The following is a 64,666-nucleotide window of genomic DNA, read 5'->3' as shown; positions in this document are numbered from 1 at the left end:
TGGTGAACTTGGAAACATACAAGTCGAACTGGAACAGACAGACAGAAAACACAGGGATAAATACCCAGGGGATAATGGGGGAAGATGGGCGACACCTGGGGGGGGTGGAGACAAGCACAAGGACAGGTGAAACAGATCAAGGTGTGACAATCCAGCCAACTTGACATAACTGTGGGAAGCTCCTTGTAGAGTCCATGACCCAACAAATCGAGGCTGTTCTGGGGGCAAAATGGCTGCAATTCAATATTCGGAAGGTGTCCTTAACGTTTTGTACACTCAGTGTACACGGTCTTGAAATGTACTCAAACTATTGGTATTCTGTTGTATTGCATTTCACAGGGCTAGAATGAATGGATGTTTCTGAATGTTTTGACCGGGGGTGTACAGTAGGTTGGTTTTTATTGAACCTTTATTTAAACTAGGCAAGTCAGTTAAGAACAAACTCTTATTTACAATGACGGCCTATCCCGGCCAAACAACCCTAACCCGGACGACGCTGGGCCAATGGTGCACCTCCCCAGGCGTTGAAGTGTTGATGGACAGTAGTCCTTTGGGAAAAAAATAGGTATTTTTTGAAGACAATTGGACAAGAAAAAGGTAAAATAAAGATGAAATATAACATCAGTATGAAAAGACAATATAAATCTATAGTTTTATGATAATGGTTTGAGCTAATTGGGATACACAGAATTATTAACATTCTCTTATCCAGATGTCCCCCCTGCAGTCAAATCTCACTGTTTATATTCCAGCCACGTACCGATAAGGACAAGTGAAGATGGATTAATTAGGTAGCTGATTGCAATTGTGATCGGTTTAGCTGTTGAATGCATAGCAAAGTACTGCAGCACAACCGTAGTTGATGAAGTGGTGACTAACGAAACCATATATTAAGCATAAAAGGCCCGGGTTTATTAGCTAAAAGCTGTTAAGTTGTAGCCATGATGCCTTCGTTGGTATAAATAAAGACTTTCTGCTCTATACAGTTTCCTGTGTTGAGCCACGTGACTAGACACGCAGTATGTACACTTGATACAGACACACACATATATGATTACACACCAACATTGTTTTGATACTTCAAATAGGCCAGGAGTTTGTTCCTGCCCAGGGAAACTCTGGGCCCTAATTACATGATGGGCTATAACACAGGCCAGATCGTTTTTCCTAGTTACATGATGGGCTATAACACAGGCCCAGAGTTTTTCCTAGTTACATGATAGGCTATAACATGGGCCCAGAGATTTCCCCGCTTAAATGATAGGTAGGTTATAACACAGGTCCAGAGATTTTCCTAGATAAACGATAGGCTATAAAACGGGCCCAGAGTTTTCCCTAGTCGGGTCTGTTCAGGACAAACACCTGATGCAAACCTTATGAACCCATGTCTTGGTGATGAACTTTGTGATTGATGAACACATTTTTAAAATGGCTTTTATTTTTATTGCTTGTTTGTGTAAGACATTAAGGCATTAGGAGTCAATGAATTATACTGAGGCTTTAGGACCTCCACAAATTATTACTGAGACTTTAGGACTCAACTCAACTAGTTTGGCTAGATTTGTTGTAGGTGACACAGATGTTAATTTGTCTCAGTCAGGGTCCTATATTATATATTATATATTATATTATACAGATCCTATATTCAGAGCAGTCAGTCAGACACACTGTGATATTAAGTTGAAGATAAGAGAAACGGAATTATATTCCACTTCACGTTCTCCCTCTGAAGTAGTGTACACAGACTAGATGAAAGCTAGGAAATAAACTCAAGGACGTCGTTTGTCTGTCTGTCTACCTTCACGTTCCATCACCATCCCATTGATTTGTCGTATTTGGCAATGAACTTGCTTCCTTCAAAAAAAATCTAAATATTAGCACATTTTTCTTTCGCTGCGTCATAAAATTGTTCTGGAGGGCGAATCAAAACAGGCGTGCCTGTTTACGTTCCCCATTAGCCTTTGTTTGACTTTGTTTTCAATGAGTGTCCATTTGTACTGGGGAAACTCAGGGGGGGTGAGAGGGAGGGTGGGCCGAAGGCAGGAAAACGGGATGGGGGGGGGCTGGAGATAAAGCTGAGGGGATGGAGACAGGGGATGGAGGGTAGTGATGGGGGTTACACAGGCTTTTCACCCCCCCCCCCAGTTATCTGATTGTAGGTTCAAGGTTAGATCTTACTGTCACTGCAGCGGCTGGAAGATATGACTCGTGTGTGACTCGTGTGATTGAATTTAGAAAATGGAAATTCAGAAAAGGTTCTTCCTCGCCTGAGCTCAGGAGATGGATGAATTAGATCCAGAAATAGAAGTAGGCCCTAGCCGATCCTTTTAGAAGAGCATCCTTGTAGTCCTTAAGGAATAACTAAAAAAATATGTTTTGACTCGCCTAAATTAAGGAGATGTTGCTGTGCACGGCAAGTTGGCAACAGCTAGGAAATATGAAAGAACGACACAATTTTGATGATTACCTGGGATTTGACAGGAATATTCAATAAACTGGGCCATGTTCACGTAGGAATCTTTGGCTCCTTGGAAGTTTACATTTTATCAACCTTCTTTTGACCCTTCAACCCTTCAAGAATTCACACCACGGTCTGTGAAACAATGCTGTCAAATAACAATGCTGTCAAAAATAGAAAGAATTTGAACTCCTACTGCACCCACGTCCCTTTTGTGAGTGTCGGTACTCCAGATACCTTTGTTTGTGGTTAGAGAGCCATCTTTCACCCCTGCCTCGGCCGGCATAGCTTCCTGTTGATCTAGTTACCTCATCTGTCTCCTCCCTCAGTCTGTATTCAGGTCGCTATGACACCTCGGTGCCAGGACGATTGTTGTGTTGTGTGTCCCTGCCCAGAGTTAATTGTGTCTGGGGTTTTTTTCAATTTATTCAGTTATTTATTTATTCACGCTCTTCTCTGTGGGTGGCCTTCCTGCTTTCCCGAGGGGCAAAGTTTCAAACGTTTATCCGGTCACACACAACAACTGACCTTGTGCGTCAAATGCACACATGATATCAAAATTATTATTTTTTATTGTAGGAAGCTATTTGAAATATCTAGCTACCTTTGACCAAGAAATAGCTGAAATAGTTTCTAAACTGCAATCTATTTTGTAAAGACAGTATCTCAGACTTGGACGAATCCAGATCACTTTCCCAAAGCTAGGGCCTTTATAGCTGCGTTCACACAAGCAGCCTGATTCTTATAATGTTGGTCATAAAGTAATTCTCGTCTAAAACTGAGCTTGAAACCTCAGTGCGGCACAATGACTAAATGACGGTTGGATTTTGGATTACAAATATGTCAACAAATCATTCCCCCCTTTTTCCTTTTTCCAAGCTCCATGTACAAAACGCCCCGCTGCCCCACTGCCCAGTGTGCGATGCCTGTGTCACTTTTTCAGATGAATGTGATCAATGACATCTGAAGCTTTGTTTTGTCAAACAACCATCTGATTGATTGGGTAGAAGATAAAAAAGGCTACTCTGTGCACATGCTACAGCGTGTGGGACGTCATCTATATTAAGTTGGCTGCTCTAAACTCTTTTGACCAGCAGGTGCCACTAGTGTACATTGCATTAAATCAAAGCCTCGAGTAAATGAACTTATTTTCGACACAATTTGAACAAACGCTGAAGATAACCCACTTCATTACTTTGATACATTTGAGATTCCAATTGTGAAACATAGTTTATGTAAACTGATATTATTTGTCAAATGTTTGTACTTCTTAGATGCAAATACAGTATAATGTCCGGGGCGTAACCTAGCCTGGTGGAACCAGGCCGATCACTGTGTTCACAACCACCATTGATAATGTAATCTCTATGTGTGCATGTCAATTAATAGGGCTCTGTAAAGACCTCACTCTCCAGCCTCACCCTCCAGCCTCAGCCTCCAGCCTCACCCTCCAGCCTCACCCCCCAGCCTCACCCCCCAGCCTCACCCTCCAGCCTCACCCTCCAGCCTCACCTCCAGCCTCACCCTCCAGCCTCAGCCTCCAGACTCACCCTCCAGCCTCAGCCTCCAGCCTCAGCCTCCAGCCTCACCTCTTGCCTGCTCACCAACGGTCGTCAATAGGGAGAACAGAATTAAGTTGGTTTAACCTGACCTGTTCAAACTTCAACGTAGAACCTGTTTTTTTGTGTGTCAGATATCACCTATCCTAACTGCCGTTGGCGATACAACAGTGACTATGTGTATATGTGTTGACAGAAACATTTACTGGACAGAAATACTGACTCGATAGTGACATCTCTGAACGGAGAAAGACCTGGTACTTGGCATTAAGATTTTACTAGAGACATCTTTGATTTGTATTGTCTTTAAAAATATATATTGACTGTAATGGTATCAGTCCCAGGATCAGGTATCAGTCAATATGTAGAGGGAGAAACCCTGTTTATTCTGCCCCAGGATCAGGTATCAGTCAATATGTAGAGGGAGAAACCCTGTTTATTCTGCCCCAGGATCAGGTATCAGTCAATATGTAGAGGGAGAAACCCTGTGTGTTCTGCCCCAGGATCAGGTATCAGTCAATATGTAGAGGGAGAAACCCTGTTTATTCTGCCCCAGGATCAGGTATCAGTCAATATGTAGAGGGAGAAACCCTGTTTATTCCGCCCCAGGATCAGGTATCAGTCAATATGTAGAGGGAGAAACCCTGTGTGTTCTGCCCCAGGATCAGGTATCAGTCAATATGTAGAGGGAGAAACCCTGTTTATTCTGCCCCAGGATCAGGTATCAGTCAATATGTAGAGGGAGAAACCCTGTTTATTCTGCCCCAGGATCAGGTATCAGTCAATATGTAGAGGGAGAAACCCTGTGTGTTCTGCCCCAGGATCAGGTATCAGTCAATATGTAGAGGGAGAAACCCTGTTTATTCTGCCCCAGGATCAGGTATCATTCAATATGAAACCCTGTGTATTCTGCCCCAGGATCAGGTATCAGTCAATATGTAGAGGGAGAAACCCTGTTTGTTCTGCCCCAGGATCAGGTATCAGTCAATGTGTAGAGGGAGAAACCCTGTTTATTCTGCCCCAGGATCAGGTATCAGTCAATATGTAGAGGGAGAAACCCTGTGTGTTCTGCCCCAGGATCAGGTATCAGTCAATATGTAGAGGGAGAAACCCTGTTTATTCTGCCCCAGGATTAGGTATCAGTCAATATGTAGAGGGAGAAACCCTGTGTGTTCTGCCCCAGGATCAGGTATCAGTCAATATGTAGAGGGAGAAACCCTGTTTATTCTGCCCCAGGATCAGGTATCAGTCAATATGTAGAGGGAGAAACCCTGTTTATTCTGCCCCAGGATTAGGTATCAGTCAATATGTAGAGGGAGAAACCCTGTGTGTTCTGCACCAGGATCAGGGAACTCCTGTTGTATACAGGACACCACCCAGGAAGGTATGACCACTCTGATATGTTACTAAGGTAACACCATTACCACCACACAGGAAGGTATGAACACGGACATGTTACCATGGTAACCCCATTACCACCACACAGGAAGGTATGAACACTGACATGTTACCATGGTAACCCCATTACCACCACACAGGAAGGTGTGAACACTGACATGTTACCATGGTAACCCCATTACCACCACACAGGACGATATGAACACTGACATGTTACCAAGGTAACCCCATTACCACCACACAGGAAGGTATGAACACTGACATGTTACCATGGTAACCCCATTACCACCACACAGGAAGGTATGACCACTGATATGTTACCATGGTAACCCCATTACCACCACACAGGAAGATATGAACACTGACATGTTACCATGGTCACCTAATATTTCACATCCCGTCAGAGAGAGGGAATCCAAAATGAGTCCATTCCCTACAAGAGAATCCCTACAAATATGTTGTTGAAAACTATTTCTGCAGTGTGTTAAGGCCTGGGCCCTTGTCTCTGAGAGTTTCAGTGTAGTATTTTGTAAGGCAAGAATAGCCAATAGCACCAAGGTGCTGTGATGAACAGCCTCGGTCTCCAATAGGGGCCTCTATTACAGGTCCCATGTGTTTTAAAGGGGTGTACTCACCCCTCTGTGTGTGCCAGCAGGTCTCTGATCTGCTTAAATCTCCCCTGACTTTCATGAGGGGGGGTGTCAACCTTTGGCCCTTTTTCGATTGCTTCCTTTAGATCCCTATCTGCATAAACACAAGGCTGTTGTATTGTAACGACTTCAACAGTACTGTAGCTGCTAACAAAAGGGTTATGTTCCTCTGCTGTCAACATCACACCGACTGCCTTACTGGGCAGACAGATATCAACATCACACCGACTGCCTTACTGGGCAGACAGATATCAACATCACACCGACTGCCTTACTGGGCAGACAGATATCAACATCACACCGACTGCCTTACTGGGCAGACAGATATCAACATCACACCGACTGCCTTACTGGGCAGACAGATATCAACATCACATCGACTGCTTTACTCGGCAGACAGATATCAACATCACATCGACTGCTTTACTGGGCAGACAGATATCAACATCACATCGACTGCCTTACTCGGCAGACAGATATCAACATCACATCGACTGCTTTACTCGGCAGACAGATATCAACATCACACCGACTGCTTTACTCGGCAGACAGATAGCAACATCACATCGACTGCTTTACTCGGCAGACAGATATCAACATCACATCGACTGCCTTACTCGGCAGACAGATATCAACATCACACCGACTGCCTTACTGGGCAGACAGATAGTAACATCACACCGACTGCCTTACTCGGCAGACAGATATCAACATCACACCGACTGCCTTACTGGGCAGACAGATAGTAACATCACACCGACTGCCTTACTGGGCAGACAGATATCAACATCACATCGACTGCTTTACTCGGCAGACAGATATCAACATCACACCGACTGCTTTACTCGGCAGACAGATAGCAACATCACATCGACTGCTTTACTCGGCAGACAGATATCAACATCACATCGACTGCCTTACTCGGCAGACAGATATCAACATCACACCGACTGCCTTACTGGGCAGACAGATAGTAACATCACACCGACTGCCTTACTCGGCAGACAGATATCAACATCACACCGACTGCCTTACTGGGCAGACAGATAGTAACATCACACCGACTGCCTTACTGGGCAGACAGATATCAACATCACACCGACTGCCTTACTGGGCAGACAGATATCAACATCACACCGACTGCCTTACTGGGCAGACAGATAGTAACATCACACCGACTGCCTTACTGGGCAGACAGATATCAACATCACACCGACGGCCTTACTGGCAGACAGATATCAACATCACACCGACGGCCTTACTGGCAGACAGATATCAACATCACACCGACGGCCTTACTGGCAGACAGATATCAACATCACACCGACGGCCTTACTGGCAGACAGATATCAACATCACACCGACGGCCTTACTGGCAGACAGATATCAACATCACACCGACGGCCTTACTGGCAGACAGATATCAACATCACACCGACGGCCTTACTGGCAGACAGATATCAACATCACACCGACGGCCTTACTGGCAGACAGATATCAACATCAAACCGACGGCCTTACTGGCAGACAGATATCAACATCACACCGACGGCCTTACTGGCAGACAGATATCAACATCACACCGACGGCCTTACTGGGCAGACAGATATCAACATCACACCGACGGCCTTACTGGCAGACAGATATCAACATCACACCGACGGCCTTACTGGCAGACAGATATCAACATCACACCGACGGCCTTACTGGCAGACAGATATCAACATCACACCGACGGCCTTACTGGCAGACAGATATCAACATCACACCGACGGCCTTACTGGCAGACAGATATCAACATCACACCGACGGCCTTACTGGCAGACAGATATCAACATCACACCGACGGCCTTACTGGCAGACAGATATCAACATCACACCGACGGCCTTACTGGCAGACAGATATCAACATCACACCGACGGCCTTACTGGCAGACAGATATCAACATCACACCGACGGCCTTACTGGCAGACAGATATCAACATCACACCGACGGCCTTACTGGTAGACAGATATCAACATCACACCGACGGCCTTACTGGCAGACAGATATCAACATCACACCGACGGCCTTACTGGCAGACAGATATCAACATCACACCGACGGCCTTACTGGCAGACAGATATCAACATCACACCGACGGCCTTACTGGCAGACAGATATCAACATCACACCGACGGCCTTACTGGCAGACAGATATCAACATCACACCGACGGCCTTACTGGCAGACAGATATCAACATCACACCGACGGCCTTACTGGCAGACAGATATCAACATCACACCGACTGCCTTACTGGGCAGACAGATAGTAACATCACACCGACTGCCTTACTGGGCAGACAGATATCAACATCACACCGACGGCCTTACTGGCAGACAGATATCAACATCACACCGACGGCCTTACTGGCAGACAGATATCAACATCACACCGACGGCCTTACTGGCAGACAGATATCAACATCACACCGACGGCCTTACTGGCAGACAGATATCAACATCACACCGACGGCCTTACTGGCAGACAGATATCAACATCACACCGACGGCCTTACTGGCAGACAGATATCAACATCACACCGACGGCCTTACTGGCAGACAGATATCAACATCACACCGACGGCCTTACTGGCAGACAGATATCAACATCACACCGACGGCCTTACTGGCAGACAGATAGTAACATCACACCGACTGCCTTACTGGGCAGACAGATAGTAACATCACACCGACGGCCTTACTGGCAGACAGATATCAACATCACACCGACGGCCTTACTGGCAGACAGATATCAACATCACACCGACGGCCTTACTGGCAGACAGATATCAACATCACACCGACGGCCTTACTGGCAGACAGATAGTAACATCGTCTCCAACACTATACGACCAACGGGGCCTCAGAAAGTATTTACACCGGTTTGACTCTTTCAACATTTTGTTGTGTTACAGCCTGAATTTAAAAGTTATTAAATTTAGATTTTGTTTTGTCACTGGCCTACACATCATGTCAATTATGTTTTTAGACATTTTTAACAAATTCATTAAAAATAGAAAATCTGACATGCCTTGAGTCAATAAGTATTCAACCCCTTTGTTATTGCCAAGTCTAAATCCATTCAGGAGTAAACAGGTGCTTAGCAAGTCACAAAGAGTTGCATTGTGTGCAATAATAGTGTTTTAATCCTTAAGAGTTATTGCTATTAGCCCGTAGAAACACAATGAAGTTTGATTAAAAGTCTGTCCTTTCACTGAGAGATATAAGAGAGATCAAAATGAGTTTTTTTAAACTCATATATAAACCCATAGTTTTTTACACTAAACAACTTCCATATATACACTTCCAGGCTACCGTCATACCAAGCTACCATCATACCAAGCTACCTTCATATCTTCATGTATGGCATTGAAGCTTGCCTGGAGGGTTGTTAACACAGTGTCCAAAGAAGGGCCAGAAGTGCACAGAATGGTGTCGTCTGCGTAGAGGTGGATCAGAGAATCACCAGCAGCAAGAGCAACATCATTGATGTATACAGAGAAGAGAGTCGACCCGAGAATTGAACCTTGTGGCACCCCCATATAGACTGCCAGAGGTCTGGACAACAGGCCCTCCGATTTGACACACTGAACTCTATCAGAGAAGTAGTTGGTGAACCAGGAGAGGCAGTCATTTGAGATGAGGTAAGATAAGGGAGATAAGGCAATAAATAGGCCATAGCGGCGAAATATTTACCATTTAGTCATTAAACACTGGAGTGACAGATGTGCAAGATGAATGTGCAAGTAGAGATACTGGTGAGCAAAGGAGAAAAGAAGAAAATAACAGTATGAGGATGAGGTAGTTTGATGGGCTATTTACAGATGGGCTGTGCACAGGTGCAGTGATCTGTGAGCTGCTCTGACAGCTGATGCTTAAAGTTAGTGAGGGAGATATGAGACTCCAGCTTCTGTGATTTTTGCAATTCGTTCCAGTCATTGGCAGCAGGAAAGGCGGCCAAAGTAGGAATTGGCTTTGGGGGTGACCAGTGAAATATACCTGCTGGAGCGCGTGCTACGGGTGGGTGCTACTATGGTGACCAGTGAGCTGAGATAAGGCTTTACCTAGCAAAGACTTATAGATGACCTGGAGCCAGTGGGTTTGGTGACGAATATGAAGCGAGGGCCAGCCAATGAGAGCATACAGGTTGCAGTGGTGGATAGTATATGGGGCTTTGGTGATAAAACGGACGGCACTGTGATAGACTGCATCCAATTTGCTGAGTAGAGTGTTGGAGGCTATTTTGTAAATGACATCGCCGAAGTCAAGGATCAGTACGATAGTCAGTTTTACGAGGGTGTGTTTGGCAGCATGAGTGAAGGATGCTTTTTGCAAAATAGGAAGTGGGTTATAGATTTAATTTTGGATTGGAGATGATTAATGTGAGTCTGGAAGGAGAGTTTACAGTCTAACCAGACACCTAGGTATTTGTGGTTGTCCACATATTCTAAGTCAGAACCGTCCAGAGTAGTGATGCTGGATGGGCGGGCAGGTACAGGCAGCGATCGCTTAAAGAGCATGCATTTAGTTTTACTTGCATTTAAGAGCTGTTGGAGGCCATGGAAGGAGTGTTGTATGGCATTGAAGCTTGTCTGGAGGTTAGATAACACAGTGTCCAAAGAATGGCCAGATGTATACAGAATGGTGTCGTCTGCGTAGAGGTGGATCAGAGAATCACCAGCAGCGAGAGCAACATCATTGATGTATACAGAGAAGAGAGTCGACCCGAGAATTGAACCCTGTGGCACCCCCATATAGCAACAAGCCCTCCGATTTGACACACTGAACTCTATCAGATAAGTAGTTGGTGAACCAGGCGAGGCAGTCATTTGAGAAACAAAGGTTGTTGAGTCTATCGATAAGAATGTGGTGATTGATAGAGTCGAAAGCCTTGGCCAGATCGATGAAGATGGCTGCACAGTAATGTTTCTTATCGATGGCGGTTATGATATCGTTTAGGACCTTGAGCGTGGCTGAGGTGCACCAATGACCAGCTTGGAAACCAGATTGCATAGCGGCGAAGGTAAGGTGGGATTTGAAATAGTCGGTGATCTGTTTGTAGGGTGCATTAGTGGTGGCTACATCATGTTGTAATCTTTAAGGATAAATGGAGCGAAACACAGGCAAAATCCTAGAGGAAATCCTGGTTCAATCCGCTTTCCACCAGACACTGGAAGATGAGTTCACCTTTCAGCAGGACAATAACCTAAAACACAAGGACAAATCCACACTGGAGTTGGTTACCAAGAAGACAGTGAATGTTCCTGAGTGGCCAAGTAACAGTTACTTAAATCTACTTGGAAATCTTTGGCAAATGGTTGTTCAGCAATGATCAACAACTATTTTACAGAGCATGAATAATTTTGACAAGAATGGGAAAATATTGTACAATCCAAGTGTGGACAAGCTCTTAGAGACTTACCCAGAAAGACTCACAGCTGTAATCGCTAGCAAAGTTGCTTCTACAAAGTATTGACTCAGGGGCAGTTAGCCTAGTGGTTAGAGCGTTAGACTAGTAACCGAAAGGTTTACAAGATAGATTCTCCGAGCTGACAAGGTAGAAATCTGTCGATCTGCCCCCTGAACAAGGCAGTTAACCCACTGTTCCTAGGCCGTCATTGGAAATAATATTTTTTTTCTTAACTGACCTGCCTAGTAAAATAAAAGAGACAAGGTAATGAGTTAAAGTTTTATTTTAATTGAAAATAAAAATTTGTTCTTAATAAATAAAAAGGTAAAATAAAAAATGAATACTTACTACTAAATTAGATATTTCTGTATATATTTTTTGTTTAAAACATGTTTTCAGCTTCATTATGAGGTGTTGTGTGTAGATGGTGAGATATTTTTATTTGATTTAATCCATTTTGAATTGAGGCTGTAACACAACAAACTGTGGAATAAGTCAAGGTGTACGAATACTTGCTGAAGACACTGTAAATCATTGGCCAAAACTACCAGATTACAAATTACAGCACATGTTGTATCAAGCGATTGTTTGCACATCTATTAAAATGACAGTTACTGTACATTACCACATTACGCATTCACAGCTTCTGCAGGCTGCTGTTGTGTTGATTAACTGACTGGACTTTTGGGTAGGCTACATACAAACAAAATAACTGCTCTCAGTGCCAGAGAATGGATAAAGGATAATACCAAAGTTACCAGTTATTCTCAATTGAGTCCAAACAAGATCTGTGTAAATGTGCATCAAGGAGTTCATTTTAAACACAGTTCTTTTGGTGACTGACAACCTTTACAGAGAGTTTTTTTCCCCTCAATTCCCATTGGGCACAACATGGCCAATCACACGCATTGAGATTGAGGATGCCTCTGGTTTCTCTCTGCCTTGGAAGAATGGAACTCTTTGTCCTCTGGACCACAGAGACAGGTCTATTTGGAGTTAGTGAAGATACTGCACATGGGGATGTTTGTGATCTGTCGACAGGGGGTTTTGGACTAGAACCTCCGTGCTTCTACATCTGCATTGCTTGCTGTTTAGGGGTTTTCAGGCTGGGATTTCTGTGTGTTATTTTTTTTTAAATAAATACATTTCACTGATTGATAGAATGGCAAAGATGAGAGGAAAGAGGAGGATCATGGGATAGAAGTTTAATAGATGCTTTTAATAGCCCTATCCGACATTCAGCATCCCTCCACCTCCCAATCCCTCATCTACCTCTTTAAGTGAAGAGAAAGTAGTGAGGACTAACAAGAAACAAAAGTACTGTCCGTGTCTATGGGGATCAAAACAAGATGTCTGTCATTAGAACATTAGAGCATGTGTATTCTGTATGGTCACTCTGGAAGGAGCTTTCTGTCACGGTGAGGCTTTCATTTCCTAAATGACGAGAAAGGGGGGGGGGGGGTATGTGAATGAGTTTACCGGACACCTGCCCATCTGTCTTTCGGGGAACCCCCCCCCACCCCCACAGACTGAGAATTAATGTTTTTGAATCTACAGTACAGGAGGCTGTTCCAAGCCTTGTAGATTAGGGTGTCTACTGTCTAGGGTGCCGTAAGATTGCCCTGTCTCCGAGCGTGGTATGCGCGTGCATTTTGTGTGTGTGTGTGTGATTACTCAGGCCAAGGATACCCCCCCCCAAAAAAAAATCCAGAACAAGTCAATTAGAAAAGGATTAGAGATCCATCAGACCGACCAACTAGACCAGGAGGCTAACAGGAAACTGAGAAGTCTATCCAATCCACAGAGGTTTGAGCCTCAAGATAAAGAGAGCCAGAACACTTGATCTTAGATTAGCACCTTCAGGGTACAGGGGGGGGGCAGCAGTACAGTAAGTCAGAAGCAGAGACAATAACCTGTGTTTGTAATTGAATTCAAAGAGCACACAAACTTATTGCTCATGCCAAATCTGACATACCCGTAGAAGCATTGATTGCCCAATGAACCAGATAGACCAACTCATTAACAAAAAGGCATGTCAGTAGTTTATTCAATCGGAACTCATTCTCCATATCACGTATAACATTTTCAAACATTACAACCAAACAAACTCAAACGTTTAATACTTCTGAACATATCTCATTTCAAGAGTTAACATATTTTGAATTGGTCAGAAACAACTTGCTAATATAATCCATTTCCCCTTTTGGGGAGGGGGATTGGTTTTCTTTCTGAAATATATATCTATATCTATATATCTATAGTTGTTTATTTATTGAACTTTTATTTAACCAGGAAAAGCCCATTGAGATCCAGAGTTTTTTTTTTCAAGGGAGACTTGGCCAAGGCAGAAACAATCATTATATTTAAACTTTTAAACACCAAGCTGTATATAAATAACATCAACAGTATGTCCTTATATATATATATATATCAATACACATACAGTACACAAAATACGTGTACACATTACACAGTATATAAATGTAATATAACATTGGTGTACTATGAAACAAACGGAACATGTATATAATTAATATTCCTAGTTCATTCTGTACATCAGTCTTGTCTTGATCATATTGGAGTAAATAATTCACAGTAGGTAACATTCAGTGCATTCAAGACCCCCGTAATATAAGCTGTGAACACAAGGTCACATGTTCTCAAAAGGGACAGTTTAATTGGCCGAGCTGGTGGTATACAGTTTCTGAAGTGGCTTAGGTATAAAGTGTGTACAGTCTCTATGGTTCTCTTGAGAGAGAGAGAGAGAAAGAGAGAGACAACATGCAGATCCATGCTAAACATTTGGATATGGATAATTGGCCATAAAACTATAACGACATTGGTCAAATAAGTATCAATCAATCTGTCAATCAATTAATCTATATATTTATCAATCAATTAGGGGGGGTTAATCAATAAATAAGTATCAATCAATCTGTCAATCAACCTCATGACCTAGGATCAGAGCCGGAAAGCTCATCACTCCAGCTCCGCATCTTCCTCCACCTCCTCTTCCTCCACCAAGAGGTGGAGCTCATGTGTGACTAGGGGGGGCTGGGGGGGGGGGGGGGGGGGGACAGGGACAGTCCAGCCTCTAAACACTTTAACACTCACTATGGTGTGTTGTGTTCCTCATGGGTCGGCCTGTGTCTTTTAGTTACCCCTGGGCCCCTGGGTGAGTGATTCGTGTGTTGCTATGGGGACCTCCGTCCTCCTTGCCCCTTAGATAATGTTGCCCCGGGGCCCGTGGTGGGTGGCAATAGCATGCTCACCTAACCGGTGACGGTGGTTGTGATAACGGGAGTTCATGGACTTGGCAATGCAGAGGGAAAGATCAGGCCATGGCATTTCTCTCCTCTCCTCGGTTTTAATCTGGAGACTGGAAAGTATTTATGACTGCTGGCTATTAATAGCGACTAGCCACCATCCACACGTTCCATTCAAGAACATGATCACTTGCCAGTCCAGTGCCAATCAGGTCATGGATGTATAGGCCTCTATGTTTAGCCTATAGCAGCAGCCTGACCGACCACCTGAACACAGAGCAGAGGGTCCTCACATTTTGTATTGTAACTTTAGACTGGGGACTCTAAATTGACCCGACATTGAACAGGGAGGGATGTTGAACTTATGAACTGTAGAACTCGAGAGCTCTAATACTAAAGTTTGAGAAGGAATTAATCCCTATAGGTCATTGTAAAGGGGTCTGGGGCATGTTGGTTTTCAGGCTGAGAGTTTTCAAAGGTTAGGGCATGGATGTTGGTTGATTGATGCTGTAGTTTAGTTTAGTTTGTTTATTTGGCGGTTGGTTCTGAGAACTCATGGTGTTCATGCTGGTGGTGGTGGTGGTGGTGGTGGTGGTGCGGCTCGCTCGGCCTTCCTCTAGTTGGGCTGTGACAGTCCCATCGCCATGGCGACGGAAGCCACGAGGAGCGCGGCGCTAGCCAGCGCCACTGCGCCTCCAGACCGGTACACAACGCGGCGGTTCAGGGGCTGCACCGGCCGGAAGGTGTCCACCATGTCCTTGCCGTCCTTAAACTGGAGTTCTGTAAACTTACGCAGCTGGAAGACAGAACACAAAGGTCACGGAGGTCACGGAGGTCACGGAGCTGATACTAACAATGAGTAGCATCATATCAAACGAACGGTGTATCTACTGGTAGGGTTTGTTCAACTACTCAAAATAACTACTGTTCTGCTTTCAGAGTGTTTCCTAATGTACCAACAAAACGTTGGGTTAAACGGCTGCTCTACCTGGTTTTTGCTGAGAGGAATGGGCTTCTCAAACACGGTCCAGACCACGGACTCAGTGCAGTTGGGGGTGGTGAGGGAGCCTTTGTAACGGTAGTAGTTGGTCAGGTTCTGCTGGGGAGGAATCAGCTGCTCCAGAGACACAGCACTCAGAGTGGCTTGAGCATCTGCAACAGCACAGCATTACAATCAGAAACATTGAGCCCTGAAACAAATGGAGACAAATTGTATCTGCTACACAGAACTTATATTAATCTTAGCACAACATTGTTGTTGGTACATGCCAACAGGACAAGACATGGGATGAATATAGAGTATTGAAACAAATTGTATCTGCGATGTACAAGTTACATACAAAAGGGAACATTAATCTTGGCATGAACTCATGAAAATATTTGGCACCTGGAGGCAGATAGGACAAGACACAGAGGAAAGCATTGAAGACATTAGTGAAGACATCAAATCTCCTCAGTCTCTCTCGTTGCATGTCAATGAAATGAAACTGTAAGGATGAACAGTATCTGCTATACAGGAGCAGAGCAGAACAGAACGTATCGTGTACATTATTAAATGTACAAAGATGTGAGATTGTTTTCAGCTTCGTAAATCTAATTTATGATACATGCCATATCTTTAGCAAGATGGATCTGAATAACCCATACATCAGTTATAAAATATACTCACCAGGTGTCCTGATGCTCTGGAGAGATCTAACATCAGTTATAAAATATACTCACCAGGTGTCCTGATGCTCTGGAGAGATCTAACATCAGTTATAAAATATACTCACCAGGTGTCCTGATGCTCTGGAGAGATCTAACATCAGTTATAAAATATACTCACCAGGTGTCCTGATGCTCTGGAGAGATCTAACATCAGTTATAAAATATACTCACCAGGTGTCCTGATGCTCTGGAGAGATCTAACATTAGGCTATAAAATATACTCACCAGTCGTCCTGATGCTCTGGAGAGATCTAACATTAGGCTATAAAATATACTCACCAGTCGTCCTGATGCTCGGGAGAGATCTAACATTAGGCTATAAAATATACTCACCAGTCGTCTTGATGCTCTGGAGAGATCTAACATTAGGCTATAAAATATACTCACGAGTCGTCTTGATGCTCTGGAGAGCTTTTACAATGGGGTCATATTTTCGGTTTTCACTGAGAGATTCCTGACAAATGGTAGAAAAATAAGAATCGTGACTCGAGCCTTCAGAGAGTATTCACACCCCTTGACCTTACCCACACTTTGCTGTGTTACAGCCTGTATGAAAAAAACAGATTTACATTTAGATGTTGTGTCACTGGCCTATGCATAATACCCCATAATGTCAAAGTGGAATTCAGTTTTTCGATTTAATTTAATTAATAATACTTTTTTTTTTCAACAACAAGCTGAAATGTCTTGAGTCGATAAGTGTTCAACCCCTTTGTTATAACAAGCCTAAATAAGTTCAGGAGTAAACATTTGCTTAAAATTTCACATGATAAGTTGCATGGACTCACTCTGTCTGCAATAATAGTGTTTAACATTATTTTTTTAAGGACTACCTCATCTCTGTACCCAACACATACAATTATCTGTAAGGTCCCTCAGTCGAGCAGTGCATTTCAAACACAGATTCAACCACAAAGACCAGAGAGGTTTCCAATGTCTCGCAAAGAAGGGCACCAATTGGTAAATGGGTAAAAAAGCAGACATTGAATATCCCTTTGAGCCTGGTGAAGCTATTAATTACATTTAGGATGGTGTATCAATACACCCAGTAACGAGAAGATAAAGGTGTCCTTCCTAACTTCCTTCCTAACTCAGTTGCCAGAGAGGAAGGAAACCGCTCCGGGATTTCACCATGAGGCCAATGGTGACTTTAGAATAGTTACAGAGTGATAGGAGAAAACTGAGGATGGATGAACAACATTGTAGTTAGTATTGAGAAGTAACCTAATTAACAGAGTGAAAATAGGGAAGCCTGTACAGAATACAAATACTCCGAAACATGCATCCTGTTTGGAACAAGGCACTAAAGTAAAACTGTAAAAAATGTGCCAAAGCAATTCACTTTTTGTCCTGAAGACAAAGTGTTATGTTTGGGGCAAATCCAATAAAACACATTACGGAGTACCATTCTCCATAGTTCAAGTATAGTGGAGGCTGCATCATGTTATGGGTATGCTTGTAATCGTTAAGGGCGGGGGAGTTTTGCAGGATAAAAAATATATGGAATAAAGTTAAGCACAGGCAAAACCCTATCCAAAAAACCCATGGCAAGACCTGAAAATGCTTGTCTAGCAATGATCAACAACCAAATTGACAGAGCTTGAAGAATTTAGAAAAGAATAATGAGCAAATGTTGCTCAATCCAGGTGTGGACAAGCTCTTAGATATTTACCCAGAATGACTCAATTGCTGCTAAAGGTGCTTCTACAAAGTATTGACTCAGGGGTGTAAATATTTATGTAAGTTAGATATTTATGTATTTAATTTACAATACATTTGCTAACTTTTCTAAAAAATATGATTTCACTTTGTCATTATGGGGTATTGTGTGTAGATGGGTGAGAAAAACAGCAACAATGTAATCCATTTTGAATTCAGGCTGTAGCACAACAAAATGTGGAATACGCCAAGGGGTGTAAATACTTTCTGAATGCACTGTGTATCTATCTATCTATCTATCTATCTATCTATCTATCTATCTATCTATCTATCTATCTATCTATCTATCTATCTATCTATCTATCTATCTATCTATCTATCTATCTATCTATCTATCTATCTATCTATCTATCTATATACAGTATTTTTATACACACATAAATAAACGCCAATATATAAACACACAGTATATCACATACAAGACAAAATTGCACGGTGCTATGATGTCATTTAATTGAGAAGTGTTGCCACGGATACGTGCATTCAGAAGTCAAAGTCTGACCGGCTACGGCAGAGACCATTCAAACATATTGAAATGTTAACGAACCTCGTAGAAAAATCCCAGGACTGCAACTCCGGATGGATCTTTCAAGGCATCTCCCAAGTTTGAGTGCTGCTGTTTCATGTGAACAATATGCAGCTGTAGAAAAGTAAATAGAAAGTCCGTATCATCACTATCAGACTTCGTAGCATTTAAAAATATATATATATATATATATATATATATATATATATATATATATATATATATATATATATATATATAAAACTTTCCTCTGAACTCTGTTTTAAATTGGACTGTGATCCTCTGTTATGGATGTGACAAAATATATATAAAAAGTGCGTTTTGTGTGTGTCAAAATTAAAATGTATTGGTCACACACACACACACACACACACACACACACACACACACACACACACACACACACACACACACACACACACACACACACACACACACACACACACACACACACACACACACACACACACACACACACACACACACACACACACACACACACACACACACACACGGTTAGCAGTTATTATTGATAGTGATGCGAAATGCTTGTGCTTTCGACAGTGCAGTAATATCTAACAAGTGATCTAACAATTCCACTACAACGACCCAATACACACAAATCTAAGTAAAGGAATGGAATAAGAATATATACACATAAATATATGGATGAGCGATGGCCGTGCGGCACAGGCAAGATGCAGTAGATGGTATAAAACACAGTATATTGCATCTTGCCTATGCCGCTCAGTGTGTGCGTGTGTGTGTTTGTGTGCGTGTCAGACAGTAGCTGTCCTACGTAACATTTTTTTATTTCACCTTTATTTAACCAGGTAGGCAAGTTGAGAACAAGTTCTCATTTACAATTGCGACCTGGCCAAGATAAAGCAAAGCAATTCGACACATACAACGACACAGAGTTACACATGGAGTAAAACAAGCATACAGTCAATAATACAGTGTAAACAAGTCTATATACAATGTGAGCAAATGAGGTGAGAAGGGAGGTAAAGGCAAAAAGGCCATGGTGGCAAAGTAAATACAATATAGCAAGTAAAACACTGGAATGGTAGTTTTGCAATGGAAGAATGTGCAAAGTAGAAATACAAATAATGGGGTGCAAAGGAGCAAAATAAATAAATAAATTAAATACAGTTGGGAAAGAGGTAGTTGTTTGGGCTAAATTATAGGTGGGCTATGTACAGGTGCAGTAATCTGTAAGATGCTCTGACAGTTGGTGCTTAAAGCTAGTGAGGGAGATAAGTGTTTCCAGTTTCAGAGATTTTTGTAGTTCGTTCCAGTCATTGGCAGCAGAGAACTGGAAGGAGAGGCGGCCAAAGAAAGAATTGGTTTTGGGGGTGACTAGAGATATACCTGCTGGAGCGTGTGCTACAGGTGGGAGATGCTATGGTGACCAGCGAGCTGAGATAAGGGGGGACTTTACCTAGCAGGGTCTTGTAGATGACATGGAGCCAGTGGGTTTGGCGACAAGTATGAAGCGAGGGCCAGCCAACGAGAGCGTACAGGTCGCAATGGTGGGTAGTATATGGGGCTTTGGTGACAAAACGGATTGCACTGTGATAGACTGCATCCAATTTGTTGAGTAGGGTATTGGAGGCTATTTTGTAAATGACATCGCCAAAGTCGAGGATTGGTAGGATGGTCAGTTTTACAAGGGTATGTTTGGCAGCATGAGTGAAGGATGCTTTGTTGCGAAATAGGAAGCCAATTCTAGATTTAACTTTGGATTGGAGATGTTTGATATGGGTCTGGAAGGAGAGTTTACAGTCTAACCAGACACCTAAGTATTTGTAGTTGTCCACGTATTCTAAGTCAGAGCCGTCCAGAGTAGTGATGTTGGACAGGCGGGTAGGTGCAGGTAGCGATCGGTTGAAGAGCATGCATTTAGTTTTACTTGTATTTAAGAGCAATTGGAGGCCACGGAAGGAGAGTTGTATGGCATTGAAGCTTGCCTGGAGGGTTGTTAACATAGTGTCCAAAGAAGGGCTGGAAGTATACAGAATGGTGTCGTCTGCGTAGAGGTGGATCAGGGACTCACCAGCAGCAAGAGCGACCTCATTGATGTATACAGAGAAGAGAGTCAGTCCAAGAATTGAACCCTGTGGCACCCCCATAGAGACTGCCAGAGGTCCGGACAGCAGACCTTCCGATTTGACACACTGAACTCTATCAGAGAAGTAGTTGGTGAACCAGGCGAGGCAATCATTTGAGAAACCATGGCTATCGAGTCTGCCGATGAGGATGTGGTGATTGACAGAGTCGAAAGCCTTGGCCAGATCAATGAATACGGCTGCACAGTAATGTTTCTTATCGATGGCGGTTAAGATATCGTTTAGGACCTTGAGCGTGGCTGAGGTGCACCCATGACCAGCTCTGAAACCAGATTGCATAGCAGAGAAGGTATGGTGAGATTCGAAATGGTCGGTAATCTGTTTGTTGACTTGGCTTTCGAAGACCTTAGAAAGGCATGGTAGGATAGATTATAACATAATAACATTACCTCCATGGGGTACTGCTCTCCGTCGATGGTGTGTTCTGACCCTGGTCCTCCGTTCTTGCCCCAGTGCAGGTGGAACTGCACTGCCTTATAGGGCATCTCCAGGTCTCCACCAATCACATAGGCATCGTGAGGCACGTTCACCTGCACTGGAGGGGATAACACAGTGGAAATTACATTCATTAAAAAATATAGACGTTATATAGATCTTTCTAGATGTTTGTTGCTAGGAAACGACATGCTTCTGGAGGGGAGTGGTGGATTATTGGGATCAACAACAACATGTTTTGTCTTTGAATGTAAACAATTTCAATAAATAAAAGCATCGTTACATCATTTAGATCAAGTTCAGGTAGGCATGAGGAAAGACTGTTCAAGGGGCCTTAATGAAACATACCAGAGTGTCCATTGTTTTTGATCGGGCCTTAATGAAACATACCAGAGTGTCCATTGTTTTTGATCGGGCCTTAATGAAACATACCAGAGTGTCCATTGTTTTTGATCGGGCCTTAATGAAACATACCAGAGTGTCCATTGTTTTTGATCGGGCCTTAATGAAACATACCAGAGTGTCCATTGTTTTTGATCGGGCCTTAATGAAACATACCAGAGTGTCCATTGTTTTTGATCGGGCCTTAATGAAACATACCAGAGTGTCCATTGTTTTTGATCGGGCCTTAATGAAACATACCAGAGTGTCCATTGTTTTTAATCGGGCCTTAATGAAACATACCAGAGTGTCCATTGTTTTTGATCGGGCCTTAATGAAACATATCAGAGTGTCCATTGTTTTTAATCGGGCCTTAATGAAACATACCAGAGTGTCCATTGTTTTTGATCGGGCCTTAATGAAACATACCAGTGTCCATTGTTTTTGATCGGGCCTTAATGAAACATACCAGAGTGTCCATTGTTTTTAATCGCGCCTTGGAAGGAATCCTGGTACTGTTTAAACTGGAAGGGTGTGAGGCGATTGTCTGGTACGGTCTTCCTGTGGACGATGTTGATGGGGGATTGGTTATCGCCTGCACAGACTCTGTTAACATGATCCCACTTCTCAGGTCCTGTAGAACAGTGAGGATAAAAAGACAGCAAGATACACACCAGGAATGTTCTAGTGTATTACATCTGTCTGAATACAACTGTTTTGAGGAGTGGGTAAGTGTTTCATTAGGAGGGAGAGGAGAGGAGGGAGGGAAGAGAGAGAGAGAGAGAGAGAGAGAGAGAGAGAGAGAGAGAGAGAGGAGAGGAGGAGAGAGAGAGAGAGAGAGAGAGAGAGAGAGAGAGAGAGAGGGAGGGAGGGAGGGAGGGAGGGAGGGAGGGAGGGAGGGAGGGAGGGAGGGAGGGAGGGAGGGAGGGAGGGAGGGAGGGGGAGGGAGGGAGGGAGGGAGGGGAGAGGAGAGAGGGAGGGAGGGAGGGAGGGAGGGAGAGGAGGGGAGGGAGGGAGGGAGGGAGGGAGGGAGGGAGAGGAGAGAGGGAGGGAGGGAGGGAGGGAGGGAGGGAGGGAGGGAGGGAGGGAGGGAGGGAGGAGGGAGAGGAGAGGAGGGAGGGAGGGAGGGAGGGAGGGAGGGAGGGAGGGAGGGAGGGAGGGAGGGAGGGAGGGAGGGAGGGAGGGAGGGAGGGAGGGAGGGAGGGAGGGAGGGAGGGGTATGGACAGATTTAACATGACATTTCTTGTTCATCACTGTGTTTCAAACTCACCATTACAAGGGGTGTCACAGGTATGTTGGGACTGGTAGCACCAATCTGAAACATGACAAATATCAGTAAACCATACATGATCAGAATATTTAGCGCATAACAAACAGCATCTACATCACACAATCTGTTGTTGTTTCCCTGTAATATAATGTTACAGTCAGAATCAAACATCAATCACTTCAAAGCAAATATCCTTCTGTGAAAACAGTGGTGAGGATTGACCTTGATATTAATAAATGTTCCTGAAATAAACTATGTGAGTTGTTGCCACAGATTGAAACTGTGAAGATCTGAAACCAATGGAGAGTATTTCAGGGAGGAGAGTAGAAGGGGAGGGGCTAGGGTCTGGTGTCATCATCGGCCCCATACATTCTAATCCTACGGCTGCCCCATTCATTATAATCCTACGGCCCCATACATTCTAATCCTACGGCCCCATACATTCTAATGCTACGGCCTCATACATTCTAAACCTACGGCCCCATACATTCTAATCCTACGGCCCCATACATTCTAATGCTACGGCCCCATACATTGTAAACCTACGGCCCCATACATTCTAATCCTACGGCCCCATAAATTCTAAACCTACGGCCCCATACATTCTAATCCTACGGCCCCATACATTCTAATCCTACGGCCCCATACATTCTAATCCTACGGCCCCATACATTCTAAACCTACGGCCCCATACATTCTAATCCTACGGCCCCATACACTCTAATGCTACGGCCCCATACACTCTAATGCTACGGCCCCATACACTCTAATGCTACGGCCCCATACACTCTAATCCTACGGCCCCATACACTCTAATCCTACGGCCCCATACACTCTAATCCTACGGCCCCATACACTCTAATCCTACGGCCCCATACATTCTAATCCTACGGCCCCATACACTCTAATCCTACGGCCTCATACATTCTAATGCTACGGCCCCATACACTCTAATCCTACGGCCCCATACACTCTAATGCTACGGCCCCATACATTCTAATGCTACGGCCCCATACACTCTAATCCTACGGCCCCATACACTCTAATGCTACGGCCCCATACACTCTAATCCTACGGCCCCATACATTCTAATGCTACGGCCCCATACATTCTAATGCTACGGCCCCATACATTCTAATGCTACGGCCCCATACATTCTAATGCTACGGCCCCATACATTCTAATGCTACGGCCCCATACATTCTAATGCTAAGGCCCCATACATTCTAATCCTACGGCCCCATACATTCTAATGCTACGGCCCCATACATTCTAATACTACGGCCCCATACATTCTAATGCTACGGCCCCATACATTCTAATGCTACGGCCCCATACATTCTAATGCTACGGCCCCATACATTCTAATGCTACGGCCCCATACATTCTAATCCTACGGCCCCATACATTCTAATGCTACGGCCCCATACATTCTAATGCTACGGTCCCATACATTCTAATGCTACGGCCCCATACATTCTAATGCTACGGCCCCTTACATTCTAATGCTACGGCCCCATACATTCTAATGCTACGGCCCCATACATTCTAATGCTACGGCCCCATACATTCTAATGCTACGGCCCCATACATTCTAATGCTACGGCCCCATACATTCTAATGCTACGGCCCCATACATTCTAATCCTACGGCCCCATACATTCTAATGCTACGGCCCCATACATTCTAATGCTACGGCCCCATACATTCTAATGCTACGGCCCCATACACTCTAATGCTACGGCCCCATACATTCTAATCGCTACGGCCCCATACATTCTAATCGTACGGCCCCATACATTCTAATGCTACTGCCCCATACATTCTAATCGTACGGCCCCATACATTCTAATGCTACGGCCCCATACATTGTAATGCTACGGCCCCATACATTCTAATGCTACGGCCCCATACATTCTAATGCTACGGCCCCATACATTCTAATCGTACGGCCCCATACATTCTAATGCTACGGCCCCATACATTCTAATGCTACGGCCCCATACATTCTAATCCTACGGCCCCATACATTCTAATGCTACGGCCCCATACATTCTAATGCTACGGCCCCATACATTCTAATGCTACGGCCCCATACATTCTAATGCTACGGCCCCATACATTCTAATGCTACGGCCCCATACATTCTAATCCTACGGCCCCATACATTCTAATGCTACGGCCCCATACATTCTAATGCTACGGCCCCATACATTCTAATGCTACGGCCCCATACATTCTAATCCTACGGCCCCATACATTCTAATGCTACGGCCCCATACATTCTAATGCTACGACCCCATACATTCTAATGCTACGGCCCCATACATTCTAATGCTACGGCCCCATACATTCTAATCCTACGGCCCCATACATTCTAATTATACATGTCTTTCTGGACGGAAGCAGTTATCACCTGAGTAAAGAATGTTTATACCCTCATCCTATTGTTAACCCTCACAGCAGTTAACAACATTCTGTACTGCAGTCTATTTGGAGAACTAAGGGGAGGGAGGAGGATGGATGTTACAAACAGCAGTGATTCTGGAGAATGACCAGAAAACCGCATCCGCAAGATTTCAAAGATATTTATCAAATCTGCCCATTATCAATAGTTTGTTTATTTCCGCTTTTCCGCAAACAATGAATTGTTCAAGTTTTGCTTAAAGTCAACTGTTATTACCGGTTATACAAATGCCCCTAATACACAGGAATTGTGTTTTCTATTGTTCAAGTACACAAAGGCACACTAACAAGTTTACGCGCTATCAGAATATATACAAAATTGGAAGAAAAAAAAATAACATCAAAGGACAACTTCTCACGCATGTTTTGAAAGTTTATTAATATTTCACAATGGGACTGGCTCTTGCTCTGAGACAAATATCTACTGCTGTCTCGCAGATGGAATATTTATGGGAAATACAAAAATGGAATATACAGTGTTATTAGTACTGGAGTGGAAGAGTTTCTCCTCCTGAAGCTGTTCTGCCTTATTATTATACGACCATGCTGGTCATTTATGAACATTTGAACATCTTTGGCCATGTTCTGTTATAATCTCCACCCGGCACAGCCAGAAGAGGACTGGCCACCCCACATAGCCTGGTTCCTCTCTAGGTTTCTTCCTAGGTTTTGGCCTTTCTAGGGAGTTTTTTCCTAGCCACTGTGCTTCTACACCTGCATTGCTTGCTGTTTGGGGGTTTTTAGGCTGGGTTTCTGTACAGCACTTTGAGATATCAGCTGATGTACCAAGGGCTATATAAATAAATGTGATTTGATTTGATTTGAAGGAAGTGCTGGTTCCTGGTTTCTTTCTTTGCCACCATTGGTTGGTTCCTTCTGTACTGGTCATGGCTATCAGGTTTTTTTTTAAAGCCCAAATAAACTCTGCAGGGGGTCTAGACTTGGAAGGTCACAGAGTGTGCCCATATGGTGCCATTATTATTATATTGTTTTCAATAAATAAATAACCTTCAAGCTGATCAAAGAAAAGAGCCAGCACCATACAGGGAGGAAGAAATAAGTAGCAGGAGCACTTTGGGAACTCCAAAATAACCACATATGCTCTGGTATGAGAATAGTACGAAAAAATGAACAATTATAACCACAAATAGGTGCTAAGTGGCATAAAAATGGTTGGTTTGCAAAATGCAAAAATTGCAAAATGTCTACAATTGCAGAAAACTTGCTTTAAATTTGCGTGACATTTTTTTTACACACCATGGCAAAATGTGTAGAATTGAAAATCAACTTTGCATTTTAAGACTATTTTCCTGCAATTCTACACATTTTACAATTGCGTGCAAACAAGATTCTGTAATTTTAGAACACATTTCAGACAATTCTACTCATTTTGCCATGAGGCAGAGAAATATTTATTTTCTTCAGTTTTACAGCTAATTTCCTGCAATTCTATCCATTTTGCCATGGGGTGGAGATATATTTTTGCCGTTTTAAAGCTAATTTGTTGCAATTCTACACGTTTTGCCATGACTTATGCCATGTTAATATGATGTCTGAGTGAGAATGACTAACACAATCAATAGAGGCCCCATGGAGGTCAGGGCCCTGGGCACTTACCCTGTGAGCCCGGGCAGTATTTGACCATGATTACTACAAGTCCAGATAGCTAGCTAGACTAACTAGGCTAACTATCAATCTAAACATTGTTAACTGACTAGGCTAAATACAGATCTAAACATTGTTAGCCGACTAGGCTAACTACCAATCTAAATATTGTTAGCTGACTAGGCTAACTACCAATCTAAACATTGTTAGCTGACTAGGCTAACTATCAATCTAAACATTGTTAGCTGACTAGGCTAAATACAGATCTAAACATTGTTAGCCGACTAGGCTAACTATCAATCTAAACATTGTTAGCTGACTAGGCTAAATACAGATCTAAACATTGTTAGCCGACTAGGCTAACTACCAATCTAAACATTGTTAGCTGACTAGGCTAAATACAGATCTAAACATTGTTAGCCGACTAGGCTAACTATCAATCTAAACATTGTTAGCTGACTAGGCTAAATACAGATCTAAACATTGTTAGCCGACTAGGCTAACTATCAATCTAAACATTGTTAGCCGACTAGGCTAACTACCAATCTAAACATTGTTAGCTGACTAGGGTAACTACCAATCTAAACATTGTTAGCTGACTAGGCTAACTACCAATCTAAACATTGTTAGCTGACTAGGCTAAATATCGATCTAAACATTGTTAGCTGACTAGGGTAACTACCGATCTAAACATTGTTAGCCGACTAGGCTAACTACCAATCTAAACATTGTTAGCCGACTAGGCTAAATACCAATATAAACATTGTTAGCTGACTAGGCTAACTACCAATCTAAACATTGTTAGCTGACTAGGCTACCTACCGATCTAAACATTGTTAGCCGACTAGGCTAAATACCGATCTAAACATTGTTAGCCGACTAGGCTAACTACCGATCTAAACATTGTTAGCCGACTAGGCTAACTACCAATCTAAACATTGTTAGCCGACTAGGCTAAATACCAATATAAACATTGTTAGCTGACTAGGCTAACTACCAATCTAAACATTGCTAGCTGACTAGGCTACCTACCGATCTAAACATTGTTAGCCGACTAGGCTAAATACCGATCTAAACATTGTTAGCCGACTAGGCTAACTACCGATCTAAACATTGCTAGCCGACTAGGCTAACTACCAATCTAAACATTGTTAGCTGACATGGCTAATTGATTGACTGTTAGTGACTGACGTAACAATAGATAAACTTCTAAATTGCACCTGGTGTATTGTATTACTCTTACTCTCAATAGTAAGTTCAAACCCCGACTGAGTTCCTAAGATAGTTGTCAGGGGCCCTAAGCGACCACTTATGTCACGTATGCCTGGAGTCGGACCAGGGTTTGCAAGTTGAAAAGCCTTTCAATGTGTGGGCTACGTCATAATTAAAATACACTAAAGCCTATCGGCTAATGCCTTCATTGGCCAAGTAGCCTCCCTTCTACCCTGGCCTACATAATCCCTACCCCAACTTTCACCTGTAGAATTAGTTCTAGGAGTTAAACTTCCTTGTTGACTTCATGTCCGTTACCAAGTGCACTAGCAGCACCATCAGAACCGTTATCTTATCCTTCTGTAGCTCAGTTGGTAGAGCATGGCGCTTGTAACGCCAGGGTAGTGGGTTCGATCCCCGGGACCACCCATACGTAGAATGTATGCACACATGACTGTAAGTCGCTTTGGATAAAAGCGTCTGCTAAATGGCATATATTATTATTATATTATTATTATTACTGTCGAACAAAAAAATAAAAATATGCTGTAAACCATGCAAGAGTGGAATAGTGCATTTTTAAAAGGCATTTGTTAAACCATGCAAGAGTGGAATAGTGCGTTTTAAAAGGCATTTGTTAAACCATGCAAGAGTGGAATAGTGTGTTTTAAAAGGCATTTGTTAAACCATGCAAGAGTGGAATAGTGCATTTTAAAAGGCATTTGTTAAACCATGCAAGAGTGGAATAGTGCGTTTTAAAAGGCATTTGTTAAACCATGCAAGAGTGGAATAGTGTGTTTTAAAAGGCATTTGTTAAACCATGCAAGAGTGGAATAGTGTGTTTTAAAAGGCATTTGTTAAACCATGCAAGAGTGGAATAGTGCATTTTAAATGGCATTTGAATACTGATTATCTCAGAGGAATAGGTATGGTGTGTATTAAGTTTTTTAATAAACGCATTTTAAAAACTTACACAGTCCTTAATGTCAATCAATTATCCTACAAACAAAGCCTGCTTCTGTTAAATTGGCATCTAAATCAGATTTCCTTGTTCACAATTCCTGTGTGACCAATAGCTGATCTGCTGATAGGCAGCCCTCGACTGTGCTTTGATCTTTATACCAATGCAGGGCAAAGTAACATTGAACAATGGGTTCTTAAATGGCTTTGAGCTGAGTGCACACTCCCAGGGGAGCGAGGTTTTTGAGCAGCCGAGAAATAGGAAACTGTCAAAGAGAAACAAAAGGCAACGAAAGAAAAATAAATAAGTCTGTCTGCACATTTGCAAACATCATTAGGATATTAGGACGTGTTAAACAAAGACAGCGAGAGAGAGAGAGAGAGAGAGATCTGAGATGTGTCTTGGTGTTCTCTATGCCGTACACAACCCCTCTCCACACATATCACGGTCTGTAGGCCTATAGGTTGTATAGGGAACTTACTCTAGACTAGATATAGACTTAATTACACAACCTGGTCTCAGAGCATTTCGTATTATTCTGTACGTAAATCTGCCACACTCCATTTTTTTATGATATTTTATGTATGGTGTGTATCACCCATTTCATACGGTATGTTACAAATTTACAAAACGTATGATATGTTATGAAATCTAGCTAGGTGGGGTAGGTTAGCTAACATTATCTAACAGGCTAATATTAGCTGGGCTAGGGCTTGGGGTTAAGGTTAGAATTAAGTTTACAGTATGTGTTAGGTCAAAGGGTTAGGGTAAGGCTAAGAGGGTTAACCTCTTAGCTAACCCTTCCCCTAGAGGGTTAAGGCTAGGGCAAGGGTTAGCTAAGAGGGTTAAGGCTAGGGGAAGTGTTAACTAAGAGGGTTAAGGCTAGGGGAAGGGTTAGCTAAGAGGGTTAAGGCTAGGGGAAGGGTTAGCTAAGAGGGTTAAGGCTAGGGCAAGGATTAGCTAAGAGGGTTAAGGCTAGGGGAAGGGTTAGCTAACATTCTAAGTAGTGGCAAAGTAGCTAAAAGGTAGTTGAAAAGTTGACAACTATCTAAACTGATAACGTTGTTTGTGATGAGATTCAAACTCGCAACCTTTGGGTTACTAGGTGTTTGCGTTATACACCCACCCACCCACCCACCCACCCGACCGACCAACCACCCTACATATCATACTAATTTCAACATCTCGGTTTTACATGTACTGTTACGTTTGTCTCTGAGACCAGGCTGAATTACAAGGGGATATGAAAGAACCCCTATAATAAAATAGTTACAGATGATATATGGGAAATGGGGCTACGGTGATATCCAAGTGGTTGGCATGAGGTCAGGGTGTCTTTTGGGATGCAAAGAGAACAACTCCCCTATTATTGATTTTTTATTGAACCTTTATTTAACTAGGCAAGTCAGTTAAGAACTAATTCTTATTTACAATGACGGCCTACAGCGGCCAAACCCTGACGACGCTGGGCCAATTGTGCGCCGCCCTATGGGACTCACGGTTGGTTGTGATACAGCCTGGATTCGAACCAGGGTGTCTGTAATGACGTCTCAAGCTCTGAGATGCAGCTGCGCCACTCTTGATCCCCAAAGAGCAGGGGTGACATCAGACCAGTGCACAAGTGTGTTTAAACCGACCAGTTCAACCATCTGCATTTTGCCCACTTGAGAAAATATGTTTTATACAATGTGATGCAGCTAGGAATTGGTCAATTGGCATATGGTGATTGTTTTTGTGTGGATTCAAATAGGGAAGCTCAAGGTCAAAGGCATCTTCTTATCAGATACAAAAGCAACGTAGCATGATGTTATCATTTACTTGTGTGGCTGATTTCTTCATCCAAATAGTATGAAATCAAATTTCGTTCTCAGTGGGGACAGCACGATGTTCTCCACATCCGCAGAGCAGCCAGTCTAATGCAGCCTATAGCTCGTGAGCGCGTTACCCATTTCAGGACTGGGGAAAGCCAACAGATAATGTCTTTTTGTTAACTAAAACCGTTAGATCTACCTGTATGAGACCTGAGTTCTCGTGTGTTTTTCCCCGAAAACGTTTGTAGAGATTGACCGTTTATCCGCAGTTTGTTTGTTGGAGCTCGTGCTGCTTCTCGTTGCGACAGGCACGCAAGTCTCTCTCATTGGCTCGTGCTGAACTCCGTATTGGGTGCAGGTGCACGTGGATGAATGAATGGGGATTGCTTGATATAACAGAGCTGTTTTCTTAATCCGATTCTGAAAACGATATGATGGGCTTCTCTGTTCGTTTTCTTTTAATAGTTGACCAGCATAATCTACCGGTCATCATGTTAACACCTAAAAGCAGACACCTTTGGCACATTGATTTGTTGACAGACAGAGACACTTGAGTTTCACTGTATGTCTTTGAACTTACTGTGCCACAGTGCTTTCATGGTAAGGGGTTGGAGATCTGTGGATCTGCCTGCCAGCATTGCGTGGGAAATCTCTATGATGCACATGTCAGGTGTTGAATAGCATTTACGCGCGCGTTTGGGGTGATGATATGCGGTGCGGGACGGAAGCAGCTCGTTCATGTTTGAGACTAGTTGCGATCATAAGGTAGTAAGTACCCTAATACGTTTTTAAACATTTATATCAAGTTATCCTGAGAAGTGTTTTCAATTTCATAGATGCTCAAATATAACATTGGATGATATCTGAGAGGCGGCTTGCTGACACGGGATTTTTAAAAGTCAAACTGGACCTTTTCTAATGAAAGGTAAATTCAACTTCAAAGAATTTACACCAAAAATATAACGGCTAAAAACTGACTTCAACCAGTTGTTTTGAATGTGTTATTGGTCTACTTGTAATATTTTAATGAACCTATGCTTGAAAGCTAATCAAATACGATATAAATATATTTGTTACAGTTTAATAAAATAATAAAAAAAAAAAATGTAAACCCTCAATTACAACATCAACAATGTAAATGGAAAACAATGATCAGGTGTATCACGAATAAATAGGCTACTCATAGGATGACCAGAGGATGTAATTTGATCTCACTAAGCTGATGTAATCTTTGACATGCAGCCAGGACAATATTAATTTACCTCAAAGCTTTGAATGGTAGGACATTAGTACGTTGTCGCCTGTTTACTTACATTGGATACGTTTGGCTACAATTATTTTTTTTACATATATATTTATAGACCTAGTATATATATTTTTTTACTGTACAATAAGTAAATTCCTACTTATCAATATATTTTTTCGTTTCCCCTAATTTATGAAAAATAGATTCACAAATATGATTTATTGAACGAATGTATAGTTTATACTTTCATTCCAAGTTCAGAATACAATTAATTAAAAATCGACTCACCTGCACCGGTGCAGATTTTGAAAAAGAATGCCAGAAAAATAGATAGGATGAGATGTTGCTGCATTTTGGAGAGCGTCTCTGTCAGGTTCGAGCGGCGCAGGGCAACACAATGAGTTATTTATTTTTCAATGTGATCGCATTCTTCATCCAAGAGGGTCTTATACTTATCTATCATCCTACTCAACAGGAAAGAAACAGCCCACCCTTGGCCCCTCCCCTTTCGGATATTACTTCTATTGAACCATCCCCAACCGATAACATCTGTTCTAATCAAACAATTGTATGCGAGAGGGCGTTTTAAAAGACTGCCACTAAACGAACACCATGCAGGTAGAGATATCTGAAAATATAAAGTGACAACTGACCACCTCTGATTTACTTAAAGCAGCATATCAAACCATACAACTTTATTGTCCATATGTTTTACAGCGAACAACAGAAATGATCAACCCCCCCAAAGCACACATAACAGTTGAGTCAAGCACAGGTTCTAGCTGCTCTACAGCTCCCCTGAATGGAGAGCATGTTGTAGGGTCAAGGGCCTTGCTCAAGGACCAAAGGTAGGGGGATGTCTTGAGGATGGGAACCCAGCAGCTCTCCGATTATCAGCCCCTTTTCCAGCGCCCGGCCCCAGGAATCGAACCAGGCACCTTTCAGCTACAGAGCCAACTCTATAACCGCTGGGCTACCTACCACCCCAAATATATATATACAGTGGGGCAAAACAGTATTTAGTCAGCCACCAATTGTGCAAGTTCTCCCACTTAAAAAGATGAGAGAGGCCTGTAATTTTCATCATAGGTACACTTAAACTATGACAGACAAAATGAGAAAAAATATCCAGAAAATCACATTGTAGGATTTGCAAATTATGGTGGAAAATAAGTATTTGGTCACCTACAAACAAGCAAGATTTCTGGCTCTCACCGACCTGCAACTTCTTCTTTAAGAGGCTCCTCTGTCCTCCACTCGTTACCTGTATTAATGGCACCTGTTTGAACTTGTTATCATCATAAAGGACACCTGTCCACAACCTCAAACAGTCACACTCCAAACTCCACTATGGCCAAGACCAAAGAGCTGTCAAAGGACACCAGAAACAAAATTGTAGACCTACACAAGGCTAGGAGGACTGAATCTGCAATAGGTAAGCAGCTTGGTTTGAAGAAATCAACTGTGGGAGCAATTGTGGGAGCAACTGTGGGAGCAAAAGGCAGAACAGTTGAAACTGGAGCAGCAGCACAGTCAGGTGGACCGGGGACAGCAAGGAGTCATCATGTCAGGTAGTCCTGGGGCACGGTCCTAGGGCTCAGGTCCTCTGAGAGAGAGAAAGAAAGAGAGAATTAGAGAGAGCATATGTGGGGTGGCCAGTCCTCTTCTGGCTGTGCCGGGTGGAGATTATAACAGAACATGGCCAAGATGTTCAAATGTTCATAAATGACCAGCATGGTCGAATAATAGTTAGGCAGAACAGTTGAAACTGGAGCAGCAGCATGGCCTGGTGGACTGGGGACAGCAAGGAGTCATCATGTCAGGTAGTCCTGGGGCATGGTCCTAGGGCAAAGGAAAGAATGAATGGGGCCATTTATCGTGAGATTTTGAGTGAAAACCTCCTTCCATCAGCAAGGGCATTGAAGATGAAACGTGGCTGGGTCTTTCAGCATGACAATGATCCCAAACACACCGCCCAGGCAACGAAGGAGTGGCTTCGTAAGAAGCATTTCAAGGTCCTGGAGTGTCCCTAGCCAGTCTCCAGATCTCAACCCCATAGAAAATCTTTGGAGGGAGTTGAAAGTCTGTGTTGCCCAGCAATAGCCCCAAAACATCACTGCTCTAGAGGAGATCTGCATGGAGGAATGTGCCAAAATACCAGCAACAGTGTGAAAACCTTGTGAAGACTTACAGAAAACATTTGACCACTTTCATTGCCAACAAAGGGTATATAACAAAGTATTGAGATAAACTTTTGTTATTGACCAAATACTTATTTTCCACCATCATTTGCAAATAAATTCATAAAAAAATCCTACAATGTGATTTTCTGGATTTTTTTCTCTCTAATTTTGTCTGTCATAGTTGAAGTGTACCTATGATGAAAATTACAGGCCTCTCTCATCTTTTTAAGTGGGAGAACTTGCACAATTGGTGGCTGACTAAATACTTTTTTGCCCCACTGTATATACTGTATATTTGTCCGACCCCCACTGCAGTTAGCCTGGTCGTGACCCTGACTTTAAATACTATTGTCCTAGTGGATACCTCAGAAAGATGACAGAAAATTGATAAACATCCAGCAGGCCAGTGTCTCTGTGTGTTGAGAGGTATTCCCCCTCTGAAATGAGCATGGTACTGAGTTACAGGTTGCTATTCTATAACCTGCCTGAACCCCAGTAACATGCTCTTTCCAAAGGTGGAATACCTCTCAACCGTGGACACACGTAAGCACAATATGCCTGACCCAAGCTGTGCTGCTCCGATAGTTGCTACTGTGCTGAAAATGACCTATGGAGGACTGGTAAGCAGGTCAAGCCCAGTAAATCTTGGCCAGGTTGGGGTCGGCTAGGTTGGGCTCAGTACTGTGACATTAGTGTAATATTTGAAGCACTTAATAGACAGGTTTCATTATGTTTATCGTTTTCATATTCAATCCTTCTTCAAATATGCTGAATAGTACTTGGAAAGGTTTTTACATCACCATCACAACAGTTATTATTATTTTATATCAATAATCTTAAAATAACAAAATTGATTCAAAGGAATAATATTATTGATCTGCACAAACAATCATTCATTCGCATGACTTTGCATTTTATAAGAGTCTAGGCGTTACAACCCTGAACATGAATCTGTTTCCAGTCTACTGTCCCCCCCCGAACCACTAGGGTTTCCATGGTACTGTACCACCAGGGTTTCCATGGTACTGTACCACTAGGGTTTCCATGGTACTGTACCACCAGGGTTTCCATGGTACTGTACCACTAGGGTTTCCATGGTACTGTACCACTAGGGTTTCCATGGTACTGTACCACCAGGGTTTCCATGGTACTGTACCACTAGGGTTTCCATGGTACTGTACCACTAGGGTTTCCATGGTACTGTACCACTAGGGTTTCCATGGTACTGTACCACTAGGGTTTCCATTCTACTGTACCACTAGGGTTTCCATGGTACTGTACCACTAGGGTTTCCATTCTACTGTACCACCAGGGTTTCCATGGTACTGTACCACCAGGGTTTCCATGGTACTGTACCACTAGGGTTTCCATGGTACTGTACCACTAGGGTTTCCATTCTACTGTACCACCAGGGTTTCCATGGTACTGTACCACTAGGGTTTCCATGGTACTGTACCACTAGGGTTTCCATTCTACTGTACCACTAGGGTTTCCATGGTACTGTACCACTAGGGTTTCCATGGTACTGTACCACCAGGGTTTCCATGGTACTGTACCACTAGGGTTTCCATGGTACTGTACCACTAGGGTTTCCATGGTACTGTACCACTAGGGTTTCCATGGTACTGTACCACTAGGGTTTCCATTCTACTGTACCACTAGGGTTTCCATGGTACTGTACCACTAGGGTTTCCATGGTACTGTACCACCAGGGTTTCCATGGTACTGTACCACTAGGGTTTCCATGGTACTGTACCACTAGGGTTTCCATGGTACTGTACCACCAGGGTTTCCATGGTACTGTACCACTAGGGTTTCCATGGTACTGTACCACTAGGGTTTCCATGGTACTGTACCACTAGGGTTTCCATTCTACTGTACCACTAGGGTTTCCATGGTACTGTACCACTAGGGTTTCCATTCTACTGTACCACCAGGGTTTCCATGGTACTGTACCACCAGGGTTTCCATGGTACTGTACCACTAGGGTTTCCATGGTACTGTACCACTAGGGTTTCCATTCTACTGTACCACCAGGGTTTCCATGGTACTGTACCACTAGGGTTTCCATGGTACTGTACCACTAGGGTTTCCATGGTACTGTACCACTAGGGTTTCCATGGTACTGTACCACCAGGGTTTCCATGGTACTGTACCACTAGGGTCTCCCACAGCAACAACATGGATCAGAACATTACAAAATGATTACACTTTCTCCTGTTCTCCCCATCTCTGTCGTATGTTGCCCATCCTGACCTGTTTGTCCACCTTGGCCTCTCACCTCCTCCTGGTCATAGAGGAGAAGCCTCTCACCTCCTCCTGGTCATAGAGGGGAAGCCTCTCACCTCCTCCTGGTCATAGAGGGGAAGCCTCTCACCTCCTCCTGGTCATAGAGGGGAAGCCTCTCACCTCCTCCTGGTCATAGAGGGGAAGCCTCTCACCTCCTCCTGGTCATATTGGGGAAGCCTCTCACCTCCTCCTGGTCATATTGGGGAAGCCTCTCACCTCCCCCTGGTCATATTGGGGAAGCCTCTCACCTCCTCCTGGTCATAGAGGGGAAGTCTCTCACCTGGTCATAGAGGGGAAGTCTCTCACCTCCTCCTGGTCATAGAGGGGAAGTCTCTCACCTCCTCCTGGTCATATTGGGGAAGCCTCTCACCTCCTCCTTGTCATAGAGGGGAAGTCTCTCACCTGGTCATAGAGGGGAAGTCTCTCACCTCCTCCTGGTCATAGAGGGGAAGCCTCTCACATCCTCCTGGTCATAGAGGGGAAGCCTCTCACCTCCTCCTGGTCATAGAGGGAAGCCTCTCACCTGGTCATAGAGGGAAGTCTCTCACCTGGTCATAGAGGGGAAGTCTCTCACCTGGTCATAGAAGGAAGCCTCTCACCTCCTCCTGGTCATAGAGGGGAAGCCTCTCACCTCCTCCTGGTCATAGAGGGGAAGCCTTTCACCTCCTCCTGGTCATAGAGGGGAAGTCTCTCACCTGGTCATAGAGGGGAAGCCTCTCACCTCCTCCTGGTCATAGAGGGGAAGCCTCTCACCTGGTCATAGAGGGGAAGTCTCTCACCTGGTCATAGAGGGGAAGTCTCTCACCTGGTCATAGAAGGGAAGCCTCTCACCTCCTCCTGGTCATAGAGGGGAAGCCTCTCACCTCCTCCTGGTCATAGAGGGGAAGCCTTTCACCTCCTCCTGGTCATAGAGGGGAAGTCTCTCACCTGGTCATAGAGGGGAAGCCTCTCACCTCCTCCTGGTCATAGAGGGGAAGCCTCTCACCTCCTACTGGTCATAGAAGGGAAGCCTCTCACCTCCTCCTGGTCATAGAGGGGAAGTCTCTCACCTCCTCCTGGTCATAGAGGGGAAGCCTCTCACCTCCTACTGGTCATAGAGGGGAAGCCTCTCACCTGGTCATAGAGGGGAAGCCTCTCACCTCCTACTGGTCATAGAGGGGAAGCGTCTCACCTCCTCCTGGTCATAGAGGGGAAGCCTCTCACCTCCTACTGGTCATAGAGGGGAAGCCTCTCACCTCCTACTGGTCATAGAGGGGAAGCCTCTCACCTCCTACTGGTCATAGAGGGGAAGTCTCTCACCTGGTCATAGAGGGGAAGCCTCTCACCTCCTCCTGGTCATAGAGGGGAAGTCTCTCACCTCCTCCTGGTCATAGAGAGGAAGCAGCTTTGTTTATTACTGACAGGGAGAAACTGTGGTCCTCCCACATGTCTGTATGTTCAGACGTTCAGACAGAGGGGTGTATCTAATGTATGAATATGAATGACCCCTACCTCCAACACACTGTCGTGGCATGAAGTCATCTCTGAGAAATCTTTCTGGTGAAGAAGAGCCTGTCTGTGTCCTGGCCCCACGGGGGTCTTTACTGCTGTACTGTGACTATATTATACTGTGGCATATAGAATACAATTATTCACTTCAAAACACTACCACCGTGTGGTCAAATGGAAAAATACAGGAAGTTATTTCTCACTAGGATGTGCCATTGCCTGGGGGATGAGATTCAGTAAAAACACACTTGCTGGATACAGCTACAATTATAAGTGCCTTTTCGTAGCAGGTTAGGAGAACTAACGTTGCTGGTTCGGAGAATTTAGGCAAGAGGTTAGGAGAATTAACGTAACAGGAAATAGGAAAAATGCTACGAAGTCACTTCCGGTCGTAGCCGTGGCGAAGTGGCGTGTTTCTAGAACCTCCATCAGGATCCATGTGAATAATATAATAAATAATAATAATATATAATATATAATAATAATAATAAATGCCATTTAGCAGATGCTTTTATCCAAAGCGACTTACAGTCATGTGTGCATACATTCTACGTATGGGTGGTCCCGGGAATCGAACCCACTACCCTGGCGTTACAAGCGCCATGCTCTACCCACTAGCCATGTGAAATGAAGAACCAATAGCAGAGGGTCGTTATTCATCAACTTTACACTGCCAATGCATCTATGATCTATTGTTCTGTTATTAACGGCATATTACATGTCAGTGGGAGCAGTGGGTTAACTGGTCTAGGAACAGTGGGTTAACTGGTCTAGGAACAGTGGGTTAACTGGTCTAGGAACAGTGGGTTAACTGGTCTAGGAACAGTGGGTTAACTGGTCTAGGAACAGTGGGTTAACTGGTCTAGGAACAGTGGGGTTAACTGGTCTGGGAACAGTGGGTTAACTGGTCTGGGAACAGTGGGTTAACTGGTCTAGGAACAGTGGGTTAACTGGTCTAGGAACAGTGGGTTAACTGGTCTAGGAACAGTGGGTTTACCTGGTCTAGGAACAGTGGGTTAACTGGTCTAGGAACAGTGGGTTGACTGGTCTAGGAACAGTGGGTTAACTGGTCTAGGAACAGTGGGTTAATTGGTCTAGGAACAGTGGGGTTAACTGGTCTAGGAACAGTGGGTTAACTGGTCTAGGAACAGTGGGTTAACTGGTCTAGGAACAGTGGGTTAACTGGTCTAGGAACAGTGGGTTAACTGGTCTAGGAACAGTGGGTTAACTGGTCTAGGAACAGTGGGTTAACTGGTCTATGAACAGTGGGTTAACTGGTCTAGGAACAGTGGGTTAACTGGTCTAGGAACAGTGGGTTAACTGGTCTAGGAACAGTGGGTTAACTGGTCTAGGAACAGTGGGTTAACTGGTCTAGGAACAGTGGGTTAACTGGTCTAGGAACAGTGGGTTAACTGGTCTAGGAACAGTGGGTTAACTGGTCTAGGAACAGTGGGTTAACTGGTCTAGGAACAGTGGGTTAACTGGTCTAGGAACAGTGTGTTAACTGGTCTAGGAACAGTGGGTTAACTGGTCTAGGAACAGTGGGTTAACTGGTCTAGGAACAGTGGGTTAACTGGTCTAGGAACAGTGTGTTAACTGGTCTAGGAACAGTGGGTTAACTGGTCTAGGAACAGTGGGTTAACTGGTCTAGGAACAGTGGGTTAACTGGTCTAGGAACAGTGTGTTAACTGGTCTAGGAACAGTGGGTTAACTGGTCTAGGAACAGTGGGGTTAACTGGTCTAGGAACAGTGGGGTTAACTGGTCTAGGAACAGTGGGTTGACTGGTCTAGGAACAGTGGGTTAACTGGTCTAGGAACAGTGGGTTAATTGGTCTAGGAACAGTGGGGTTAACTGGTCTAGGAACAGTGGGTTAACTGGTCTAGGAACAGTGGGTTAACTGGTCTAGGAACAGTGGGTTAACTGGTCTAGGAACAGTGGGTTAACTGGTCTAGGAACAGTGGGTTAACTGGTCTAGGAACAGTGGGTTAACTGGTCTAGGAACAGTGGGTTAACTGGTCTATGAACAGTGGGTTAACTGGTCTAGGAACAGTGGGTTAACTGGTCTAGGAACAGTGGGTTAACTGGTCTAGGAACAGTGGGTTAACTGGTCTAGGAACAGTGGGTTACCTGGTCTAGGAACAGTGGGTTAACTGGTCTAGGAACAGTGGGTTAACTGGTCTAGGAACAGTGGGTTAACTGGTCTAGGAACAGTGGGTTAACTGGTCTAGGAACAGTGGGTTAACTGGTCTAGGAACAGTGGGTTAACTGGTCTAGGAACAGTGGGTTAACTGGTCTAGGAACAGTGGGTTAACTGGTCTAGGAACAGTGGGTTAACTGGTCTAGGAACAGTGGGTTAACTGGTCTAGGAACAGTGGGTTAACTGGTCTAGGAACAGTGGGTTAACTGGTCTAGGAACAGTGGGTTAACTGGTCTAGGAACAGTGGGTTAACTGGAACAGTGGGTTAACTGGTCTAGGAACAGTGGGTTAACTGGTCTAGGAACAGTGGGTTAACTGGTCTAGGAACAGTGGGTTAACTGGTCTAGGAACAGTGGGTTAACTGGTCTAGGAACAGTGGGTTAACTGGTCTAGGAACAGTGGGTTAACTGGTCTAGGAACAGTGGGTTAATTGGTCTAGGAACAGTGGGTTAACTGGTCTAGGAACAGTGGGTTAACTGGTCTAGGAACAGTGGGTTAATTGGTCTAGGAACAGTGGGTTAATTGGTCTAGGAACAGTGGGTTAATTGGTCTAGGAACAGTGGGTTAATTGGTCTAGGAACAGTGGGTTAACTGGTCTAGGAACAGTGGGTTAATTGGTCTAGGAACAGTGGGTTAATTGGTCTAGGAACAGTGGGTTAACTGGTCTAGGAACAGTGGGTTAACTGGTCTAGGAACAGTGGGTTAACTGGTCTAGGAACAGTGGGTTAACAGGAACAGTGGGTTAACTGGTCTAGGAACAGTGGGTTAATTGGTCTAGGAACAGTGGGTTAATTGGTCTAGGAACAGTGGGTTAATTGGTCTAGGAACAGTGGGTTACCTGGTCTAGGAACAGTGGGTTACCTGGTCTAGGAACAGTGGGTTACCTGGTCTAGGAACAGTGGGTTAACTGGTCTAGGAACAGTGGGTTAATTGGTCTAGGAACAGTGGGTTAATTGGTCTAGGAACAGTGGGTTAATTGGTCTAGGAACAGTGGGTTAATTGGTCTAGGAACAGTGGGTTAATTGGTCTAGGAACAGTGGGTTAATTGGTCTAGGAACAGTGGGTTAATTGGTCTAGGAACAGTGGGTTACCTGGTCTAGGAACAGTGGGTTACCTGGTCTAGGAACAGTGGGTTACCTGGTCTAGGAACAGTGGGTTAACTGGTCTAGGAACAGTGGGTTAACTGGTCTAGGAACAGTGGGTTAACTGGTCTAGGAACAGTGGGTTACCTGGTCTAGGAACAGTGGGTTACCTGGTCTAGGAACAGTGGGTTACCTGGTCTAGGAACAGTGGGTTACCTGGTCTAGGAACAGTGGGTTACCTGGTCTAGGAACAGTGGGTTAACTGGTCTAGGAACAGTGGGTTAACTGGTCTAGGAACAGTGGGTTACCTGGTCTAGGAACAGTGGGTTACCTGGTCTAGGAACAGTGGGTTACCTGGTCTAGGAACAGTGGGTTACCTGGTCTAGGAACAGTGGGTTAACTGGTCTAGGAACAGTGGGTTAACTGGTCTAGGAACAGTGGGTTAACTGGTCTAGGAACAGTGGGTTAACTGGTCTAGGAACAGTGGGTTAACTGGTCTAGGAACAGTGGGTTAACTGGTCTAGGAACAGTGGGTTAACTGGTCTAGGAACAGTGGGTTAACTGGTCTAGGAACAGTGGGTTAACTGGTCTAGGAACAGTGGGTTAACTGGTCTAGGAACAGTGGGTTAACTGGTCTAGGAACAGTGGGTTAACTGGTCTAGGAACAGTGGGTTAACTGGTCTAGGAACAGTGGGTTAACTGGTCTAGGAACTGGGTTAACTGGTCTAGGAACAGTGGGTTACCTGGTCTAGGAACAGTGGGTTAACTGGTCTAGGAACAGTGGGTTAACTGGTCTAGGAACAGTGGGTTAACTGGTCTAGGAACAGTGGGTTAACTGGTCTAGGAACAGTGGGTTAACTGGTCTAGGAACAGTGGGTTAACTGGTCTAGGAACAGTGGGTTAACTGGTCTAGGAACAGTGGGTTAACTGGTCTAGGAACAGTGGGTTAACTGGTCTAGGAACAGTGGGTTAATTGGTCTAGGAACAGTGGGTTAACTGGTCTAGGAACAGTGGGTTAACTGGTCTAGGAACAGTGGGTTAACTAGGAACAGTGGGTTAATGGTCTAGGAACAGTGGGTTAATGGTCTAGGAACAGTGGGTTAATTGGTCTAGGAACAGTGGGTTAACTGGTCTAGGAACAGTGGGTTAACTGGTCTAGGAACAGTGGGTTAACTGGTCTAGGAACAGTGGGTTAACAGGTCTAGGAACAGTGGGTTAACTGGTCTAGGAACAGTGGGTTAACTGGTCTAGGAACAGTGGGTTAACTGGTCTAGGAACAGTGGGTTAACTGGTCTAGGAACAGTGGGTTAACTGGTCTAGGAACAGTGGGTTAACTGGTCTAGGAACAGTGGGTTACCTGGTCTAGGAACAGTGGGTTAACTGGTCTAGGAACAGTGGGTTAACTGGTCTAGGAACAGTGGGTTAACTGGTCTAGGAACAGTGGGTTAATTGGTCTAGGAACAGTGGGTTAACTGGTCTAGGAACAGTGGGTTAACTGGTCTAGGAACAGTGGGTTAATTGGTCTAGGAACAGTGGGTTAATTGGTCTAGGAACAGTGGGTTAATTGGTCTAGGAACAGTGGGTTAATTGGTCTAGGAACAGTGGGTTAATGGTCTAGGAACAGTGGGTTAATTGGTCTAGGAACAGTGGGTTAATTGGTCTAGGAACAGTGGGTTAATTGGTCTAGGAACAGTGGGTTAACTGGTCTAGGAACAGTGGGTTAATTGGTCTAGGAACAGTGGGTTAACTGGTCTAGGAACAGTGGGTTAATTGGTCTAGGAACAGTGGGTTACCTGGTCTAGGAACAGTGGGTTAATTGGGTTACCTCTAGGAACAGTGGGTTAATTGGTCTAGGAACAGTGGGTTAATTGGTCTAGGAACAGTGGGTTAAACAGTGGTCTAGGAACAGTGGGTTAATTGGTCTAGGAACAGTGGGTTACCTGGTCTAGGAACAGTGGGTTAATTGGTCTAGGAACAGTGGGTTAATTGGTCTAGGAACAGTGGGTTAACTGGTCTAGGAACAGTGGGTTAATTGGTCTAGGAACAGTGGGTTAATTGGTCTAGGAACAGTGGGTTAACTGGTCTAGGAACAGTGGGTTAACTGGTCTAGGAACAGTGGGTTAATTGGTCTAGGAACAGTGGGTTAATTGGTCTAGGAACAGTGGGTTAACCTGGTCTAGGAACAGTGGGTTACCTGGTCTAGGAACAGTGGGTTACTAGGAACTTACCTGGTCTAGGAACAGTGGGTTACCTGGTCTAGGAACAGTGGGTTAACTGGTCTAGGAACAGTGGGTTAATTGGTCTAGGAACAGTGGGTTAATTGGTCTAGGAACAGTGGGTTAATTGGTCTAGGAACAGTGGGTTAATTGGTCTAGGAACAGTGGGTTAATGGTCTAGGAACAGTGGGTTAACTGGTCTAGGAACAGTGGGTTACCTGGTCTAGGAACAGTGGGTTACCTGGTCTAGGAACAGTGGGTTACCTGGTCTAGGAACAGTGGGTTACCTGGTCTAGGAACAGTGGGTTACCTGGTCTAGGAACAGTGGGTTACCTGGTCTAGGAACAGTGGGTTAACTGGTCTAGGAACAGTGGGTTAATTGGTCTAGGAACAGTGGGTTAAGGAACAGTGGGTTACCTGGTCTAGGAACAGTTAACTGGGAACAGTGGGTTAACTGGTCTAGGAACAGTGGGTTAACTGGTCTAGGAACAGTGGGTTAACTGGTCTAGGAACAGTGGGTTACCTGGTCTAGGAACAGTGGGTTACCTGGTCTAGGAACAGTGGGTTACCTGGTCTAGGTCTGGGTTAGGAACAGTGGGTTAACTGGTCTAGGAACAGTGGGTTAATTGGTCTAGGAACAGTGGGTTAATTGGTCTAGGAACAGTGGGTTAATTGGTCTAGGAACAGTGGGTTAACTGGTCTAGGAACAGTGGGTTAATTGGTCTAGGAACAGTGGGTTAACTGGTCTAGGAACAGGGGTTAACTGGTCTAGGAACAGTGGGTTAATTGGTCTAGGAACAGTGGGTTAATTGGTCTAGGAACAGTGGGTTAACTGGTCTAGGAACAGTGGGTTAATTGGTCTAGGAACAGTGGGTTAATTGGTCTAGGAACAGTGGGTTAAACAGTGGGTTGGTCTAGGAACAGTGGGTTAATTGGTCTAGGAACAGTGGGTTAATTGGTCTAGGAACAGTGGGTTAATTGGTCTAGGAACAGTGGGTTAATTGGTCTAGGAACAGTGGGTTAATTGGTCTAGGAACAGTGGGTTAATTGGTCTAGGAACAGTGGGTTAATTGGTCTAGGAACAGTGGTTACTGGTCTAGGAACAGTGGGTTACCTGGTCTAGGAACAGTGGGTTACCTGGTCTAGGAACAGTGGGTTACCTGGTCTAGGAACAGTGGGTTACCTGGTCTAGGAACAGTGGGTTACCTGGTCTAGGAACAGTGGGTTACCTGGTCTAGGAACAGTGGGTTACCTGGTCTAGGAACAGTGGGTTAACTGGTCTAGGAACAGTGGGTTAACTGGTCTAGGAACAGTGGGTTAACTGGTCTAGGAACAGTGGGTTACCTGGTCTAGGAACAGTGGGTTACCTGGTCTAGGAACAGTGGGTTACCTGGTCTAGGAACAGTGGGTTACCTGGTCTAGGAACAGTGGGTTACCTGGTCTAGGAACAGTGGGTTACCTGGTCTAGGAACAGTGGGTTACCTGGTCTAGGAACATTGGGTTACCTGGTCTAGGAACAGTGGGTTACCTGGTCTAGGAACAGTGGGTTGACTGGTCTAGGAACAGTGGGTTGACTGGTCTAGGAACAGTGGGTTGACTGGTCTAGGAACAGTGGGTTAACTGGTCTAGGAACAGTGGGTTAACTGGTCTAGGAACAGTGGGTTAACTGCCTTGTTCAGGGGCAGAATGACAGATTTTTACCTTGTCAGCTCGGGGATTCGATCTATCAACCCTTCGGTTACTAGTCCAACGCTCTAACCACTAGGCTACCTGCTGGTTACTAGTCCAACGCTCTAACCACTAGGCTACCTGCTGGTTACTAGTCCAACGCTCTAACCACTAGGCTACCTGCTGGTTACTAGTCCAACGCTCTACCCACTAGGCTACCTGCTGGTTACTAGTCCAACGCTCTAACTACTAGTCTACCTGCTGGTTACTGGCCCAACGCTCTAACCACTAGGCTACCTGCTGGTTACTAGTTCAATGCTCTAACCACCAGGCCACCTGCTGGTTACTGGCTCAACACTCTAACCACCAGGCTACCTGCTGTTTACTAGTCCAACACTCTAACCACTAGTCTACCTGCTGGTTACTAGTCCAACTCTCTAACCACTAGGCTACCTGCTGGTTACTAGTCCAACACTCTAACCACTAGGCTAACTGCTGGTTACTGGCCCAACACTCTAACCACTAGGTTACCTGCTGGTTACTAGTCCAACGCTCTAACCATCAGGCCACCTGCTGGTTACTAGTCCAACGCTCTAACCACTAGGCTACCTGCTGGCTACTGGTCCAACACTCTAACCACTAGGTTACCTGCTGGTTACTAGTCCAACGCTCTAACCATCAGGCCACCTGCTGGTTACTAGTCCAACGCTCTAACCACTAGTCTACCTGCTGGTTACTAGTCCAACACTCTAACCACTAGGCTACCTGCTGGTTACTAGTCCAATGCTCTAACCACTAGGCTACCTGCTGGTTACTGGCCCAACGCTCTAACCACTAGGCTACCTGCTGGTTACTGGCCCAACACTCTAACCACTAGGCTACCTGCTGGTTACTGGCCCAACACTCTAACCACTAGGCTACCTGCTGGTTACTGGCCCAACACTCTAACCACTAGGCTACCTGCTGGTTACTGGCCCAACACTCTAACCACTAGTCTACCTGCTGGTTACTAGTCCAACTCTAACCACTAGGCCACCTGCTGCCTCAACCTCCCATTGGATCCCCTTCGTCAGGCCATCTTACCAACGTCTGAGGCTAAAGCCATTACAACGCGAGGTTAACTGTCTGGAAGAAAAATAAGATCAACAGCTCATGATGGCTATGCATGATCATGTCCTTGATATCGTAGCCTTTAGAGCAGGGAAGGGTAACTTCGATATTGGAGAGTCCGCAGTCGGTCGCAGGTCTGCGTTTTGCCATAGGGTGGAATAAAATTGGACTATTCTACCTAACAAGTTGAAATTGAGCCTGCTTTTGGGGGGGACGGCATTGCAGGAGATCTCCAATCCACCTGCTCTACTTCCTGGGTTGGCATGTGGAGGGAAGAGTGTTGGGGGGGGGGGGGGGGGGGTCTCAGTGTGATTGGTGTACAGCCAAGCTTCCTGTCCTGTGATTGGTGTACAGCCAAGCTTCCTGTCCTGGATAGGTAAGGGGGACAGGTTTTACTGGTCTGAACTCAAAAGCCTGTTATGTGCATGATTGATTATTCTTTGTTGAAAACCCCCAAAAGGCCCAAACGTGAGAAGCTTTGAAGAAAAGAAACCAGTTCATGGCTGCACAATATTACATAAAACACAGAGTGAAGATGACACACATCCACGATATAGATAATATTTGTTTATTTTAACCAATAGGATCTCTTTTACAGTGCATTTGTTTTCTTTACTCAAGCATTTGCTAAGTGACAGGTTGTAGCCACTAGTAACTGACTTTAAAGCAGCTACTAGATAATTATATATTACATTACATTGCATATCTGGGTTCCATCACTTCCTCCTTCAGATTTTGCCATTAACAACCCTGCGTGAAAGCCCCTCCCCCCCCCCCCCCCAAAAAAACCCCAAACAATGTTATTGGGCAATGGGTAACCGTGACAACCGTACAGGCGCACCGTCTCATTTAAATCTTCAGTTCATACATTTATTACCAAATCATCTCCTTTACCTCTTCATCTAACGTTCGACTCTTTACATCTTTTTTAAAATATTTTTTAAAAGCAGCTACCATTAAAACAACAAACCAAGTACTGGCCAGTTCAGTTAGTGACCCTGCTGTCGTCTCCATGAGAAAAAGGTTTGAGAAATAAAAATACAATATGGCACTTCTGTCTCAAGGAAAAAAACTGACCAATTAGACGGAAAGAAAATAACAGACTTTTTTTTTTTTGGGGGGGGCCATAAAAGGACAATTTCTAGGATCCACAACCAAACTCTAGCATGGCGTCCGAACTGAAGTTTCACTTCCGTTAGGTAACACGGTAAACTCGGTTTAGATACAAGGCCAAACTCCCCCCTACGGTACAGGAAGTAGATAACATTTTTTTAAAGGAAATTCATAGCACTTTAGTACTTTCTCCAGAGTTATTTTAAGTGCCAGGCATTGACATTCTTGGACAGGAACCTGGTTGATTTAAAGAGGAAGTCTGAAACAGCAGAACTACGATACTGTACATCAACATCAAGCCCCTCTCTCGCATCAGTGTAGAAGTCTAAACTCCGTTATTCAAACCCCGTCCTTCCCCATCAATGAACGACCACCAAGTCCAGGGTGACCTTTCACTGTAAGTGATACTGTACGACAACATCGCAGGACAACACTCCGATTTGGATTCATGGCAAACAGTTTCGTCTTGTCTGGTTGCTTTAGCAGATTCATTAAAATGTTTCTTTTGAAGAGACTCGTCCGATCAGATGACAATTCTAGATCTGATCTTAATTAACCTTCGTCCACACAGATAGTGGGATACCTCAGACTCTCTAAACGTTGTCATGGCTACACATGACAACGACAGAACCACATTAACTGTGCATATTATTTTATTTTTTAAATCTATTTTATTTTTTTATTTTAAATAAACCTCACAGGAATGAACAAGTACACAACCGACCTAATGAACATAAAGACATTATCATCATCATTATCATCATCATCAGGCTTCCAGTTACTTTAAGACTTGCCCATATTATTTAATTTCAAACGATTTACATTCAACCCCCCCCCACAATAAAAGATACGACTGCAAGTAAACAGAACATTTTTTTCTCTCTCTTTCCCTTCCACTCGAGTTTGGTCTCAAATTTTTTTGTAGTGCGCAAAGTAATAATACAAAAAAAGAGACTCTTAGATAATGTAGCAGCATTTAGCTTTTTAAAGTTGTCGTAAGTCACCAGTAGAACAGGTAAAGGCGTTGGAATGCCCCACACTAAGGAGGGCGAGAGATTGTCCTCTGAGGAGAGTAGGGGTGTGTGAGGGGTGCATCAGAGTGGCTTGTTGGTGTGTGCCGGGTGCACTAGAGTGTGTGTGTGTGTGAGGGAGGGGGGGGGTTGAGATGATGGAACATCTCCCAGTAGGTTACAGGTGCAGGGGGGTTATGATGCACCACTGGAGGACAACAGCCCCAGGACAGGACAGGGTAGGGCAGGTGAGGACAGGGCAGGGTAGGTCAGGTGAGGACAGGGTAGGGCAGGTGAGGACAGGGCAGGGTAGGGCAGGTGAGGACAGGGCAGGGTAGGGCAGGTGAGGACAGGACAGGGTAGGGCAGGTGAGGACAGGGCAGGGTAGGGCAGGTGAGGACAGGACAGGGCAGGTGAGGACAGGGCAGGGTAGGGCAGGTGAGGACAGGGCAGGGTAGGGCAGGTGAGGACAGGGCAGGGTAGGGCAGGTGAGGACAGGACAGGGTAGGGCAGGTGAGGACAGGGCAGGGTAGGGCAGGTGAGGACAGGACAGGGCAGGTGAGGACAGGGTAGGGCAGGTGAGGACAGGACAGGGTAGGGCAGGTGAGGACAGGACAGGGTAGGGCAGGTGAGGACAGGGCAGGGTAGGGCAGGTGAGGACAGGGTAGGGCAGGTGAGGACAGGACAGGGTAGGGCAGGTGAGGACAGGGTAGGGCAGGTGAGGACAGGACAGGGCAGGTGAGGACAGGACAGGGCAGGTGAGGACAGGACAGGGCAGGTGAGGACAGGACAGGGTAGGGCAGGTGAGGACAGGACAGGGTAGGGCAGGTGAGGACAGGACAGGGTAGGGCAGGTGAGGACAGGACAGGGTAGGGCAGGTGAGGACAGGACAGGGTAGGGCAGGTGAGGACAGGGCAGGGTAGGGCAGGTGAGGACAGGACAGGGTAGGGCAGGTGAGGACAGGGCAGGGTAGGGCAGGTGAGGACAGGGCAGGGCAGGTGAGGACAGGGTAGGGCAGGCGAGGACAGGACAGGGCAGGGCAGGTGAGGACAGGGCAGGTGAGGACAGGGCAGGGCAGGGTAGGACAGGGCAGGTGAGGACAGGGCAGGGCAGGACAAGGCAGGGCAGGACTGGGCAGGGCAACGCAGGGTAGGACAGGGCAGGGCAGGACTGGGCAGGACAGGGCAGGGCACTGAAGCCTTCCTTCCAAGCTGTATGTGTTTGACCAAAAGGGGTTAAACTCAGTGGGAGAACATCTGCTCCTCTTCCTCCTACATTTCATTCACTACCATCCTCTCTTCTACTCCAGTCAGTGTCTCATCCCCTCTTCTACTCCAGTATCTCATCCCCTCTTCTACTCCAGTCAGTGTCTCATCCCCTCTTCTACTCCAGTCAGTATCTCATCCCCTCTTCTACTCCAGTCAGTGTCTCATCCCCTCTTCTACTCAGTCAGTGTCTCATCCCCTCTTCTACTCCAGTCAGTGTCTCATCCCTCTTCTACTCCAGTCAGTGTCTCATCCCTCTTCTACTCCAGTCAGTATCTCATCCCCTCTTCTACTCCAGTCAGTGTCTCATCCCCTCTTCTACTCCAGTCAGTATCTCATCCCCTCTTCTACTCCAGTCAGTCTCTCATCCCCTCTTCTACTCCAGTCAGTATCTCATCCCCTCTTCTACTCCAGTCAGTATCTCATCCCCTCTTCTACTCCAGTCAGTCTCTCATCCCCTCTTCTACTCCAGTCAGTATCTCATCCCCTCTTCTACTCCAGTCAGTATCTCATCCCCTCTTCTACTCCAGTCAGTGTCTCATCCCCTCTTCTACTCCAGTCAGTGTCTCTCATCCCCAGCAGTCAATGGCCTCTCTCCATTCTCAAGCTTTGCCTCCCTCCCACAGAGCAACAAGTCCTTCTCCCCCCCCCCCACAGCCAAGACCAGACCATGTTAGGGTAGTGGGAATGGGGCACTTGGCTCATATCTGTCCAAAGCTGACCCAAGATGGTGCTGATCCAGGTCCTAACTGAACCGAGCCAAGCCAGGCCAGATTGAGCCATTCAGTAAAGGGCTCTCTCTCTCTCTCTCTCTCTCTGGTCTCTCAGCTGGAGGCTGTGGCGATGGGCTTCTTGAGCTGCTGGCTGCGGATCTCTCTGTTCCTAGCCTCCAGCAGCAGGTCACAGCAGACGTTACACACCAACACAGGGTCATACAGCTGCTGGTCTGGGATGGGCAGCTTCAGGTGGCAGCAGTCTTTACAGAACACATTGCCACAGTTCCTGAGCAGGACAGAGTGAGAGGACAGAGTGAGAGGACAGAGTGAGAGGACAGAGTGAGAGGACAGAGTGAGAGGACAGAGTGAGAGGACAGAGTGAGAGGACAGAGTGACAGGACAGAGTGACAGGACAGAGTGAGAGGACAGAGTGAGAGGACAGAGTGAGAGGACAGAGTCAACCAGATTCACATTTCAGTAGTGAGTCATTTAACAGACTCTCTTATCCAGAGCCACTACAGTAGTGAGTCATTTAACAGACTCTCTTATCCAGAGCCACTACAGTAGTGAGTCATTTAGCAGACTCTCTTATCCAGAGCCACTATAGTAGTGAGTCATTTAACAGACTCTCTGATCCAGAGACATTACAGTAGTGAATCATTTAACAGACTCTCTGATCCAGAGCCACTATAGTAGTGAGTCATTTAACAGACTCTCTGATCCAGAGACATTACAGTAGTGAATCATTTAACAGACTCTCTGATCCAGAGAGTACATTCAACTAAGGTCGGTAAAACAAACCCTAGAAAATATATATATATATATATATTTTTAACTTTTAGGAAAAACAGGAGCTGTCGTTCGTGCAGCTAAGTGCTTTTTAAAATCTCAAATTCCTAGTAGGTTCGGTATAATATCTGCTGAGCGGTGAGAGTACGGACGATGTTTAGTATCCTACACTTTACAGGACCATACTTTTGATCTCCTATCCAGGAGCATCTCCTATCCAGGGACATCTCTTATCCAGGGACATCTCCTATCCAGGGACATCTCTTATCCAGGGACATCTCCTATCCAGGGACATCTCTTATCCAGGGACATCTCTTATCCTATCCAGGGACATCTCTTATCCAGGGACATCTCTTATCCTATCCAGGGACATCTCTTATCCTATCCAGGGACATCTCTTATCCAGGGACATCTCTTATCCAGGGACATCTCTTATCCTATCCAGGGACATCTCTTATCCAGGGACATCTCTTATCCAGGGACATCTCTTATCCAGGGACATCTCTTATCCTATCCAGGGACATCTCTTATCCAGGGACATCTCTTATCCAGGGACATCTCTTATCCAGGGACATCTCTTATCCAGGGACATCTCTTATCCAGGGACATCTCTTATCCAGGAACATCTCTTATCCAGGGACATCTCCTATCCAGGAGCATCTCCTATCCAGGAGCATCTCCTATCCAGGGACATCTCTTATCCTATCCAGGGACATCTCTTATCCTATCCAGGGACATCTCTTATCCTATCCAGGGACATCTCTTATCCAGGGACATCTCTTATCCAGGGACATCTCTTATCCAGGAACATCTCTTATCCAGGGACATCTCCTATCCAGGAGCATCTCCTATCCAGGAGCATCTCCTATCCAGGGACATCTCTTATCCTATCCAGGGACATCTCTTATCCTATCCAGGGACAGCTCTTATCCTATCTAGAGACATCTCTTATCTAATCCAGAGACATCTCTTATCTAATCCAGAGACATCTCTTATCTAATCCAGAGACATCTCTTATCTAATCCAGAGACATCTCTTATCTAATCCAGAGACATCTCTTATCCAATCCAGAGACATCTCTTATCCTATCTAGAGACATCTCTTATCTAATCTAGAGACATCTCTTATCCTATCCAGGGACATCTCTCATCCTATCCAGGGACATCTCTTATCCAGGGACATCTCTTATCCAGGGACATCTCTTATCCTATCCAGGGACATCTCTCATCTAGAGACATCTCTCATCTAGAGACATCTCTCATCTAGAGACATCTCTCATCTAGAGACATCTCTCATCTAGAGACATCTCTCATCTAGAGACATCTCTCATCTAGAGACATCTCTCATCTAGAAACATCTCTTATCCTATCCAGGGACATCTCTTATCCAGGGACATCTCTTATCCTATCCAGGGACATCTCTCATCTAGAGACATCTCTCATCTAGAGACATCTCTCATCTAGAGACATCTCTCATCTAGAGACATCTCGACTTCTTGATTGACGCTTAACAAACCTGCAGTGATGACGTCTCTTGGCCATCCAGAATTCACAGTCACAGTTGAAACAATGAGAGGCCATGTGATCAGGCACCCACCTCGTGACCTACACACACACACACACACACACACACACACACACACACACACACACACACACACACACACACACACACACACACACACACACACACACACACACACACACACACACACACACACACACACACATTAGAACAGTGTGCGGCAGATGGGTATCTGGGGCAGAAAGGTAAAAGGAGAGTGGGAGGGGCTGTAGTGTTCAATGTAGTATAAGGTTAGATGTAGGGGTTAGGTGTTGGGATTAGGGGGTTGGGATAGGTGTTGGGATTAGGGGGTTGGGGTTAGGGGGTTGGGGTTAGGTGTTGGGATTAGGGGGTTGGGATTAGGGGGTTGGGGTTAGGTATTGGGGTTAGGGGGCTATGTGTTGGGAATAGGGAGTTAGGTGGTAGGGTGTTGGGATTAGGTGTTGGGGTTAGGATTAGGGGGTTGGGTATTGGGATTAGGGGGTTGGGTGTTGGGGTTAGGAATTGGGGTTAGGGGGCTAGGTGTTGGGATTAGGGGTTGGGCGGTAGGGTGTTGGGATTAGGGGCTAGGTGGTGGGGTTAGGGGCTAGGTTTTGGGATTAGGGGTTGGGCGGTAGGGTGTTGGGATTAGGGGGCTAGGTGGTGGGGGCTAGGTGGTGGTGTTGGGTATTGGGGGATAGGTGGTGGGGTGTTGGGGTTAGGTATTAAGGTAGGGTATTGGGGCTAGGTGTTGGGGTTAGGGGCTAGGTGGTGGGGTTAGGGGCTAGGTGGTGGGGTATTGGAGTTAGGGGGCTAGGTGGTGGGGTATTGGAGTTTGGTATTGGGGTGGTGGGGTATTGGGGTTAGGGGGTATTGGGGTTAGGTATTGGGGTGGTGGGTATTGGGGCTAGGTGTTGGGGTATTGGAGTTAGGTATTGGGGTGGGGGGTATTGGGGTTAGGTATGGGGTGGTGGGGTATTGGGGTGGTGGGGTTAAGGGGCTAGGTGGTGGGGTATTTGGGTTAGGTATTGGGGTGGGGGGTATTGGGGTTAAGGGGCTAGGTGGTGGGGTATTGGGGTTAAGGGGCTAGGTGGTGGGGTATTGGGGTTAGGTGGTGGGGTATTGGGGTTAGGTATTGGGGTGGTGGGGTATTGGGTTTAGGGGGCTAGGTAATGGATTATTGGGATATGGTAGTGGGGTGGTGGGGCATTGGAGTTAGGGGCTAGGTAATGGGGTATGGTAGTGGGGTTAGGGGGCTAGGTGGTGGGGTATTGGGTTTAGGGGGCTAGGTATTGGGGTATTGGGGTATGGTATTGGGCTGGTGGGGTATTGTGGTATGGTGTTGGGCTGGTGGGGTATTGGGGTTAGGGGGCTAGGTAATGGGGTATTGTGGTATGGTATTGGGCTGGTGGGGTATTGGGGTTAGGGGGCTAGGTAATGGGGTATTGTGGTATGGTATTGGGCTGGTGGGGTATTGGGGTTAGGGGGCTAGGTAATGGGGTATTGTGGTATGGTATTGGGCTGGTGGGGTATTGGGGTTAGGGGGCTAGGTAATGGGGTATTGTGGTATGGTATTGGGCTGGTGGGGTATTGTGGTATGGTTATATATAAGAAGCAGTAGAGAGAGAAACCTGCAGTAGACTATGAGGAACGCTGACCTCTGTGTCCTTCTGCTCTACTCTGTCCCAGCTGCCCTCTGAGAAACGGTCCTCGCTGTGGTCTGACAGACTGTCCTCCTCATCACTGTCGTCTGACTCACGCAGACAAGTCTGGAGACGGAGAGGACACAGGTTAACATGAGAGGGAGGGTGACGAGACGAGAGGGAGGGTGACGAGACGAGAGGGAGGGTGACGAGACGAGAGGGAGGGTGACGTGGCGAGAGGGAGGGTGACGAGAGGGAGGGAGGGAGACGAGAGGGAGGGAGACGAGAGGGAGGGAGACGTGGCGAGAGGGAGGGAGGGAGACGAGAGGGAGGGAGACGTGGCGAGAGGGAGGGAGACGTGACGAGAGGGAGGGAGACGTGATGAGAGGGAGGGAGGGAGACGAGAGGGAGGGAGACGTGGCGAGAGGGAGGGTGACGTGGCGAGAGGGAGGGAGGGAGACGAGAGAGAGGGAGGGAGGGAGACGAGAGAGAGGGAGGGAGGGAGACGAAGAGAGAGGGAGGGAGGGAGACGAAGAGAGAGGGAGGGAGGGAGACGAGAGAGAGAGTGAGGGAGGGAGACGAAGAGAGAGGGAGGGAGGGAGACGAGAGAGAGAGAGGGAGGGAGGAGAGAGAGAGAGAGGGAGACGAGAGAGAGGAGGGAGGGAGACGAGAGAGGGAGGGTGATGAGACGAGAGGGAGGGTGACGAGACGAGAGGGAGGGTGACGAGACGAGAGGGAGGGTGACGAGACGAGAGGGAGGGAGGGTGACGAGACGAGAGGGAGGGTGACGAGACGAGAGGGAGGGTGACGAGAGAAGAGAGGGAGCGTGACGAGAGACGAGAGGGAGGGTGACGAGAGGGAGGGTGACGAGACGAGAGGGAGGGTGACGAGACGAGAGGGTGACGAGACGAGAGGGAGGGTGACAGGGTGATGTGAGGGAGGGAGACGTGGCGAGAGAGAGGAGACGTGGTGAGAGGGAGGGAGGTTGACGAGGCGGGGAGGGAGGGTGACGAGAGGGAGGGAGGCGAGAGGGAGGGAGACGTGGCGAGAGGGAGGGTGACGAGAGGGAGGGAGGGAGACGAGAGGGATGGAGACGAGAGGGAGGGAGACGTGGCGAGAGGGAGGGAGGGAGACGAGAGGGAGGGAGACGTGGCGAGAGGGAGGGAGACGTGGTGAGAGGGAGGGAGACGTGGTGAGAGGGAGGGAGGTTGACGAGACGGGAGGGAGGGTGATGAGAGGGAGGGAGGCGAGAGGGAGGGTGACAGGGTGATGTGAGGGAGGGAGACGTGGCGAGAGAGAGGGAGACGTGGTGAGAGGAGGGAGGTTGACGAGACGGGAGGGAGGGTGACGAGAGGGAGGGAGGCGAGAGGGAGGGAGACGTGGCGAGAGGGAGGGTGACGAGAGGGAGGGAGGGAGACGAGAGGGAGGGAGATGAGAGGGAGGGAGATGAGAGGGAGGGAGACGTGGCGAGAGGGAGGGAGGGAGGGAGACGAGAGAGAGGGAGGGTGATGAGACGAGAGGGAGGGTGACGAGACGAGAGGGAGGGTGACGAGACGAGAGGGAGGGTGACGAGACGAGAGGGAGGGTGACGAGACGAGAGGGAGGGTGACGTGGCGAGAGGGAGGGAGACGAGAGAGAGGGAGGGAGGGAGACGAGAGAGAGGGAGGGAGGGAGACGAAGAGAGGGAGGGAGGGAGACGAGAGAGAGTGAGGGAGGGAGACGAGAGAGAGAGGGAGGGAGACGAAGAGAGAGGGAGGGAGGGAGACGAGAGAGAGAGAGGGAGGGAGACGAGAGAGAGAGAGGGAGACGAGAGAGAGGGAGGGATGGTGACGAGAGAGAGGGAGGGAGGGTGACAAGAGAGAGGGAGGGAGGGAGGGTGACAAGAGAGAGGGAGGGAGGGTGATGAAGAGAGAGGGAGGGAGAGAGGGTGACGAAGAGAGAGGGAGGGAGGGAGGGTGACGAAGAGAGAGGGAGGGAGGGAGGGTGATGAAGAGAGAGGGAGGGAGGGAGGGTGATGAAGAGAGGGGAGGGTGACAGGGTGATGTGAGGAGGGAGACGTGGCGAGAGAGAGGGAGACGTGGTGAGAGGGAGGGAGGTTGACGAGACGGGAGGGAGGGTGACGAGAGGGAGGGAGGCGAGAGGGAGGGAGACGTGGCGAGAGGGAGGGTGACGAGAGGGAGGGAGGGAGACGAGAGGGAGGGAGACGAGAGGGGAGGGAGACGTGGCGAGAGGGAGGGAGGGAGACGAGAGAGAGGGAGGGTGATGAGACGAGAGGGAGGGTGACGAGACGAGAGGGAGGGTGACGAGACGAGAGGGAGGGTGACGAGACGAGAGGGAGGGTGACGTGGCGAGAGGGAGGGTGACGAGACGAGAGGGAGGGTGACGTGGCGAGAGGGAGGGAGGGAGACGAGAGAGAGGGAGGGAGGGAGACGAGAGAGAGGGAGGGAGGGAGACGAAGAGAGAGGGGGAGGGAGGGAGACGAGAGAGAGTGAGGGAGGGAGACGAAGAGAGAGGGAGGGAGGGAGACGAGAGAGAGAGGGAGGGAGGGAGGGAGACGAGAGAGAGAGAGGGAGACGAGAGAGAGGGAGGGAGGGAGACGAGAGAGAGGGAGGGATGGTGACGAGAGAGAGGGAGGGAGGGTGACAAGAGAGAGGGAGGGAGGGAGGGTGACAAGAGAGAGGAGGGAGGGTGACGAAGAGAGAGGGAGGGAGGGAGGGTGACGAAGAGAGAGGGAGGGAGGGTGATGAAGAGAGAGGGAGGGAGGGTGACGAAGAGAGGGAGGGAGGGAGGGAGGGTGACGAGAGAGAGACAGGGAGGGAGGGTGACGAGAGAGAGGGAGGGAGGGTGACGAGAGAGAGGGAGGGAGGGAGACGAGCGAGAGAGAGGGAGGGAGGGAGACGTGGCGAGAGGGAGGGTGACGTGGCGAGAGGGAGGGAGACGAGAGAGAGGAGGGAGACGAGAGAGAGGGAGACGAGAGAGAGGGAGGGAGACGAGAGAGAGAGGGAGGGAGACGAGAGAGAGGGAGGGAGGGAGGGTGACGAGAGAGAGAGGGGGGAGGGAGGATGACGAGAGAGAGAGAGGGAGGGTGACGAAGAGAGAGGGAGGGAGGGAGGGTGACGAGAGAGAGGGAGGGAGGGAGGGTGACGAAGAGAGAGGGAGGGAGGGAGGGTGTGAAGAGAGAGGGAGGGAGGGAGGGTGACGAAGAGAGGGGAGGGAGGGAGGGTGACGAAGAGAGAGGGAGGGAGGGTGACGAAGAGAGAGGGAGGGAGGGAGGGTGACGAAGAGAGAGGGAGGGAGGGAGGGTGACGAGAGAGGGAGGGAGGGAGGGTGACGAGAGAGAGGGAGGGAGGGAGGGTGACGAGAGAGAGGGAGGGAGGAGGGTGACGAGAGAGAGGGAGGGAGGGAGGGTGAAAGAGAGAGGGAGGGAGACGAGAGAGAGGGAGACGAGAGAGAGGGAGGGAGACGAGAGAGAGAGAGGGAGGGAGACGAGAGAGAGGGAGGGAGGGTGACGAGAGAGAGAGAGAGAGGGAGGGAGGGAGAGAGAGAGAGGAGGGAGGGTGACGAAGAGAGAGGGAGGGAGGGAGGGTGACAAAGAGAGAGGGAGGGAGGGAGGGTGACGAAGAGAGAGGGAGGGAGGGAGGGTGAAAGAGAGAGGGAGGGAGGGAGGGTGACGAAGAGAGAGGGAGGGAGGGAGGGTGACGAAGAGAGAGGGAGGGAGGGAGGGTGACGAAGAGAGAGGGAGGGAGGGAGGGTGACGAGAGAGAGGGAGGGAGGGAGGGTGACGAGAGAGGGGAGGGAGGGAGGGTGACGAGAGAGAGGGAGGGAGGGAGGGTGACGAGAGAGGGAGGGAGGGAGGGTGAAGAAGAGAGAGGAGGGAGGGAGGGTGAAGAGAGAGGGAGGGAGGGAGGGTGACGAAGAGAGAGGGAGGGAGGGAGGGTGACGAAGAGAGAGGGAGGGAGGGAGGGTAACGAAGAGAGAGGGAGGGGAGGGAGGGTGACGAGAGAGAGGGAGGGAGGGAGGGTGACGAGAGAGAGGGAGGGAGGGAGGGTGACGAGAGAGAGGGAGGGAGGGAGGGTGACGAGAGAGAGGGAGGGAGGGAGGGTGACGAGAGAGAGGGAGGGAGGGAGGGTGACGAGAGAGAGGGAGGGAGGGAGGGTGACGAGAGAGAGGGAGGGAGGGTGACGAGAGAGAGGGAGGGAGGGAGGGTGACGAGAGAGAGGGAGGGAGGGGGTGACGAGAGAGAGGGAGGGTGACGAGAGGGAGGGAGGGAGGCGAGAGGGATGGAGACGAGAGGGAGGGAGACGTGGCGAGAGGGAGGGAGACGAGAGGGAGGGAGACGTGGCGAGAGGGAGGGAGACGTGGTGAGAGGGAGGGAGGTTGACGAGACGGGAGGGAGGATGATGAGAAGGAGGGAGGCGAGAGGGAGGGTGACAGGGTGATGTGAGGGAGGGAGACGTGGCGAGAGAGAGGAGACGTGGTGAGAGGGAGGGAGGTTGACGAGACGGGAGGGAGGGTGACGAGAGGGAGGGAGGCGAAGGGAGGGAGACGTGGCGAGAGGGAGGGTGACGAGAGGGAGGGAGGGAGACGAGAGGGAGGGAGACGAGAGGGAGGGAGACGTGGCGAGAGGGAGGGAGACGTGGCGAGAGGGAGGGTGATGAGACGAGAGGGAGGGTGACGAGACGAGAGGGAGGGTGACGAGACGAGAGGGAGGGTGACGAGACGAGAGGGAGGGTGACGAGACGAGAGGGAGGGAGGGTGACGAGACGAGAGGGAGGGTGACGAGACGAGAGGGAGGGAGGGTGGCGAGACGAGAGGGAGGGTGACGAGAGACGAGAGGGAGGGAGGGTGACGAGACGAGAGGGAGGGTGACGAGACGAGAGGGTGACGAGACGAGAGGGTGACGAGACGAGAGGGAGGGTGACAGGGTGATGTGAGGGAGGGAGACGTGGCGAGAGAGAGGGAGACGTGGTGAGAGGGAGGGAGGTTGACGAGACGGGAGGGAGGGTGACGAGAGGGAGGGAGGCGAGAGGGAGGGAGACGTGGCGAGAGGGAGGGTGACGAGACGAGAGGGTGACGAGACGAGACGAGAGGGTGACGAGACGAGAGGGAGGGTGACAGGGTGATGTGAGGGAGGGAGACGTGGCGAGAGAGAGGGAGACGTGGTGAGAGGAGGGAGGTTGACGAGACGGGAGGGAGGGAGGGTGACAAGAGGGAGGGAGGCGAGAGGGAGGGAGACGTGGCGAGAGGGAGGGTGACGAGAGGGAGGGAGGGAGACGAGAGGGATGGAGACGAGAGGGAGGGAGACGTGGCGAGAGGGAGGGAGACGAGAGGGAGGGAGACGTGGCGAGAGGGAGGGAGGTTGACGAGACGGGGAGGGAGGGTGACGAGAGGGAGGGAGGCGAGAGGGAGGGAGACGTGGCGAGAGGGAGGGTGACGAGAGGGAGGGAGGGAGACGAGAGGGAGGGAGACGAGAGGGAGGGAGACGTGGCGAGAGGGAGGGAGGGTGATGAGACGAGAGGGAGGGTGACGAGACGAGAGGGAGGGTGACGAGACGAGAGGGAGGGTGACGAGACGAAAGGGAGGGTGACGAGACGAGAGGGAGGGTGACGAGACGAGAGGAGGGTGACGTGGCGAGAGGGAGGGAGGGAGACGAGAGAGAGGGAGGGAGGGAGACGAGAGAGAGGGAGGGAGGGAGACGAAGAGAGAGGGAGGGAGGGAGACGAGAGAGAGTGAGGGAGGGAGACGAGAGAGAGTGAGGGAGGGAGACGAAGAGAGAGGGAGGGAGGGAGACGAGAGAGAGAGAGGGAGGGAGGGAGACGAGAGAGAGAGAGGGAGACGAGAGAGAGGGAGGGAGGGAGACGAGAGAGAGGGAGGGATGGTGACGAGAGAGAGGGAGGGAGGGTGACAAGAGAGAGGGAGGGAGGGAGGGTGACAAGAGAGAGGGAGGGAGGGTGACGAAGAGAGAGGGAGGGAGAGAGGGTGACGAAGAGAGAGGGAGGGAGGGAGGGTGACGAAGAGAGAGGGAGGGAGGGAGGGTGATGAAGAGAGAGGGAGGGTGACAGGGTGATGTGAGGAGGAGACGTGGCGAGAGAGAGGGAGACGTGGTGAGAGGGAGGGAGGTTGACGAGACGGGAGGGAGGGTGACGAGAGGGAGGGAGGCGAGAGGGAGGGAGACGTGGCGAGAGGGAGGGTGACGAGAGGGGAGGGAGGGAGGCGAGAGGGAGGGTGACGAGAGGGAGGGAGGGAGACGAGAGGGAGGGAGACGAGAGGGAGGGAGACATGGCGAGAGGGAGGGAGGGAGACGAGAGAGAGGGAGGGTGATGAGACGAGAGGGAGGGTGACGAGACGAGAGGGAGGGTGACGAGACGAGAGGGAGGGTGACGAGACGAGAGGGAGGGAGGGTGACGAGACGAGAGGGAGGGTGACGAGACGAGAGGGAGGGTGATGTGGCGAGAGGGAGGGAGGGAGACGAGAGAGAGAGGGAGGGAGACGAGAGAGAGGGAGGGAGGGAGACGAAGAGAGAGGGAGGGAGGGAGACGAGAGAGAGGGAGGGAGGGAGACGAGAGAGAGTGAGGGAGGGAGACGAAGAGAGAGAGAGGAGGGAGACGAGAGAGAGAGAGGGAGGGAGGGAGACGAGAGAGAGAGAGGGAGACGAGAGAGAGGGAGGGAGACGAGAGAGGGAGGGATGATGACGAAAGAGAGGGAGGGAGGGTGACAAGAGAGAGGGAGGGAGGGAGGGTGACAAGAGAGAGGAGGGAGGGTGACGAAGAGAGAGGGAGGGAGAGAGGGTGACGAAGAGAGAGGGAGGGAGGGAGGGTGACGAAGAGAGAGGGAGGGAGGGTGATGAAGAGAGAGGGAGGGAGGGTGACGAAGAGAGAGGGAGGGAGGGAGGGTGACGAGAGAGAGACAGGGAGGGAGGGTGACGAGAGAGAGGGAGGGAGGGTGACGAGAGAGAGGGAGGGAGACGAACGAGAGAGAGGGAGGGAGACGTGGCGAGAGGGAGGGTGACGTGGCGAGAGGGAGGGAGACGAGAGAGAGGGAGGGAGACGAGAGAGAGGGAGGGAGACGAGAGAGAGGGAGGGAGACGAGAGAGAGAGAGGGAGGGAGACGAGAGAGAGAGAGGGAGACGAGAGAGAGGGAGGGAGGGAGACGAGAGAGGGAGGGAGGGAGACGAGAGAGGAGGGATGGTGACGAGAGAGAGGGAGGGAGGGTGACAAGAGAGAGGGAGGGAGGGGTGACGAGAGAGAGGGAGGGAGGGAGGGTGACGAGAGAGAGGGAGGGAGGGAGGGTGACGAGAGAGAGGGAGGGAGGGAGGGTGACGAGAGAGAGGGAGGGAGGGAGGGAGACGAGAGAGGGAGGGAGACGAGAGAGAGGAGGGAGACGAGAGAGAGGGAGGGAGACGAGAGAGAGAGAGGGAGGGAGAGGAGAGGAGAGAGAGGGAGGGAGGGAGACGAGAGAGAGAGAGGGAGACGAGAGAGAGGGAGGGAGACGAGAGAGGGAGGGATGGTGACGAAAGAGAGGGAGGGAGGGTGACAAGAGAGAGGGAGGGAGGGAGACAAGAGAGAGGGAGGGAGGGTGACGAAGAGAGAGGGAGGGAGAGAGGGTGACGAAGAGAGAGGGAGGGAGGGAGGGTGACGAAGAGAGAGGGAGGGAGGGTGATGAAGAGAGAGGAGGGAGGGTGACGAAGAGAGAGGGAGGGAGGGAGGGTGACGAGAGAGAGACAGGGAGGGAGGGTGACGAGAGAGGGAGGGAGGGTGACGAGAGAGAGGGAGGGAGAACGAGAGAGAGAGGGAGGGAGACGTGGCGAGAGGGAGGGTGACGGGCGAGAGGGAGGGAGACGAGAGAGAGGGAGGGAGACGAGAGAGAGGAGGGAGACGAGAGAGAGGGAGGGAGACGAGAGAGAGAGAGGGAGGGAGACGAGAGAGAGAGAGGAGACGAGAGAGAGGGAGGGAGGGAGACGAGAGAGGAGGGAGGAGAGAGAGAGGGAGGGATGGTGACGAGAGAGAGGGAGGGAGGGTGACAAGAGAGAGGGAGGGAGGGTGACGAGAGAGAGGGAGGGAGGGAGGGTGACGAGAGAGAGGGAGGGAGGGAGGGTGACGAGAGAGAGGGAGGGAGGGAGGGTGACGAGAGAGAGGGAGGGAGGGAGGGAGACGAGAGAGAGGGAGGGAGACGAGAGAGAGGGAGGGAGACGAGAGAGAGGGAGGGAGACGAGAGAGAGAGAGGGAGGGAGAGGAGAGAGAGAGACGAGAGAGAGGGAGGGAGACGAGAGAGGGAGGGATGGTGACGAGAGAGAGGGAGGGAGGGTGACAAGAGAGAGGGAGGGAGGGAGGGTGACAAGAGAGAGGGAGGGAGGGAGGGTGACGAGAGAGAGGGAGGGAGGGTGACGAGAGAGAGGGAGGGAGGGAGGGTGACGAGAGAGAGGAGGGAGGGAGGGTGACGAGAGAGAGGGAGGGAGGGAGGGTGACGAGAGAGAGGGAGGGAGGGAGGGTGACGAGAGAGAGGGAGGGAGGGAGGGTGAGAGAGAGGGAGGGAGGGAGGGTGACGAGAGAGGGGAGGGAGGGTGACGAGAGAGAGGGAGGGAGGGAGGGTGACGAGAGAGAGGAGGGAGGGAGGGTGACGAGAGAGAGGGAGGGAGGGAGGGTGACGAGAGAGAGGGAGGGAGGGAGGGTGACGAGAGAGAGGGAGGGAGGGAGGGTGACGAAGAGAGAGGGAGGGAGGGAGGGTGACGAAGAGAGAGGGAGGGAGGGAGGGTGACGAAGAGAGAGGGAGGGAGGGAGGGTGACGAAGAGAGAGGGAGGGAGGGAGGGTGACGAAGAGAGAGGGAGGGAGGGTGACGAGAGAGAGGGAGGGAGGGAGGGTGACGAGAGAGAGGGAGGGAGGGAGGGTGACGAGAGAGAGGGAGGGAGGGAGGGTGACGAGAGAGAGGGAGGGAGGGAGGGTGACGAGAGAGAGGGAGGGAGGGTGACGAGAGAGAGGAGGGAGGGAGGGTGACGAGAGAGAGGGAGGGTGACGAGAGGGAGGGAGGGAGACGAGAGGGATGGAGACGAGAGGGAGGGAGACGTGGCGAGAGGGAGGGAGGGAGACGAGAGGGAGGGAGACGTGGCGAGAGGGAGGGAGACGTGGTGAGAGGGAGGGAGGTTGACGAGACGGGAGGGAGGGTGATGAGAGGGAGGGAGGCGAGAGGGAGGGTGACAGGGTGATGTGAGGGAGGGAGACGTGGCGAGAGAGAGGGAGACGTGGTGAGAGGGAGGGAGGTTGACGAGACGGGAGGGAGGGTGACGAGAGGGGAGGGAGGCGAGAGGGAGGGAGACGTGGCGAGAGGGAGGGTGACGAGAGGGAGGGAGGGAGACGAGAGGGAGGGAGACGTGGCGAGAGGGAGGGAGGAGACGTGGCGAGAGGGAGGGTGATGAGACGAGAGGGAGGGTGACGAGACGAGAGGGAGGGTGACGAGACGAGAGGGAGGGTGACGAGACGAGAGGGAGGGAGGGTGACGAGACGAGAGGGAGGGTGACGAGACGAGAGGGAGGGTGACGAGAGAAGAGAGGGAGCGTGACGAGAGACGAGAGGGAGGGTGACGAGAGGGAGGGTGACGAGACGAGAGGGAGGGTGACGAGACGAGAGGGTGACGAGACGAGAGGGAGGGTGACAGGGTGATGTGAGGAGGGAGACGTGGCGAGAGAGAGGGAGACGTGGTGAGAGGGAGGGAGGTTGACGAGACGGGAGGGAGGGAGGGTGACGAGAGGGAGGGGAGGCGAGAGGGAGGGAGACGTGGCGAGAGGGAGGGTGACGAGAGGGAGGGAGACGAGAGGGATGGAGACGAGAGGGAGGGAGACGTGGCGAGAGGGAGGGAGACGTGGTGAGAGGGAGGGAGGTTGACGAGACGGGAGGGAGGGTGATGAGAGGGAGGGAGGCGAGAGGGAGGGTGACAGGGTGATGTGAGGAGGGAGACGTGGCGAGAGAGAGGGAGACGTGGTGAGAGGGAGGGAGGTTGACGAGACGGGAGGGAGGGTGACGAGAGGGAGGGAGGCGAGAGGGAGGGAGACGTGGCGAGAGGGAGGGTGACGAGAGGGAGGGAGGGAGACGAGAGGGAGGGA

At 48.1% G+C, this 64,666-nt stretch overlaps 1 protein-coding gene and 1 pseudogene across 1 annotated transcript; both read right to left on the bottom strand.

Moving 5' to 3' along the window:
* Positions 1-13,538: 13,538 nt before the first annotated feature.
* LOC124014907 (carbonic anhydrase 4-like) lies at positions 13,539-32,707 on the bottom strand. Its single transcript, XM_046329873.1, has 8 exons — positions 32,549-32,707; positions 22,960-23,004; positions 22,158-22,322; positions 21,262-21,407; positions 18,762-18,854; positions 16,883-16,949; positions 15,774-15,937; positions 13,539-15,581 (listed from the first exon to the last, which is right to left on the bottom strand). Exons 1-8 carry the CDS (start codon positions 32,610-32,612, stop codon positions 15,402-15,404), a joined length of 924 nt encoding a protein of 307 aa, XP_046185829.1. The 5' UTR covers positions 32,613-32,707; the 3' UTR covers positions 13,539-15,401.
* Positions 32,708-50,140: 17,433 nt separating this feature from the next.
* Positions 50,141-64,666, bottom strand: part of LOC123990890 — a 48,962-nt pseudogene continuing 34,436 nt past the window's right edge.

The sequence above is a fragment of the Oncorhynchus gorbuscha genome, linkage group LG02, assembly GCF_021184085.1.
Source record: "Oncorhynchus gorbuscha isolate QuinsamMale2020 ecotype Even-year linkage group LG02, OgorEven_v1.0, whole genome shotgun sequence".
NCBI lineage: Eukaryota > Metazoa > Chordata > Actinopteri > Salmoniformes > Salmonidae > Oncorhynchus > Oncorhynchus gorbuscha.
This window is presented reverse-complemented; position numbering and strand designations above follow the sequence as displayed.

Coding starts and splice junctions, on each gene's coding strand:
- LOC124014907 (XM_046329873.1), bottom strand. CDS start 32,612: ATGCAGCAACATCTCATCCTATCTATTTTTCTGGCATTCTTTTTCAAA. Junction 22,323..22,959: donor CTGTGACACCCCTTGTAATG/GTGAGTTTGAAA, acceptor ACTGTTCTACAG/GACCTGAGAAGTGGGATCAT. Junction 21,408..22,157: donor TAAAAACAATGGACACTCTG/GTATGTTTCATT, acceptor TATCCCCTCCAG/TGCAGGTGAACGTGCCTCAC.